Raw genomic sequence first — 71,855 nt, 5'->3', positions numbered from 1 at the left:
ATCTTGATTAACATGCAACGGAATGAAACACCGCTGTTGCCCACAGCCTAAGTGGAGAAACAAGACAGACAGTCTGTGACTGGAATAGTTTCTCCGCTGAACATTTGGGGACCTGCTTGGCCTCTGTTGCGGGATATGTGGATCGCTTGCCACCTGCTGGTCGTTTGTCGAACTGCAGCAGGGATGTGTTGAAAATAGCCGCGGGATTCATTCCACTTCATTCAGTTCAAGTCTGTTAACTCTCTGCTCTGTAATCAGGTGTGTTACCCCCCCCCCCCCCCGTTCCCCACGATGGCCACAGTAGTGATATCCGAGGTATTCTATCTGTGTGTGTGTTTCCTCTTCTGCGTGCATGTCCGGAAGTCAGAGGGTGATAGCCCAATACTGAACGCGTTCCTCCTCAGTCACGTGTCACCTTATTTTTTGACCCAGTGTCTCTCACTGAAGCAGTAGCTCATCCATTTGACGAGACTCTTTGGCCATTGAGTTCTAAATATCCTCCTCTTCCCTTCTTCCCATCACTACCATGACTGGCTTTTATTTTATTTTACTTTTGCTAATCTGAACTCAAGTCTGAATATTTGAGCTGCAAGAACTTTATCCACCGAGCCATCATCTTCCCAAACACTGGGGTGCGTTTAAGATTCAGGTTCTGGAGCTTCATCCCACGCCCCCTCAAACAAGACTCTGGACCTTGTTCTCTCAACAAACCCCGTTTCCTATGCCAAGAATGGGACTGCCTCACCGGAGGTGCACCTCGTGGGAAGGCAGTAAAGACGGGACCTTTTCTGGTAAGAAGTGGGTATTTGTCCTGGAAGGTTGGGAACCCTGGTGGTTTTGACGGAGGGGAAATGGGTAAGTTAATACTGAGATGCTTGTCCTGCTGGGCCTAGGGAGTGGTCAGAAACCTAACTCTGTAACCAACCAATCACTGATGTGACCTAAGACCCACTCCACAGGATGTAACTCATACCTGAAGCCCTGGGACCTAGGGGACAACCACATAATATTGGTCTAAAGAAAGAAAAAAAAATGTAGTGATAAAATGACTCTGAATGACATTCTTCTGTACTCCTAGATGGGTGCCTTGTTCAGCCGCCGTCAGAGACGCTTCCATGCTGCAGCAGATGGGACAAGTGTAGGCCAGCAGGCTGGTACTACAGAGAGATGGAGAGACCCTGAAGCACACAGCCCTACATGGCATGCCCCCGTCAAATCTTTCTTTCTCTTAACCCCATGCTTATACCTGCAACATCGGTTCAATATCTTTATTAAGCCACAATTATACTCGTAAAACAAACAAACAAACAAAAAAAAAGGTTTGTCATCCAAAAAGGAAGTCTACCCATCCCGCGACCTTATGACTAGCTTCATCCCATTTGTTTCTCCCCCCGCCAATGTTTACCCTTTACCAAAGGTCCTAGTTTTGTTGGTTAAATTTATGTGTCAACTTGACTGGGCGAGAGTGCCCAGAGATTCAGCTAAATGTTTTTAGCACTTGTCTCTAAGGGCGTTTCTGGATAACTTTAACATCTGAATTGTAGGTTGAGTATGGCATTACTTTCCCTGTGTTGGGACCCATCCATTCTGAAGAGGACAGACAGGGAGGAGTCCTTCTCTGCTCAGCTGTTTTCTCACTTTCTGCCTCTTGCCCCCAGACTGGGGCTGAGACAAGAATTCGCGCTGCAGGAATCTTTCTGGAATAGCACCCCAACATCGATGAAACTAGAAGAGAGGAAATGTATTTGCCATGCCATAGATCCAAGTCGAGATAGTTCCTGAAAGCCCTTGGCCCTCGCTCAGTTTCCATTCTTGTGTTATACTGTCAAACCACAAGGTGGGGTGAACAAGCAAGTGAGATTTTATGGCTGCACACCCGGCAGTCAGCCTTCTGTTTTTGCAGGCATATATTATAGTGCACAGATGTAAGTGTTTGTGGTCAGGTTGCTAAGGGCCCATGGTTTCAGCTGTTTCTCCAGGTCTTTTTGTTCCAGGTAGCAGGTGAATTCATGCTTGGAAATGCACACTACAGCAGCACTTAAAGTAAGTCACGAAATCACTAACTAATAAATTTTTTTCAACATTATTCTACTTCACCTGTTCCTGGATCTCCAAGTTTTAGAACTTGAGGCTGAGTGAAGTAATCCCCAAAATATAATGTCTATCAACTCATCTTCCCCCTCTGCCCCTCCCTCCCTCTCTCCCTCCCATTTATCCATCCATCTATTATCTGTTTTTCCAGTCTCCTTTTGGTTCTGATACTCAGGAGCACTCACAAGCGATACAGTTGCCAGTGACTTTATTTTGCTCAATGTCTCCATCTGATGCTTGAAACACTTGACTGGCACAATGCATTTGGCTTTGCGGGCCTGTGATGTTTAGACTTAGTTGTCAGTGTAACTGTATCTGAGGTCAACTAAAAGGCAAGACCTTGGGCACTTCCGTGAGGGAATTTTGTAGATCAGATGATTTGAAGGGAGAAGAACCTACCCTACGTCTTGGTGCCGTTTTCCAGTGGCAGCCTAGATAGAAGAAGACAGAGGAAGCTTTGCCTTCATTCTCACCGGCAGATTCACATGCTTTGTTCTGTATAACTTTGTTGACATTAGAGCCCAGATTCTATGGGTTTCCAACATGGACTGAAGACCAGCGGCCCTCCACGCACCCTCTATTCTTTTCAGTACTATGCTGGAATTGCTGGGGCACCCTGCCTTGTGGGTTGAGAAGTTACCAGGTTCTTGTCTTCTCTAGTGTGAGATCTCCATCGTTGGACTATCCAAACCACACAGTGTAAGTCAGTCTAATAATTCCCCTTTAATATCTATTCATTCTTTCCAATCTGTTCCTCTAAGGATATAATTTTTTTTTTGAGGCAGGGTTCTCTGCAGCTTTGGAGCCTGTCCTGGAACTCACTCTGTAGACCAGGCTGGCCTTGAACTCACAGAGATCTATTTGCCTGCCTCTGCCTCTTGAGTCCTGGGATTAAAGGTATGTGCCACCACTGCATGGCAGGATAGGATTCTTTTAAAATATTTTAAATTCATTTTACATACTAACCACAGTTCTCCCTTCCTCACTTCTTCCCAAGGGGGTCAACAAAGTCTGGCATATCAAGTTGAATCAGGACCAAGTGCCCCCCCCCCCGCCCACATCAAGGCTGAGAAACGTATCGCAACATGTAATCCCTCCTCCCTATCTTTGATTGGACTCCAGGAGCTTGGCACAGTGCTTGGCTGTGGATCTCTGCATCTGCTTCCATCAGTTACTGGATGAAGGTTCTATGATGACAATTAGGGTAGTCACCAGTCTGTTTACAAGAGAAGGCCAGTTCAGGTACCCTCTCCATTATTGCTAGGAGTCTTAGCTGGGTTCAAAGGATATGATTCTTAAGAAAGGTATCTACATACGGATACACAACCCTCATAGCCTCTTGAATTCTCTTCCTTAGGATGTTCTGCTTCTTATTCCTTTGAGCACAACAAAAGAAAAATAAAAGAGTGTGTCTACATTTATTTAAGCGTTGTCAAGAGTCCTCCTGGCAAAGAAATGCTGGTTAAGAGTTGAAGAAACATGAACCGTGTAGAACAGAAGATTCCTCGAGACTGTAAAATCAGATGACTGACAGGCCTGGGTGCTTCGGGAGCCCTTTTCACACCCGAGGTCCATGAATGATGTAATCGCATCCTCTGAACATACGTGAAATGGATTCTTGTCTGACTTTACCATCTGGCTCTCGGAGTCTGCGGCCTCTGGATGTGAGCAGTGGAATGGGTGAGCAGTGACATTCAGGGGCACATTGTGTAGTTCCTCTCCCATACTCATAACCTCATGAGCGTGGATTGGGAGAAAACAGTGAGGTTAGGGAGGAAGGGGTTGGGTGTCATAGTTTTGATATGCATACTTTATTCAATTGTGAGTTTATGGGATTCATTTTAAAGTTACGGTTTTTAGCATCAGGGTTACCAAATGCTTGAAAACTTGTTCTTGAAAGCCTGGATAAGCTGTCCCTGGTCTGCTGTGGATGATAGTGCACCAGTTGCGTGAACTGGCCTTGTCCATCTAACCTCAGGTCGCACCTTTCTTTCCAGCTCCAGGCACAAATTGCTTAAGTATAGTCCTGAATGTATAATCCTGAGACGTGTCCCATTTAATTCTAATCTAGATGTTTACACGGGTGTCCCTTCTACTTGAAACCCCCTTTGCTCCCAAATCTGTGACTCTGTAACCTTCTCCTGACTCAGTTCTCAGCTCGAAGTCTCTACATTCAATAAGTTGCCTCTTGTTTTAACAAGTCCCCCTCAAAATATTTTATTTTTTTAAAAAAGAAAACAAACTCTTTTTTTCCATTTTACATACTAATCCCAATTCCTAATCCCTCCCCTCCTTCACTTTATCCCTCACCCCTCCATCCACTCCACAAAGAGGCCAAGGCACATTGCTCCGAGAAAGAACCAAGACCTTCCCTGTTATGTCCAGGTTGAGCGTGGTATCCATCCAAAGAGAATGTCTTCCAAAAAAGCCAGTACAAGCAGCAGGGACAAATCCTGGTGCCACTGCCAGTGGCCCCGCAGTCTGCCCCAGCCATATAACTGTTACCCACACTCAGAGAGTCTAGCTTGGCCCTGTGCTGGTTTCTTCCTAGTCCTGCTGGAGTTGGTGAGCTCTCATTAGCTCGGGTAAGCTGTTTCAGGGGGTATCCCCATCATGGTCTTGACCTCTTTGCTCATATTCTCACTCCTCCCACTCTTCAACTAGACGTTGGGAGCTCAGCCCAATGCTCTGCTGTGATCTCTGCCTCTGCTTCCATCAGTTGCTGGATGAAGATTCTATGGTGACATTTAAGATAATCATCAGTCTGACTAAAGGGCAAGGTCAGTTCGGGCACCTTCTCCACTATTGCTTAGGCTCTTAGCTGGGGTTATCCTTGTGGATTCCTGAGAATTTCTCTAGTGCCAGGTTTCTTGCTAGCCCCATTCTTTTTTTTAAAATTAGCTCTTCTCTTCTTCTTTTTTTTAAAATTAGCTCTTCTTAAAATTTTATTTCTTTTTGGTCATACTCAATGCTGGGTTTACTTTGCTTTTCTTGTTTTTCTTTCTAGTCTCTGTGTTTACTGTCCGTGTTCCTACTAGAAGTGAGATCAATGGGAACAGTAACCTTGACAGTCCTGATCCCCACTGTCTAGAACAGTGCCTGGTAAATGTGTAGTCAACAAACATTCGCTGCGCACATGCATGAGCGGATGACCGTACCCAGTGAGCTCACTCTGGGGTCCCTGAGACGGGATGCTGATACAGTGGCTCCAGAGCTGTGCTGAACCCATGCCTATCTCCTTTTCATTCAATATACCTTTAATTAAAGGCACTTGATTTACTAATTGATTACATTAGAAGCTGACGTAATGCCTAAATTCTGCTAAGCATTCCTGGAATAGCCGGCCCTAAATATTATTCTGATAAAAAGCATGACTTCATATCTTGATCACATTAAATTATAGGGCATTAGTCGATAATGACCCTCAAATTTCTGGACTCTCCACGTGGGGAAGAAGATTAAAAAGAAAGTTATGATAGAAATGAAACTCTGCAGAGGGAAATTCCTAATATTTGAGGGGTGACATTGAAGTGTGTCCTTTAAGTTCTGCTGAGGAAAGAACAGTTCCTAAATCTATCTTGTACATCTTCCTTTTGTGTCTCATCTTGTGTGGCCATGAAAGAAGCTTCCAAGTAATGGGTTTAAACAAAATAGCAATTAATTTCTCTTTTTTTTTTCTCTTTTCTACAAAATGCCAGGCTGGCCACTCCTAGGTTTCAACTACCATGCACTTTCTCTCTTGACCCGTATCTTATTCTGCTTTGAAAAATATGATGGTTGACGTTTTTAAATTTATCCCATAATCCAACATGGCAACTCCTGCTCCAACAGGATTTCTTCATTGACACCTTCAAGGAACAAAAAAAAAAAAAAAAAAAAAAAAAAAAAAAAAAAGGAAAGAGAAGGGTATGCCTCTTACAAAACACTTTCTTGTAGTTATACAGATTTCCCGCTTGGATTTCTTGGGTCACACATTTGATTTGCAGCAGTTAGCTTCAAGGAATTCTGAGACATGCCCGTTTGATTTTACAAAGAATTTTAGCGATAGCCCAAGCTCCAAGGTTCCATTTCTGTAAGTGAGGACACAGCCTCGTTCCCTCCTATCAGCTGGCCCTGAAGTATCTGAGCTATATAGAAGAGTGAGCTTATTGTGTTTCTATAAAGTGGGCCTGTGGGGAATCAGTAGGCACAAATGGATTCAATTTATTACCGAAGATGTAAGAGATTCTGTGGCTTTCACTGGTTCTCCTCATCAGCTTGGCATGCCTTCAGTTAGGAGCTAAGCCTAGAGTGTGCTGGTTTGTACACACTCTGATGGTGGCAAAGAACTGAGCAACCCAATGCTCATACCTAAAACAGACATGGTTTTTTGTTTGTTTGTTGGTTTGTGAGACAGGGCTTCTCTGTGTAACAGTCCTAGCTGTCCTGGAACTAGCTTTTGTAAATGAGACTGGCCTAAATCACAGAGATCCACCTGTCCCAGGTGCTGGGATTAAAGCCGAGCACCACCACTGCCTGGCTAACAGACACAATTTTTTTAAACCTGGAATAAAGTAAGGCTTTGTTTTGGTGTGTGTGTGTGTGTGTGTGTGTGTGTGTAAAGAGGAGGGAGACATGAATATCACAGCATACGTTTGGAGTTGGAGATGCTTTCTGTTCTTATTATACTGACCTAGAAAAAAATCTTCTAATCCAAAGGGAGAAACAATCTCCAGGACACTTAGAGAACTGCATCAGAGAATTATTTCAAGTTCAGAATTTCCTCTTTGTAAAAGAAAAATTTAGAGAATGCTGCAATATCACACTACAAAACTTAGGGAATTCCTATTCCTTAATACCCCTGTGGCCAGATAGGTCATAGGCCCTAGAGGAGAACCCAATACTATTATTCTGTTACATAGATACAGTCTTGAAACAGCTCCCAATGTGATGGAGGAAGGTCATTGGTTAATTAATAAAAAAACTGCTTGGCCTGATAGGTTAGAACATAGGTGGGTGGAGTAAACAGAACAGAATGCTGGGAGGAAGAGGAAGTGAGCTCAGATGCCATGCTGCTCCTCTGCAGAGCAGACGAGATGAAGCAAGCTGCCAGGTCAGACATGCTGAATCTTTCCCGGTAAGACTGGTGCTATACAGATTACTAAATATGGGTTAAGGCAAGATGTGAGAATTAGCCATTAAGAGGCTAGAACTAATGTTTAAAAGAATACAATTGGTTTGTTGTTATTTTGGGTAAAGCTAGCTGGGAGCTGGGAGCTGGGAGCCGGAAGGCAGCTGCAGCTCCTTCTACACCAATGACCCATAGATCAGAGCGTGGTTCAACCCAAACCAGAGAAGTTTCCCTTTTCCATGCTGACACCTGACACGCGCGGAAGATAAGAGACGACTGAGCGCCCTGCCCCAAATAGGATGTCCGTATCAACAGCACAGGAGTAAGGAAGGGGGAGAGAGAGGAGGGGACGGAGGAGAGAAAGAAAGAGAAGAAGGGAGAAAGGGGAGAAGCTGGAGAGCTGCAGGAAAGCCACTTGGTGGGGGAAGGGGGCAAATTGGAAGTGGGTGGGGCTTGTCTCTTAAAGGGACAGGGTACCCATGTGACAGGCCTGCAGATTACAATAGGACATTCTCAAAGAAATGTTAATTATTGTTCAAAAAAAAAAAGAGAGAGAGAGAGAAAACATCCAATGTCAGGTGCACCTGTGGAGTTAATTTTCTGCCTCATGAAAATGGGTGCTGGTTAGAGATGAAATCTTGGCCTTTATCCTGCCCTGTGATTTTTTTGTTTGTTTGTTTTTTTGTTTTTCGAGACAGGGTTTCTCTGTGGCTTTAGAGCCTGTCCTGGAACTAACTCTGTAGACCAGGCAGGTCTCGAACTCACAGAGATCCGCCTGCCTCTGTCTCCCGAAAGCTGGAATTAAAGGCATACGCCACCATCACCCGGCTTTGCCCTGTGATATTTTTTAAAAATCTTTTTATTTTACAGTAAACTGAAAATAAATTATATTTGCGAAAGCAAGGCTGTGGCTTAGTGGTAGCATGTGCAGGATCCTAAATTCAGTCACTGGCACCAAAATGTTAGACTTAAATATATTAAAGCATTGCTTAAAATAAAAGATACCGTAATTTGGACTCATAATGCATGGACAATGATGAGAATTGACAGTTAATATGCTTTTAAGCAAATACACTTGATTTACTAATTGTTATATTATTAAAAATTCCAGGAATTCCTCTTTTTATGATTTTTTTAAATTTTTTAAAAATTTTATTTTACATTCCAACCACAGCTCTCCCTCTCACCCCTCCACCTGCCTCCCCTATCTCCCCCCTCCCGTCAACCCAGTCCTCATCCACTCCTTCCAAAAGGTAAGGGCCAATTCTCATTTCCCCCTTTTTATCAAGGAAGAATTTAAAAGTTATTAAATTCTTAGGGATGGCCAAAGGCTACACATCCATCTATGTAGCATCTGTCTTGGTCCCATGGCACTGAATTCATAACGGCTATTGTTTGGAATGGTTTGGATTTATCCTGATGAGTGTGTGGTAGGTGGGGCGTTTGCTCAGGTGGAAGGAGAGGTTATGCTGTATCCTGTTCACCTGCGTGTGTAGCGCACACCTGGCACTCACGTGCCATGTCTGCTTCTGCTGTTTGCATACACAAGGTTCTTCCCAGAATTCCTTTGGTGTCCTGCCTATCAGTCTGGGGATGAAGCAGGGAAGCAAGCTGCCGTGAGGGCTGGTGTTCGCGCAAGCATTGTTGTCTCTGAGGGGAACCGACTTGGTAAAGACTGTGGGCTTGTCCCAAACAATGTGAATGTCCTCTCTCTGTGAACCATGACTAAGTAGACCTCCGATATTGACTCAGCGGATGCTTGGTTTTTCTTTGAATTGAAACTTTTTGATATTTATTACTGGTGTTATATTCCATCTCACACTGTGTTAGAATAGGTTCAGGGAAAAAAGATTTACACTTTGCCATAAATTGGTAGAAGCCAGTAAGAGATAAAGAGGAAGTACCTGGAATTTAAATAATATACTCTTTAAAACCCTTAAGTGATTGAGAAGATTATTTGCAAAACCTCAAACTGAGCAGCAATATAACACACACAAATGCCAAATTCATTAATGGGCCTGACCTGCAATAGCACTTAGAAATGATTCATTTTAAATGTATTTATTAGGAAAACACAGATGATCGAAAACAAATTAGCGCTCAACCGAAGACACCGGGAAAAGATTAACAAAGCAAATTCAGGCGAGGAAGTAGTGAGGACAGGTAGAGAACAGTCCGTGAAAGGGGACAACCCAGAGGAGGCTGGTGTTATGAAATGTGGACAAACATCTGGCAAGATGAAAGAAGATATAAATAAATAAAACACAGACCCTGTAGGCCTGCAAAGTGCCGGTTGTGCGAGCAGGAGGACCAAAGTTCCATCCTCACAACCCGAGTAAAGAGACAGCGAGAAATGGCATGTGTTTGTAATCCCAGTACTGGGGAGCTAGAGACAGGAGGACATGTAGGGGTTGCTAACCCACCAACCTGGCCTAATCAGAGTATCAGGATGAGGAGAGATGTAGGTGGATGTCACCTGAGAAGGAAGAGCCCGAGGTCATCCTCTGCACACACACACACACACACACACACACACACACACCTATGTGTGTGTGCACTCTACCCCCAACACACCAACAGATAGTGAAATAGAGAAAAAGGATGGGACCACATCTAGATAGACAGGAAAATAATGTTACAGTGATATGTTCCTTTCATGGAACACTTAAGAGACTGCATTAATTTCTGGGGAAAGGATAAAATGAGGAGAAAGACTATAGGAATGAGTCACAGTTAAATTGAAATGTAACCTTGAACTTTTCCCTGATACCATCCTTCCCACCATACACACCTCCTCATTTCAGGCCCCATGTATCTAAGAAGACGAAACAATTCTCCTCCTGAAGATGATTACCTAACGTATAAAAGTGTGCAAGGCCCTACATAAAACTGTTACAATTGCTACTTCAAAATGAGACTACATACAAGCGAGGAGGTGAAAGTTCCACTTTTCCCAATAACATATGCAGAAAAATCCTACACGGGGTGTGAACCGATGGGCCAGTGAGATGGCTCGGTGGGTAAAGGCTCTTGTCGTCAAGCCGGATGGCTTGAGATTGTGGGATGCAGATGGGGTAGTTCAGGTCTGTGCCCCACGTGGGGGAATGAGAAATGAGAGCCTGTGAGCTGTCCACTGCTCTCTACACATGAACATACATGACACAAATAAATATATAAATAAATGTAAAAATTGAAATAAATGAACTAACCATTTGCAATAGTGCATTAAAATTAATAAACCATCCACAAAGGTTACCCTAGAATGCAAACCATTTAACATCTGGAAACTCTGTGGCTATAATCTTACATATTTTCTTATTACTGTTTAGCCACATTAGCAGACCAGATGGTACAGATCACATACTTTTCTAAAAATATGTAGATTCTAAAAGTCAGCTGTGTCATGCAACACTCTGTGGTGAAAACAAATGAACTTCACTCTGCAGTCTGAGGGATTTTTTCAAAGTCAACGAAGGTCACAGCACAGAAGCCTGCATCAAACAGCAGCAATGGTGGTGGTTACACACAGGTGATTTTGATATCAGAGCAGATCATCAGAGAACCAAGTTCGCATCTTGGGGCAGGACTAAGTCTTCAGAGTAGATTCTGAGCCCTACAGTACTTCTATGTGTCCTAATCTCTCGAGCGACAGCACATATCAGGGCAAACCCACTCCTGTGCACACAGGTACACACCTCACATAGAAGGAACCCGGGATGTTCTTTCATCTTGCTTTCTCAAGCCTCGTAGGTTTTGATGAAGTGCCAGGACTTATGATTAACCCAACCTTGTGCTCATGAAGCTAAACAGAAAGAAGTCGATAAACTAGCAATGGTTGGGAAATCTTTAACCTTTAAACCCGCGGAGTCAGCTCGAAGACTGCCAAGGACAGAGCTGGGTGCCCATCTCCTATGAGGGCACTCCCGCACCCCCACTAAAGTGCTCCAGGGCTCTGCGGACGCTCTGCGTGAAAACGCCTAGATCTGTGCTTTCTTCTGCACAGTCTTGGCACCCAGCATTGCTCTTGATAGTTACGCCCCATATTCCAGCCCATCACCCACAAGCTTCCTTCACCCGCAGTCTCCTGTGACGTCAGGTTTGTGTTGGTCCCTAGATAAATGCAAAGAAGTTTTGCCCATGCAAATTCTTTTGGGTTGTGATTTTGTTTTCATTAGCTCAGGCTAGGCTTGAACTTGCTTCTGTAGCCAAGGATATCCTTGAATTTCTGGTTTTCCTGTCTATACTTTTCTAGTGCCGAGATTACAGGTATGTACCATCACACCCAATTTTCTGAAGTGCTGGGGTATCAAACCTAGGACTTCCAGCATGCTAGGCAACTACTCTAACTAAGCCACATCCTTGCTCACAGAGCTTTTTCTCTCTCTCTCTTTTTTTTTTAAATTAAGAAACTGTTAGTATTCTTTTCTCTGAGAGAGCAGACAGTAAAGTATACTGTTTTGTTTTGTTTTTCAACCTAGACTTGGGGTAATTTAAAAAAATGTGAAATGGATTTAAAATTCTATTTTTAACTGATGTGCAAAGAAAAGAGAAGGGCCATGGCCGCCGTGTTCTTCTAAAAACCACGTGTTTATTTAAAAAAGGAAAGAAAGAAGATATAAGAGCCAAGGCTTTGGGCTTGAACAAAACATCGTTTGAATTCCCAGCTGTGGATTTAGAATTCCTGGGCAGCCATTGCTTTGTCTGTGTCGGAGGAGCTGCACTGTCTGCAAGATGGATGCCAGGGAGAAAGGAAGCCCTGCATGCAGATAAGGCTGCGGCAACTGCGGCCGTCATTCACGGCTGGGCTTTTATGTCGCAGGTTCTTCTGATGGCCTTGCCCTCTGTAGCACCGCAGCGATGACGAGGGACAAAGTGACATCTCTAAGACAGTCCCGAACCAAGGGACACACCCTGTTTCACATCTGCAACCTCTGGAGCAGGGGCTCTCAAACTTCCTAATGGTGCGACTCTTTAACCCAGTTTAGCTCCTCGTGTTGTGGTGGCCCCAGCCACCAAATTATTTTGTTGCTACTTCAGAACTGTAGTTTTGCTACTGCTATGCGTCAGAGTGTACATCTTTCTTGGAGACGGAGGTTTGCCGAAGGGGTTGTGACCCACAGGTTGAGAACCATTGCTCTAGAGGGCTTTTGGAGTCAAACCAGGTGAAAGTCAAGAACGTGACCTTGCAACTTATTAGAGGGGATTTTAATGAGGCACCCATCAATTATTAATAATTTATTATTAATCAATAATAATAAATTAATAATTGATAATTATTTATTATTAATGAGGTGTACTTTTAGACAGAAATTATCTTACAATATCAATATTCTCAGAATTCAGGAGAAAGCCTGTTGCACTATGGAGATTAAAAGAATCCTAAACAGCCCTAGACCCACATTTTAAAGACAAAGAAACCGAGGTACAGGTGGAGGCAGCCGTCTGTGGGGGCAGCAGTCTGTGGGGGCAGCCGTCTGTGGAGGCAGCCGTCTGCTGGGGGGGGCAGCCGTCTGCGAGGGGGGCAGCCGTCTGCCCGATGAGGAATTAACCCACGTGTTTTGAATTTTGAATCTTAAATTTGAAATGTTGTTTTTCCTTCTTGGCAGATTCCTGGCTATTAGGTCAAAGAATTGTGGGAGGAGATGGGGTGGACTTCTAGCACCTTCTATTATTGGCCCGTTTTCTCTCAGTCCATTAACTTTGCTTGGGTAAATATTAAGTAGGCTTTGAGTCCTTGATGCCCCCGGCTTCTCACATCTTTCCGAAACTGACCCTCCCTGTGCGTTTACATTTTGTTTTTTCTGCTAGCAATGATTATCTTACCTCCGTTCATGACATCTTCATGTCCACTAGAAGACCACGCCCCGGTACCCATCAGCTCACTCCTACCTAGATCAAGTATTTTCCTCTTCCCTGTGGCTTGGCCCTGCCTAAACTAGTTTTATTTTGCCTGACCGCTAGAGGGGTGCAGTGCCGGCAGGAAGGTCACGTGCCCCCTCTGTAGTCCCAGCACTTAGGACACCACGGGGAACACAGAACAAATGCTCCCTAGCTGTCTGTTGTCACACTTTTAAGACGGACTTTTAAACATTATCTTCCACTTATCCCGTGTTCGACTATGTGGCAAGAACTGTACTAATTGAACGTTTGATGCATCGTCTAATTCTTATGATCGATGCACTTGAAATCTCTTAGCAAGGCATCCCTAAGGCAGCCAGTCTGTCCTCTGTGCAGAGTCCCCAGCCCTCGTGTAAGCAGCTAAAACTGGCTAGATTCCAGCCCCAGCACTCCCGCCTTTACTCTTTAGCTACAAATGTCATCCACTGTGGTTTTCTAAAGGAAAGAATGCCAAGGAGATTGACCGGTTTGGTGGTTAATGAAAGGGAGTTGAGGGTGGAGAACATTCAAATTAGGAGCCTGGATCTATTTCTCTGCAGCCAGGGAAGCATTATCCTTAAGCATTATCAGCAGACTGTCCCTGGTTCCCTCCAGTGCAGAGAATCCTTACTCCAGGCACCCCTAAATTTCAACAATGCCAAACCTGTCTGAGATCCAGGATACAGGTGGTCTGGGCTCTCTGCCGTCTACTCTTGTCCAGGGCAGTCTGCCAAATGAGTCCTGTGGTGGCTGCCACACCCTCCAATACCCCTCCCCTGGGGGCAGCCCAGGACCAGTGACCTGCAGCTGCACGTGGTCTGTGGACTAGGGTCCACACACTGCTACGTCAGGGCAACGCCCACTGACAGAGCGACCTCACAGACTGCAGTAGGGGACACCCTTTGAAGCCGCCCCTCTCCCGTCCTTCTGAGAGCCAGGTTAAAACCATTAGCCTCGCCTCCCGAGAGCAAACCTTTCAGACCCTGTTGCGGAGAGCTAGAGACCCCAATTATTGGAAGCCAGCATGTCGGCTGTGATCCTGGATCGCCCAGTCCTGAGAAGAAAGTTCTCAGACTTTGGACAGGTGAGCCTGGTGAGCCTCCGGAGCTGGGAGAGACTTGATTCGCCGATGTGAAAACAGTCTGGGGAACACTTGTATTTCCTGAGGTCACCAAGAAATAGGAATTTATGTAAAGATGATGAAAATGCCCCAGGAAGTCAATTAACAGGACCATCTTTAACGAGTGGAGGGACATCTGTCCTTTAAGGATGCAGAGAGGTTGGGGATCTGACTGCCAGAGCAGCTCCCACATCTGTGTGTCTTTAGATAACTCATTGGGTTTTTTGTTTGTTTGTTTGTTTGTTTTTTGTTTTTCGAGGCAGGGTTTCTCTGTAGCTTTGGAGCCTGTTTGTCCTGAAACTAGCTCTATGTAGTCCAGGCTGGTCTACAAGAGACCTCACAGGGATAGGTTTCCTGTGTTATCTGCTTTATCTTCTGAAAGGAGAGGGTGGGTCCTCAGTCATCTGGGGCAGCAGGTCCCGCTGCATTTCTCCAGTGATGGCCATACAACCCTTTCTTCTGGGTATGGAAATGAGAAGAAAGTAAGACGCCCCCCTTCTTTAACTTTCAGGAGATGATGTAGCATGAAGAGAATTTGGGGACTCACTCAGATGTGATGAAGGAGAAAATAAACCGAGAGGAAAATAAATAGGAGTTAGCCCTGAGTCTGAGTATGCCTTCGGAATCCTGCTGGAGGTGGAAGGAGCCTGTCCCCTCCTGTCCTCTCCAGGAGCTCTTGCAGAAAATAGTCTTTACCATGATTTATATACTTGACCCAGGCCAGGAATCATGGTCTGAATACCGAGATTCAGACCTTGGAGGAAATGGACTCACAGGTAGCTGCTGCGTGCAATCCTTGGGAACTGTCTCTCCTCAGGACCCTAGGAGAGAGTGGATGTCAAAATCAGAACAATTCTGTAGCTGTCATCATGCCCTGGACCCGGGGGGACACTTTGTGAGCTCATCTTCTGTCAGGATGGAGAGCTGAGGGATGCCTGGGGTCAGAGACTTAGTGCTGAAGACGGTTGGTATGAAGGACAGGCAGGCCAGTCCATAGATCCTGACTCTGCTCTGTTCTAGGCTCCTGTGTTGCTGGTACAGCCACTTGGCCATCTGGGGAGCTTAAGCCAGTGATGTGGGGGTGGGAAACCAAGGGGAGCGTCTCACAGCTGTATTTATAAGACCCTTAAGTGATTGTGAATCCACAGTTTGTCTCTACCCATAACGGGGACCCTAGAAGAGGATCCAAACATGTCCTGGTTCAGCCTCAGCATTAGAGGCAGTGCATCTTTCTTCGAAAATAGGAATAAACCCCCTCAGATTCTAGGGTCAAGATGAAAATTAAACAATGCCTATGCATACTTTATTACAGTTTCTAGAGCATTTGAAACTGTCAGTGTGGATTTGGCCAAAGCTGTTTGTTCAGCAGCCTGGGTCTTGAAGTGCAGGAAGGACAGACGGCAAGGCAGATGTCGTGCCTGGTGTCACTTGCTCGTGGGAAATCTTCCACAAACACAGTCAAGACACCAGGGTTGTCCTCTTTGGAGACTCGCGTCTACAAAGCTATGCATAATGGAGCCATTTTGGTGGGTGTGAGGAGGTTGTTTGGTGTCTATAAAATGGAGATGGGATGCTGGAACTTGCGGTGTCTTCTAGCTCCGCCTCGCGGCACATTTATGTGTTCTTAAAACTCCTTATTACGTTAATTTACTTGTGTGTGGGGAGACGCAGTGTATGCGACAGCGTGTGTAGCGGTCAGATGACATTGTGGAGAGGCAGCTCTCTCCTCTCAGCGTATGAGCCCTTGCTATGGAAGTTGTCAGACTCGACAGCAAGCACCTTTATCAGCTGAACCGTCTTGCCAGTACAGAGTACCGTTCGCATCTTCTTAAAGCTTCCTACCCAGATAAACAGCACATAGTTGGCATAATCCTACTAAGAGGGAGATTGCAGGAAGGAGACTCCACTCTTTGAGGGCATACAATATGTGCGGTCAGCCTGTGGGACTGAGTGGTTTGGCGCCTTCATTCGCCAATAGGTCAAGAAGCACCCACTGTGTGCTAATTACAGCGGTGTTTTCCCTCCGGTAAAACTACTTTAGTTCAGGAGAGAAATGACAAATGACAAAGGAATTAACAGGATGAAAGCATAATATAGTTTCATATAGAGACAGGAGCTGTGAAGAAAATTTAAGCAGAGTAGCGGGATCAGTGAGGAGCGCAGAGCCACCAGCAGGGACAGGGCAGCCAGTGTTCTATCTAATCTGCTTCCCATGGCTGAGCACGCAGCTTCACGGCAACCTTTCCTCCTGTGGAAAAATGCTGAAATATGAAGACATAGTATATCTCTACCCCCTGACGCACAGATACACGTTCCTCAGGACCTTCATATCTTGTTTTCAAAAGTTCTTCGTTGTGGATGTGTGCAAGGGGTTGTAACCACACATACAAAAATGTGCACGTCTTCTGTCAGCCCCAGATCACCAGCACTGGCCCTAGGGCATCCTTGACAGACCGCATTGCTTGTGAAGGTGAAAGGGAATTCTTTCCAGTGGTAACAGAAGGCGTTTGCGTCCACTGCATGGCTAACGAGAACAGTCTGTGTTTATTGCAGAGTGCATTGCTCGATGACCGAAGTTTCTCACTCCTTGATTCCCAGGTCTTTTCCGTGCATGGTTTCTTCCTAGACAGTTTTGAAGGTGGTTTTGCTTATATGCCAATCAACATGTCTGTAAGAATCAAAGAAGGCATAGTTCCCAAACCAACCAAATTACTATGAAAGATATATGCTCATGGGCCCAGGATTGACTGGGCGAACTTGGAATTCAGATCCACGAAGGCCCACCCCATCTCACAAACTTCTCTGTGTTTCTTTTCATGTAAAGTCCTTCCTGCTTTGAAAAGAAGGAGCCACTGTGACAGTTGAGCCTGTCACTGGAAAGCAGAGTAATGGTGGCTTTGAGACCCCCTCAACCTGGGTTCAAGCACAGATTTTGTACGCATTAGCTGGATTGCCTAGGAGAAGCCACTTGATCTATTTAACTTGGTGTCTTCATTTTCAAAGCAGCAGCACCTCCATTACTCCCCTTGTGAGGACCAAATAGCCTGTCCCAGGGACCATGCAAAGAGTGGTAGCTGCTGCCAATGACAACATGTATTGAGCATAAAAGGACATGGTTTGGTTCCTGTAATTGGATGTCCATACAGGAGCAGACAGGGGGTACTGGCACTAATAACGGCAGTGTAGGATCATGTTAGGTCACAAATGTGAACTTGTAGACAGTTGCAGGATTATGTTATGATTTAAGAACCATGATGTTATATATTCATTATCAGTGGTTTTGAAATTGCCTGTGGTTAAAATGTATTAACCATGATTTTGATAATGAAGGACATGGGAAGAACCCTGTTAGGACAGGATCACTGGGGAGCACTCAGAGTTAGAGTCTTGGGATGGCAGTGGGAAGAACAGACAATTACCTGACTCTTAAGAATCATCTCTGGGGAAGATGGCCATGGTCTCTGGGTGCTGGACACACACAGGAGAGGGGTGGTGGAGGTGGGCACCTGGGTCTCTACCACAGGTGTCTTCGACTCTGAGGTGGCATGTATCTTCAGCACCCCACTTTTTGTGGAAGTCAAGAGAGAAGTGAACTTAAAACAGGGAAGCCCTTTGTTGTTTATTATTCTGAGTCCCTGACAAAAATCTTCCCGCCACTGCCTTCGGTCCCTGAGAGGATGGAATACCCACACCATTAGCTTAATTAACTTGCATACGAGAGAGTAACAGTTCTTCCCATTTTAGGGACATGATGTATATTGGGGGGTGCACACGGAATGTTGTGAATCATCTTAAAACTTAGGAAAAATGTCTTAACAAACCGTGAAATGCCCACACTTATTCCAGTTTCTTTTGTTCCTTCACTGAAGGTACCCATCATCTGATCATAATAGTTTTATCATTTTATACATACCATGCCAATATTCTATTTAAATAAGTTTAAACAAATGTGAGCATTTTTCTTTTTTCAACATTTGGATAGTATTTGGCCAGAGCTTGTTTTTACTATTATTTCATAGGTGAGGGAATGAGGTAACGGGATCTGCTCCAAACGGTTCTGGTGATGAATGGATAAGAGAGGATAACACTCAGCCTTTGGACCCACAGCCTGTGAATGTCCATTTTTAATGTCTTTTCACCTTGTGTTTCCCAGTGTTTTCTTAAGGTGAATTTTTAATTTTTGGGAGCACTTGAATCTTCTGGCTTCTTAACTATGTGTCTGCTAGTCAGAATTTTGATACTGAAAGGAAAGGTGTGTTTCCCTTAATTCAGATTTCTATCTCTCCAAGATGTGGGATATGATCTGGTACTAGGTGGGTGATCATTAAAATATATTGATTTTTGCCAGTGACTATGGGCATCGATGAGCAATTTGAGCTTCGAGCTTCTAAAGTCTACCCAGGAGTGACATCATTATTTCATTGTTCTCTACTTACTTCTTTCTGACCTCACTGCCTGCTGCTGTGCAGAATGCATGTAGTTCATTTTGTTCAGAAGCTTAAGGAGGAGGAGAAATTGTTTGTGCTGGCCTCTTCTTTGGCGGTTTCGAGGGAATAATTACTAAGCTGTGGAAAACGTTTTAACCAGGTGATCTAATTCCGCAGGAGACCAGTTATATTGAAGACAACTCCAACCAAAATGGGGCTGTGTCTCTGCTCTTCTCACTCAAAGAAGAAGTCGGTGCCCTAGCCAAGGTCCTGCGTTTGTTTGAGGTAAGTGCTTCGTTCCTGGGTATCTTGGGCAATGCCATGATCATTAGTCTTGGTATTTTTTTCTTAAGAAAACATTTCTTAAAATTTCTTTTCCATTAGTTCTTTGAGAATTTTGTGTAAAATATTTCGATCATATTCACCCTTCCAATTTCTCCCAGATCTTTTCCCTTTTCCTACCCTTGCTACCCAACTTGGTTGACCTGCCAGGTCCACACGCTTAAAAAGAAACCGACTCTCCCTCTTTCCCCAGCAATCATGTGCCAATTGCGCCTGAGCTAAGGCTGAGACTTCTGGTCGACCTCTGCTTTCTATGCTGTGATTTTGTCTGGCTTGGGCTTGTGCTGTTGCCACTGTTGTGAGGTCACATGCACAGCCACAATGCCATGTCTGGAGAACACTCCTCTGCTTTAGTCGTCCATTGTCCTCGGCTCTGGCAATCTTCCCACTCCTTCTGCAGTGATTCCAGAGCCTTGGAAGATGGAGAAGGCGTTTAATACACATGCCTCATTTAGGGCTGAGAATTCTAGTCTCTTATTCGCTGTACCCTGACTAACTGGGGGTCTCTGTTAATCACCGCCTACTAAAAACAGAAACTTCTCTGATGAGAGTTCAGAGATGCCATCACCTGTGGATATAATAATAAGTCATTGGGAGTTGGTTTACTATTGTGTCAATGTAGCTGAATAGTGGTAGGGTCTCCCCCTTCACAAACACATCCAGATGTTTGCCTCCTAGGCGATTACAGATCAATCAACCTGACAATGAAGATCAGCCATCATCATGACCACATGACACTAGATACAAATTCATGAAATCTCAGTAACGATACTCAGGTGCTAGGCATGAAACCCAGAGTGCTGCTCGTGCCCAGCAAGGGCTCTAAGACTGTGCCAGCTTCATCCTGTGAATCCATGTTGGACATCTAGAATTACTCTAGAAACCCAAGTGTATTTAAAACAGAGAACCCGACTTTCTAAAGTGGTGGTGGTAGTTGAGGGGAGACGAATGCCCAAGCACAAGCAGAGGGAGTGGAGAGATCAGAATGCTGTCTCAGAAGGTTTCTGCAGAATACTCCAGCATGCCTACTTAGCCTTTGGACTGGCCTATTAGGGAACCTACTAGGGAGTCACATGTTTTTCTTGAACAGTTGCCCCTTGGGACCAGGTCAGCATTAGTGGATTAAATAATAATAAATGAAGAGGCTGTTTACAGTCTAATAAACAAACCACAAGTAATAAATTAGCTGAGCTGGTTGGAGAGCACCCCGTGTGTGTGTGTGTGTGTGTGTGTGTGTGTGTGTACTTGTACACTCTGACTGGATTCATGCATTACCCAACTCTCAATTCCTCGAGGGCCTTATTTTACCCATCCTGCTGAGAAGGATACAGAGCTGGATGCGCTGGTTGGTTGGTTGGAGGTTGTTGTAGACGCCCTGGTTGGTTGGTTGGAGGTTGTTGTAGATGGTATGCATTGATTTCTTCCCTTCCCGCACCTTCAACAATTGCCGTAGGAACTCTCCATCCCAGTCCACCTTTTAAAGCCGATTAACACTTTGGTAAAGTTCACAGTCAGATGGTAGTCACTCGAAGTCATGAGTGAAGGGAGAAAACAAATTCTTGTGCCCGTGTCACCACACATAGATGCCAGACACAGGTTCTCCACTCGGGTGGAAGCCATCCTTTTACCGTGTGGATGAGGGAACGGAGGCTCTGCAAGGAGATCATACAGGGAGGAGGAGTGGAGGTGAATTTGAACCCCGGGTCTCAGGCTTCCATGTCCATGGTCACTCTGGGACACCCACACTTCTGACCAACGAAAGGAGCTTGGCAGACGAAGGGGAGGGTGCTGAGGTCATGGTGCTTTTGCATGTCTGTATCTGTTATCACACCTCTGTGTTCTGACAAAGGTTCTGGACATAAAAAGTGAAATCAAAAGTGGCAAATGATGAAGCAACTGGAAGAAACTGAAGTACTTTAAGGCAGTATTTTCTTTAAGAAGCGTTCTAGCAAATTCTATGTCATTAGAAAAGAACTCTGACAATTCGTCTTAGACCTGGGTTTTGGAGAGCCACAGGGAACACAGGCATGTTAAGGACTGGTTAGCTTGCGGTGGGAAGACCATTGCCACACTTTGTGTATTTCTTAAACACATTCGCCCTTGGCACCTTCTTTAGGGAACTCATAGTATCTTCTAGCTTTTAGTATTTTATTAAACTTATGCTGTCTTAGGTTTTCACCTTTAATGTATTGGGTGCAAGCCTTTTCCTGGGGAGATAGAGCACACATACACAACACGCCTCTACTCGGCCCACAAGAGACCAAAGTTATTGATGTGGGAGTCTTCTGTTTTGTGTTTATTTCATTGGTTAAATAAAGAAATTAGGTAGGCGGAGTAAACAGAACAGAATGCTGGGAGAAAGAAGCCAAGTTAGGCAGCTGCCATGATTCTCCCACTTCAGACAGATGCAGGTTAAGATCTTTCCTGGTAAGCCAGCTCGTGGTGCTACACAGAATATCAGAAATGGGTTAGATCAAAATGTGAGAATTATCCAGTAAGAGACTAGAGCTAATGGGCCAAGCAGTGTTTAAAAGAATACAGTTTCCGTGTAATTATTTCGGGGCATAACCTAGCCAGGCAGCTGGGATCCGGGAGGAATGCAGCCCACCGCTCGCTCCCCACAACAAGTTATGACTGCAACAAAGTCCAAGCTCGTGGACCAATGAATTTTTAATGGGGTCACTATACGGAGTCTGGGCAAAGTGGCAAAGCGTTATGCAAAACTCTTGAGCCGATGCTCAAAAAAAAAGGCAGTTGCTTCACCAGAGTCCTCTCATGCAACCCCATATGGGTGACCACGCCCGCGAGCTGCAACCCCAGAGCTCTCTGCACAACTTGCAAGACAGTCCACAGGTCTGGGACACCTACTTTTGTTGCAGCTCAGCTGTTCGGAGCTCCTCCCAGGGCAACAATTGACAGCTGCTGTAAACCTGCGGAGCTCCTACGAGAACCTTCTGAGTTTTCCCTTTCTCAGACTCAGGAGCCTCCTCCTTCCTCCTAGATGGAAGGTTTCAATTTGGAGAAACTGCCAAAACAGCAGTCTGAATGTGTGGCACCGCCATAAAGAACCCGATTAAAGTTAAGAGTTTCCTGTTTAGAACCAAAACCCAGCTGCTCTGCCTGAAAGAGAGATGGCTGTAAGCAAGCTGTTTAAAAGTCTTGGCTTCTTTTCCTCGGTTTCAAGGTGATAGTAATAACAAACGTATTATAGGGTTCCCACAAAAATCAAACCCATTATTCTGTGAAAACTAATTAGAAGAGTAACTAACGTAGATAAAGAACTCAGTAAATGTTTGTTGTAATTATTTCTGTGTACTATATCAATGGAGTCACAGAGCCTAAAGGGTTCTAAGTTCTTGGTTATAGGAAAACTAGTACAAGAATGAGGTTTATTTGGTGCGAAGAGAGAAGGCTTGGGATGGGAATATTCTCCTATTCACCTGAGGCTGCCCATGGAAGGAGACTCCTAGAAATCTTCTTAGTGCCAGAGACAAGGGGGCAGTGTTAGAAATACAGGGAGAGTATGCCAAATTGTTTACAGGTGACTTCTCTAATATGGAGGGCACTGGGAGGCTTTAGTTTCAAGTCTTGCATCTGCTAAAATAGACCCCCTCAAAGGACATCAGAGCAAAAGCTGTGCTGTAGATACACCTATCTTCCTTAATAGAAACAGAGTGTCAAAGTCCATGTTCTCAATCTTGACCTGAGAGGGAAAAGCATTTCATAAAGGGATAATCACACATCTCCTACAGCTTTCTGATTGAATAGCCCTGCAATTTAATCCACAATGCCATCCGGAAGCTTTCTTAGCTCAACTCCTAGTCAGAAACACGAAAGCATGCTCACTCCTTGGAGAAAGACAGGTCTATAGGGTGTGTATAGACTCCCCTCGACTCGTCAGGATGCTGTACTTTTCATTCAGGTTCCTCATTCCATGGCAGTTAGCTCAAAGTCACCACCCCATTCAGGAGCCACTTTGGCCATCACTGGCCTTATGGGCTTCAGCTGGTAGCTACATCAGAATGCCTCTCAACGGAACCTGTATTTAAAGAGACATAGATTACTGTGTTTGTGGAGTGATGGCTAGAAGTTAAGTAGATGTCTGGTAATTTGTGTTCAAACCATTAGGAACACGCTCAAATCTTCCTTTACTGACCTACAGACACCCGCTGTCCTCAGGAGATTGCTTTAAATCTCAATTCCTTATGCATTTATTTAAACATTTTCCATAACACTCTGCTTTTAGCCCCTACCAGCCCACATATCATGTTTCTTAGGAAAACAGCCTTTTTTACAAGACGTTTAGGGGTGAATCATACAGTCAGAAGCGGTCTCCTTGGGGGAAGCTGCAAAAGAACTTTTTCTTCGTGTGCCCATGACTTCCCAGGGAAGGGAGTAGACAAACAGATCGGCAAAGCTTTGAGATATAAGGTCATCTCAGACGTTCTCTGGTAGTCTCAAGTAGACTGCTTAACCAGCGGAGGTGAAAAGCTTCAGTTCTGAATTTATACTCCACCTTCATGGATACGATTGATCTTCTAGAAGCAATCGAAAGGGAACCGTCTATATTTGCCACGCGCATTTCCTTTGCTCCACCCCTAGCCAGAGATGCACTCCTCCCACACAGCCATTGTTTGGCCACCTCATGCCCCTCGTTTTATGAACCAGTTACTATCTTCGGAGCAGATCCTGTTGTCAGGTCCTGTATAGATGATGGAGACCCTGAAGTGAGTAAGACAGCCAACCCCTGGGGCTGCAGAACTTACAGATGCTTTGTTACCAGGCGGCTACAATGGAATCATTGTGGATATTTTGTTACCAGGCAGCTACAATGAAATCATTGTGGATATTTTGTTACCAGGCAGCTACAATGGAAACATTGTGGATATTTTGTTACCAGGCAGCTACAATGGAAACATTGTGGATATTTTATTACCAGGCAACTACAATGGACTTGCGGATATTTTGTTACCAGGCAGCTACAATGGAATTGTTGTGGATATTTTGTTACCAGGCAGATACAATGGAATTGTTGTGGATATTTTGTTACCAGGCAGCTACAAAGGAATTGTTGTGGATATTTTGTTACCAGGCAGCTACAATGGAATTGTTGTGGATATTTTGTTACCAGGCAGCTACAATGGACTTGCGGATATTTTGTTACCAGGCAGCTACAATGGACTTGCGGATATTTTGTTACCAGGCAGCTACAATGGACTTGGTGTGGATATTTTGCATTCTGAAAGCTGTGCTGCTTGCATTATAGAATTTCCTTTGGTCCTACAGTCCATTGCATCATTCCCCTGCTGATGGTGTTTAGTTAGCTTACAAATTTTGGTGAAAGACTTAGAGAAGTTTTTCCCCCAAGTTAGATTTCCAGTATCATTAAAAAAATGAAGTCATGGTATCTAAATTGTTCTGTGGTTATTCCCAAAGCAAGATGCTGCTACTGCCTTCCCCTTTCCCTCCTCCCCCTTCTCTCCTCCTCTATTTTCTCCTCTTCCTCCTTTTTTTCTTCTGTTCCCTCTTCCCCTCCCCTCCTCCTTCTCTGAGTCTCCTTCCTCTCCCCTCTCAACCTCTTCTTCTGTTCCCTCTTCCTCTCCCTTCCTTCTTCCTTGCCCCTTTCTCCTCTTTTTCTTCTGCTCCCTCTTCCCCGCTCCTCCTCCCCCTTCTCCTTCTCTTGCTTTTTTTTATTGAGATGGTATATCACTATATAGCATTAGCTGTCTTGGAACTCATTATTAGACATTATATGGCAACTGTGCTCAAGTGTGCTCACACTACACACACACACACACACACACACACACACACCATGCAAATAAGTAAATATTTAAGACATGGTGTGATGGGGGCAGATATGGTATAGGTGGCTAATGTCAAATAAGAAGTATCTAGTTCATCTCTCTAGCTATGCTATAATATTGTATTCAAAGGAAAAACTCTGCGGAAGGAGTGTGTGTGTGTTCTTAGGAATTCTGACTTCTCATTTAGTCACACTAGCAAATCTGAGGATGGAATGGGATCTAGTGATGATTCTTCTTCAATTTTTCTATCCACAAACTCCTCTCATGATCCTTATAATTTTGATTGTCGAGGCTATTTCATGAAGCACACAGCCTGTGACTCCTCCTATCCCTTTCGTCCTCACTATGGCTGTGGCCACCATCACATCCCATTGGGATGTCACCAGTGACTTCTTAGCAGGACTTGGTGGTTCTGTCGGGTCAATGAGGTTCAGTTTCAAGATGGATGTCAGGTTGATCATACTAAGATAATGAGATCATGCTAAGATAATACTCAAAACCTCATGAAGGCCCTCATTTCTTTCAGAATCAAGGGTACATTCTTTAAGATAATTTGCATAGCTGTCCTTCTCTTTGTGGTTATTCTGACTTATTAGACTTCATTTTTCACTTCTTCTAGGCCAATTACTCCCCCCATGAGATCTTCATATATAGCAACTCCTTTGGGATGTGCATCTGATTTGTTTTCTTAAGAAGGCCTCATCCAGAGATCCTCTTAAATTCTACAGTGTACCCTAACCCTAGCCCCAGGACAGTTGATCTGCTTCATCGGCTCTGCCTTACATATGTTATCCCCTGCCATTAGAAAAGAACACATAGGTTAGTTGTCTTTTATAGCTGTTGCTTTCATTCCCTCCATTTGAATTTAAAAAGAAAAGAATTTAGGTCTGTTTGGTTCATCTAGAGAGTGATTAGCACCTAGTGAGTGATATATATATTAAAAGCATTAAGTATACTTTCATGTGTAATATTAATTATATGTCTGTGTAATTACCAAATGACTTAGATGAACATATGATGATATTAATAGTAGGTCTGAGCATTGGGTTGCACCCATCAGAGTACGTGTGTGTGTTCACTTGTCAAAGACCCCCCCCCTAAAAGCTCATGGAACAGGGATCACTAAACCACCTGTGTGAAGATGGGGCAGCTGAGGGATGCAGAAGCATGAAAGTCAGTTGTCTAGCGTTTCTCTATATCTGCTCTAAGTTAGAGCTTACAGACACAGTGCCTAAGTCCTAGGGACCATATTCAAGCAAAACAATGTTGGGTCAATATTATCTATCAAGATTCTGTGGAATTTCATTGGGCAAATGGGAGACTTTCCCATGTAAATATCACTACTGCTACTATCTTAGGCCTTTGATCCCAACCCAAATCCTTTGTAGGCAATTCGAGGCTCTTTATTAGGTCCCCATGTAGTTTAGTTCGGAGGTGTGTGACTTACTGTTCCTACCTCTTGTCGGTTGGTGCTTGGCTTTGCAGAAGGTTGAAAGCTTCCAGAACTATAAGGGCTTCCTTATATTCATGCAAAAAAAAAACCAAAACACAAACAAACAAACAAACTGCTCTTCAACTCTGGTTTGCTGTCTTGTGTTAAACTCTGGCTCTGTGTCTTGTCCTGTAGCGGTAACGAAGATAACGAAGGCCGGCCCCTCCCACCTGTCTTTGTCTCTGCAGGAGAATGACATCAACCTGACTCACATCGAATCCCGACCCTCCCGGGTACACAAAGATGAGTACGAGTTCTTCACGTACCTGGATAAGCGCAGCATGCCTTCTCTGGGCAGCATCATCAAGAGCCTGCGGCAGGACATCGGCGCCACTGTCCATGAGTTGTCCCGAGACAAGGAGAAGAACACAGGTGAGAGTGTGTATCAACCACACAGCACTGTTGTCATAAAAAACCGATGACAACTTAAAGGTGCATATAAGGGAGAGGAAGTAAGCCCAGGAACTAGACCAAAGCTTCACATAGCATTGACACAATCATTAGTCCCTTCCCCCTTCTTCAGTGTAACTGTTTCTTGTTCTCATTGAATATGTTATGTTGAAAGACAAGATACTGTGTAGCCCAGAGTGGTTCCAAACTCACTAAGTAAGTGAGCTTGCTCTTGAACTTCTGATCCTCCAGCGTCCACTTGCCAAGTGTTTGGATAATAGGTTTGTCAGTGTCCACTTGCCAAGTGTTTGGATTATAGGTGTGCTCCACCATATCCAGGTTATACAGAACCAGGGATCAAATCCAGTGTATTGTGCATGCAACTTCTTGTGTATTTTTTTTAAATTCCTGGGCTACAATCATCTGCCATAACCAAAGAGCTTTCTCCAAATTTTTACAGCATGCCAAACCTGGATCAGGTTTTCAGGTCCTGAAAGGCAGCTCCCCAAGACTCTACCAAGGGTGTCTTCCCCACGCTCTCCTCTCAGAGGTATAACTCTGACAGGAAGCCCCATCTCTGACTTGCCCTTGCCCAGAGTGGTCAGATGGGCTCAGGTCTCAGGAGGGACCCTTGCAATTCTTCCTCTTCAGATGTCTTCACCTCCTTCCTTTTGCCTCCCAGGCTGACGCCTGTCCTCTCCTGCCTTTCAGGCCACCTGCTCCCAACAGGAACTTTAGACCCACAGGACAAAGGGCCTGCTGGGTCCTGGGGCAAGCTCTGCCTCTGCTTGGAGCAGGTGGAGGCTGAGGCAGCTGGACTCTGGAGTTGGAAATCAAAGAAATTTACAGGCAGCAGGCAGGCAGGCAGGCAGGCAGGCGCCACTTGGAGAACGAGGAAGATGTACATGGGCCAGCTGGAAGGCTGCAGTCTGAGCTGGAAGCTCCAGAAGGAGCTTCTTGGAGGGGATAGAGAGAGACAGTTAAGAGCCCAGATTCTTGGACAAATACATCACACACTTGGTGTGACTTTGAGCAAATTACTAATGCTGACAACCTCCAGCTGCATCCAATGGAAGAAATAAGAATCCCTGACATTCTGTGGCTAATGAAATTATACCTCCAGGCACTGGAAATAGAGCAGAGGTTGTTTAGGGGATTCATAAATGCCCTATATTCTTGTCATTATTATCATTGCTATAAACAGGTGGAAAAGCCACAGGAGCCGCAGCAATCCAGCTTGTACAAATCCTCTCCTCATAGGTTCCAGGAGCTGGAATACGACCTCAGAGGTCACGCAGCTCCACAGACCCCTAAGCTTTGTATCATGAAAATGGTGGTCGTGACTTGCCTTAAGGCAGACAGCACATTCTGCGTGGTCATAGGCAAGAGAATATTAATGACTTAACTCATCTATGTCAGACACTGCGGTAGGGGCTGGAGAAAAATAAGTCAACTGCTTGTTCCTGAGTTGCTCAGTCTGGCTGAGGGGACAAGACACCCAGGTAGACATAGAAGAGGGGCCTTGGCTGTAGGAGACAGATGCCTTTATCACGTGACTCTCGGGATCCACCAGTGAGGAAGTAGAAAAGCTAACGTTTCCCTCCAGAGGCGTATCCTGCAACTCTGCAACTACTGCTGAGCCTTAGACACGAGGAGGAGCACAAAACTAATTCCTCAGGAGGCTGCTCACCTCATTGCTCAGGATGGCGGGGTGCTGGTCTTTGAAGTGTGTGTGTGTGTGTGTGTGTGTGTGTGTGTGTGTGGCAATCTTCCGGGAGCAAAGAAGAAACAGCCTGTGCTCACTCTTTGAAACGTGTTGTGTAACTGTCACTTCTGCGAATAGCCGTTTCCACCTGTGGTTCAGCAGCTGCTAGAGCGGCTTGGCAGATGTGGAGGTGACCCCAGCAGGGAGAGGCTGGCTGTCAGGGCTCCGGGGGCAGATCTGTAGGGAGGACTGTGAGTTTGGAAGCTGGCTTTTGAGAGGAGCATTGCTCTGTATAGTGTCCCCTCCTGTCAGTGTCACCGGGGGAAAGATGAGAGGAAGGAGGCGCAGGAGTAGATCCGGATCTTTGATTCTTTCTCCAGACAAAATGCCCTTTTTAATGAGGGGCTCAGATCTCAGGGGCAAGGCTGACAGCAGGTTCAAGTGAGGGACCTGAACCCCTCAAAGCAATTACGCTAAACCACTTTCCCCTCTAGTCGCTAAACCATTCAGACAGCAGCGTGGGTGACAGAGAATGAAAGTTCCTCAGTTTCTTAATTGCTAACGTTCCCCACCCGAAACAGCTTGAGGGAAGGTTAATTATGGTGACGGGTTAAAGAAGCCCCAACCTCCTCAAATGCCTCCTGGAGAAGCTCATGGGGGCTTAATAGGATTTTAATCCAGAGAGTCTTTTGAATGCTTAGTCTATTCTCCTGCTGCCGTCTCTCCTGATGACCTCAAATCCTTCTTCAACTCAACATGAAAGAGCACTAATATCGGCCATCGATCCACCTACTAATCCGTCTCCCTTTCCCTTTGACTGTTCTGCATGACATTGCATTTAGTGAGGGGGTAGAAAATGCCTACATGGAGACAGATTGCAGCCAGGGGAAGCAGACAGACATGGACACAGTGTTTTGGGTAGTCAGAAGTTAGAGCATTGCCCTTTGAGAGACTTGCCCCTTTGTACATGTTTCTTAAAAGACTTTCTCCAACTTGGGGTTGTTTAACAGGATATTGTGTTGAGACAGCGAACTCAGGTTTCCATTACAACAATTATTCTGTGCAAAACAGAAAGACTAGCTGATATCTATCTATGCAGCTATGTATGTATGTATGTATGTATGTATCATCTATCTATCTATCTACCTCTCTATCTATCGTCTATCTGTCGTCTCTCTACCACGTACTATCTCTTATTTATCTGCCTAGCCTAGACCTAAGATTATTGATAAAATCATTATTACGTAAGTTTTTCCCCCATGTAGCCCAGTCCCCTGTAGATTTCTCTTTTCTTCGTCAATATTGCTGCTCTGAAGGCCATGCTGAGTAAGACAGATGTTTTAGATTCATCTTGGTTTTCTATGGTCAGTGAGAGGATCCCTTGAAAGGCTCTGACCTTCCCCTCCCAGGACCTGGCAATTGGTGCGCATGTGTGCGCGCCTACTTGTTTGTAAGAGAAGGGTGTTCAAAGGAGTACTGTTTCCTGAAGTGCTAAGACTCGTCAGAAGAAAGCTGCTTAAGGCCGAGTGGCCCAGATGGTTGGAGGTTCTTTAGTCTCATCACCTGCATGTCTGCCTTTCCTGTCCCTTTCTCTGTCTCTCTGTCCAGTTCTCGTCTTGTTCGCTCTCAATTGGAAATTTCCCTCCACGTATTTTCCTTTGTCCTGTGCATGGTCTTCACAACCACGGCTCTACGTGCCCAGGCTCCTACATCTGCAGGGAATCAACTCTTCAGACTGGGCAAAATACACAGTTACATCACTATTTTGTCTTCATTTAAATGCTCCCTGGATGTACTGATGTTGCTGTGTGTCCTGGAAGTCAGGGAGACATCTCCTGTTTCTTCAGACTGCTCCAGTTGAGACAGACTGGCCCCATCTGGAGGGAGAAGCTCATTCAGGAGGAGAGGGGAAGTATGGGGACTCTATGCAGAATAGCTTAATGCTATTAATACTCTGCTTGTTCCCAAAATTCTGTCAATAATTCACTGGCAAAGAAAAATCTGAACAAATGACCCGATGAGGCTGAGCTAGCTGGTCAGACACAGAGTTTAAGCTAAGGAAGAACCATAACATTATAAAATAAAAGAGAATTCTTCATTTGTATTCTAAATCTGTCTCTTAAAATTCTTGCTTACTTTGCTTGTCTCATTTAGTCTTTGCAATAGCTAGGGTAGCCACAGAACACTCTTCATGATTTCAGTGTTAGAAGACAAGAGAGGGAAAAGCTGGGTGGAGAATGGTTTTTGTCCTTCCTCTTCCTGCTTGATCCCTCGTCTGTAGCTGTTGGGCCAGCTTGTTTTGTCTCATTTGAAAAGTGAAGATGTTCAGTGCTAATGTGACTGTGTGGTCACATGATACAATTTTAGGAGAGGTGCCGACGCGCAGGGCTCATGTGGTCAGTGAACTTGAATCTCTTAACACGAGACACACAATTCTTAAGGTTTCTCAGGTCCCCTTGTTCGCAACCTTTGCTGACTATAGGGCATGACCATGTGCTGTTTGGTTCAGACAGATGATTATGAACGTCAGAAGGAACAGACGAACACCACCCTTCTTCCACATGCCATGTATGGTCCTTAAGTTGCAGGAGGGAATAAGAAGATGCAGTTGTAACTAAATGCCAACTTGTCATTCACAGTGGGTCAAGGGACCCTCATAGTGACCTGGAAAGAGTGATACGTTTAAAGTCAAGAGCTGATATTTGGTTCTCTGCTTTCTACATGGTTGTTTGTCACCTTGCCTTCCAGGACGCAATTCCCCCCCCCCCCACCCCTCTTCTTCATCTGGGAAATATAATGAAAATCTGTTCTGTTGCTCCCTGTAGTTCATGGACAAGGTCACGCGAGATATCTTGAGGCATCTGAATGTCTGAGTTGAACTTGCTTGAGATGAACAAGCTCTTGGTCTCTGGCATATTTGGGCCTCAATAGGGAGATACCTCTGTAATCCATCACCCCAACCATTATCAGGGCATTCGTTACACCAGTGTACGGAAAGCGGACCCTGACCAGGGTAGCAATGCAGAGGGAACCACATTGGGGTTGACTCTACCCATTAGTTATGTGTCTGGTTTTGTGAGGGTCCTGCAAGCAGGTTCCCATTTCCAAGCCTTCCTGTGACTGGCTGAGCCACGCAGCTGTGGTTTGTTGGGAAGAGCAGGGGCAAGAGAGCCAGGAAGCCAGCGTTTCTCCTTCCCTCTTGTTCTCCTTTCCTTTCTCCTTCCATTCTCATTCCCTCGTTCTTTTCCACGTTTTCCTCCTTCCTTTCCTACCAGTGTTGGCAACGCTTATTATCCAAATGATGTCTTTTGGAGGGATATTTCCATCACCTTTGAGATTTTTGCTTCATCGGATACTCTTTTCTCTTCTTGCCTAGCATGTATACATCACATGACCCTTTCGTTGTAAACCCCACCCATGGTATGCTCTTCCTTTGATCACTGTCCCTTCTTGAACTTGACTTGACCTTTCCCACCCCTTTCTTTCTCATTCTCATTCCCCCTCTGACTTCTCTCCATCCAGGCTCTTCAGGGTTAGCAGCAGGAGGACCAGCAGACATGGTACCCGACATCATTGGTGCGGCCTCATTGCTGTATGACATGCTGTATGACAATGATGGGGATGATATGGAATTCCTAAGGAGTATCATTTTGGGCACAATGAACTCAGCCTTCAAAAGTGGGACCAGGCAAGACCTGGGATTAGAGAAAGCTTTACATGTATTATGTGTGACCTAATATCAGCAGGTGGACCAGAACTCAATTTGTGAGTGACAGGTCACCTGATCTCATACTTCTATGAGCTTTAGGAAGGTAGAATTGGGTGTCTGGGAGATACAGTGGGCAGTCTGCCACTATTTAGCCTTAAGAGCCGTGGAGTTTTTGGAACTGGAGAGATGGCTCACAGTTTAAAACATCGATTGCTTCTTACCAAGGATAGGAGTTGGATGCCCAGCACCCAAGTCGGGTGACTCACCACTTCCTGTAACTCCATTTGAAAGGGGACCCAATGCCTCTGGTCTCTTCTAGTTCCAGCACTCTCTTGCACATGCCTCCCCCAGTTAAAAATAAAACTAATCTCTTAAAAAAGAGACACGTGGCCCCTTGGGAGGGTTAGTGTGAGGGTAGCTCCCGTTTAGGGGACGGCTGGAGTAAAGGGCCTTAGAGGTGATGCTGTTTACTCATAATTTCAACGTTTCATTGAAATGTCTGTTCTCCATGCACTTATTTATCTGATTCTATGAAGCTGATCTTAATTAGCAAACAGAGACCATACGCTTTGCCCGTCACATCTTGACTGATACTGCTCTGCCCAGGATGTAAAAGGGACCAGCTTGTCCCCTCGGCCAGGCTTTGACTCCTTCACCCTTGCCAAGATCTTCCTCAGGGTTTTTCTTTCTCTAGAAATGAACATAGAGGTGCCTTCAAGCAGAATAAGACCCTGCAGGACTTGGCCTGCAAGATCAGGCAGCTATGCTCTCTTCCTTTGCTCCTGGAACTCATACAGCTCCTGCCTCCTTACAAATCTGGAGGCTGTGCCTCAGAGGAGGCACAGGGGAGCCTGGAGTGAGGGTGAAAACACCATTCTGTCTCGGGTCTCTGAACTGGAGGATTTATTGCTCTTCCTGAGACAGTCTGGCCACAATCCTGGGTGCCTTGTCCCCTCAGCCCTGGGGCTGGTGAATGTCTGACGGAGCATGAGAACTGGATTATGATCTGTCTGCCTCGAACTACTGTGGGTCTAATGGGCTTGCACTGACCCACCAGGCAGGAAGTAGGCTCTTGCCTGTGGGCCCTTTCCTTTGGGAGCACTCTGGAGCCAGTGGTCCCTTGGCGTCTGGGCAGAACAGTTGACCCTGACTTAATGGGACCACAACGTGGGTGTCCAGGGTCTGCTCTCCAGCAGGCTGCTTCCTTTGGAGCCAAATCAATATTTATTAATGATCTGCACCCCTCCCGGGTGCCAGTGGCTTCACAGAGAGCCTCTGTTACGCCAGCCGGCTCAGTCATTCATTAACCCCAAGCCCAGAGCCTGTGAGTGCCTTGCAGAGGCTGACCCACCACTGGGGTATTTGGCAAGGTCATTAATGAGCTAATCTGATTTAACTTTTCAAAATGAAGGCCTGGGTCACTGGGGTCAGTGCCTATTCCCAGCATTGTGACTGAGACCCTATGTGTGTGGGGGGGAGGTCGTGGGGGGAGGCTGCAACTTTCTTCTGAAGAGGAGAAAGTGTGTGGAGGAGAAGGTAGGCGTTATGCGTTACCACGGCCATCCAGGAAGGCTGGGATGGAAGACAGGAAGGACTTCTTTAAGGCCCTGTGGGGTCCTACTTTTGCTCACCCAAAGAACAAAGGTAACTAGAACTGTTGGCAGATTGGTCAGGCCTGTGGGGCTGGGGGCACAAAAGTGGACTTAGGCTCTGCCCCCAGGAGCCTGAGTGACAATATTTACTTAGCCAGACAGGCAACTCCAGGCTTTGTGAAGCTGTTCAAGCGCAATGACCGTTGACACAGCCCTACCTGCTACAGGTTCGTTACTTCCCATACCAGCAAAGGTGACAGGTGGCAGAATTAGTTCTTACACATTTTACAGATGAAGAGTGCGCAGCTGCTGGCTCCCCAGATTCCTGGGGAGAGAGTAACTCGCTCAGACGCACACGGTTTGTGCTCAGGAAGATACACTTGAGCCCAGAGTGACCTTCCAGCTACCAGGCCTGGATGCTCAACCTTCTGTGCCTAGTGTCATCTGGAGCTGAGTGGGACCAGCATTCCTCTCTGGGCTCCCTGCCTTTGTGTGAGTTCCCAGACTGCATGTCCTTCAGACTCTGAAGAGAAAGGAAGTCATATGCCTCAAGACACTCTTGCCTCCTGTACCCAGAGCCTCCCTCCCTTAGGTCTCTTGTCTCAAGACTCAAGCCTTGTTCCAAGGCGACAGCCTGTGAACTCTTCATTGACCTGGGTCTTTCTATCCCACACGACTCGGGATGCAGCCAATGGCCTTAAAAGCGATGCCTTGGAGGAGGTGGGGGTTTGAGTTCAGGTAGGGCAAGGCAGCTGCCAACAGTGAGTCCACACCTGCCACATTCTACCCTCTGGCTTTCTCAGAATCCCGAGAATAATAGTACCCAATAGTCTAAAATCCCGCGTGTGTGTTGAACGCTTTTGTTAGCTTTCTTCATGGGCTAATACATCGCTTGGCATTTTTAATCTCTGTCTGTAGGTGTGCGTGCATGCGGGCTCTTGCAGTGTGCGGTGTGTGCAAATGCCACACTGTGAGTGTGGAGATCAGAGGTGACCTCTGGTACTGGTTCCCTCCTTCTACTTTGGGACAGTCTCTGTTTTACCTTTGTGTACGCCAGACTAGCTGGCCCGTGAGCTTATGGCGATCCTCCCGTGTTCACCTCCCAATTCGCTGCGGGGAGCATTGGAATCACGCATGCCTGCTAGGCTGGCTTGACAAGGGTCCTGGGAGTTCGAACTCTGGTCAGCCCATTTCCTGGGGAGAGGCTTTAACACTGAGCCACCTCCCCATCTCCTGATCCTCACTTACTCACTGAGGGATGTATGAGTTTTAATGGCCCTTTCGCAAATGAGAAACTAAGGAACCGCTGAGATTAGATGCTTTGCTTCGAGTCCAGAAGTCGGGACCGAGCAGAGAAATCTTCTCACCCAAACCTGTGTTAGGAGTTCCCAAGCTTTTCCATTTTCCTGGCCAGGCTTTGTGTTCCAGCCATTTCTGTATGATGATGGGGCTCAAAAGTCACTGGAGGCTCCTGCCCTTGGGTGGCTGTCATGACCTTCTAATCCTGCAGTCTCAAGACCAGGCGCTGAGCGCAAAAGACTGGAGCTTACCAGGCTGTGTGCTCTTTAGATCTTAGAATACTTGTAATGGTTTCGAGTTCTCTTATTTATTTATGATTAATTATCTAATTAGATAACTTACTTCTTTTCTGCTAAGAGGTCTGAGCGAAGCCTGGTGCGCCCAAATAGTTTGGTTTTGCTTTTAGGGAAGAATTCCTCCGAGCTAGGTCTGCCTGGCTTTGCTGCTCTCTAGTGGTGAGTTGGGAAATAGCAGGCGTGCCTAGCTTTGAGGCCAGCGTCTGTGGTGGAGGAAAAAAGTTATGGATGGAGCCAGAGACTGTAGGGACCATACTCCCAGGAGATGAACACAGCTGCCTTGCTGACTGTGGTGCATGCATCTTTCCATGCGTCCTCTGGCCAGCCTCTCACAACATTCCACCCATTTCAGAACACAAGAGTCACTAAGGACCAGAGCAAAAAGTAAACACATCCTGCTTAGCTTATAGGGGAAACTGAGGCCTGGTGTTAGGAAGGATTTAACGCTGGAGTCAAATGGAGACACAGCTCTTCACGCTAACATCTAGTGTGTCCCCTCCCCCCACTTCTTCCATAACTGCCGGAATGGTGAAATCTGTCGTCACAGTAAACGTGGATGGACCCTCTGTGTGTGGAGCCTAGGGCTAAGCTGTGTCATGTCGGCTGAGTCCAGTTTGTTTAACAGCAAAGGGAGATTATTTGAACCTGTTTCATGGGTCCGGAGGACAAAACTAACAGGCGTGTGTATAGTTATATAACAAAGGGAGTGGCATGCGTACTAGTTTTTCTGGAAATTTCACTCTACCCTTTGTGTGATGAGGAAAACAACAAAACAACATAGTTAACCTCTCTCTCTCTCTCTCTCTCTCTCTCTCTCTCTCTCCCCTTCTCTCCCACACCTTCTCTTCCTCTCTCTCTCTCTCTCTCTCTCCCACACCTTCTCTTCCTCTCTCTCTCTCTCTCTCTCTCTCTCTCCTTCTCTCCCACACCTTCTCTTCCTCTCTCTCTCTCTCTCTCCTTCTCTCCCACACCTTCTCTTCCTCTCTCTCTCTCTCTCTCTCTCCTTCTCTCCCACACCTTCTCTTCCTCTCTCTCCCTCCCTCCCTCCCTCCCTCTCTCTCTCTCTCTCTCTCCTTCTCTCCCACACCTTCTCTTCCTCTCTCTCTCTCCCTCCCTCCCTCTTTCTCTCTCTCTCTCTCTCTCTCTCTCTCTCTCCTTCTCTCCCACACCTTCTCTTCCTCTCTCTCTCTCTCTCTCTCTCTCTCTCTCTCTCTCTGTGTGTGTGTGTGCGTGTGTGTTTTTGGGTTTGTGTGTGTGTGTATGCATACAGGTGTGAAAACATATAATGATGTTACAGACTACAGTGGACCCCAGATAGTGAGTCCCATAAGACTTAGTAAAATCATAGACATCTGAGCTTGCATAAATACTCTCTGGATCACACAGGGAGAAACTGTGCTTTTCTCAGAATGTATTTGGTAAAAGATATGTGACAAGGTCTATGTGCGTGTTTACAACTGACTAACAATACTGTTCACTATGTCCATAACTTTTCACGGGGGCATCCGTATCGACCCGTGTGAGTGCTTATTGTTCTAACGAAGGGGTACTCTGAAGCCTTCTTGCTTTACTGCCTTATGGAAGGCACACAGAGGCACAAGAGGGTTAGTTACTTTTCTGGGCTCTTAGACAGTACGGCAGAGACAGGACTCAAACCCAGGCAGTCTGACCCTGTCCAGACTCACTGTCCTGCGTAGATGGGACACCAGGGAAGCAGGAACAGAGGCTAGCTGTCCCAGATCCCAGGGAGCTCTGGCGGACTAGGATCGAGTCACTGGACTGTCCAGGGACTGGAGGAACAGATGCTGTTTAAATAGCATCCTGTGGAGTAGCAGAACGGATAAGAGATAACCAGTGTGGTGAGGGTTCGGGACAGAAAGAATCCGCCTGCACTCCTGAAGGGACAGGAAACTGGTTCCGTCTTATGAAACTCAGTCTGTAGTTGTTCCTCATATCAGAATAGAACCAACATATGACCCAGATATACCACCTATGGGACCTTTGGGTATACATTCCAAGAATATAAAATTGGTATCTAGAAAACACATCAGTGCTTCCTTGTTCACGGTGGCACAATTAACTACAGCCAAGAGTGAAATGTTTGTAGATACGTGAGCAGATACAGAAAATGTAGGATATGTGTGTGTGTGTGTGTGTGTGTGTGTGTATTTCAGTCATCATGGCTAACCTTTCTATTTGCTGCAGTATGAATGAGGGGCCTTTTGCTAAGGAAAATCAGCTCACTGAAGGAAAATAAATGCTGCAAGACCTTACCCATTCAGGGAACCTGAGAAGTCAGATTCACAGAGGCAGAGAATGGGCTTGCCAGGTGCTGGGGCAGGGGTGGGGGTGGGGTAGGGATAGGAGTAGGGAGACATTGACCAAATGGTGCAGAGTTTCAGTTGTAAGATAAATCAACTCTGGAGATCTAACATGCAATGAATAATAATAAAACACATTGTATACTTGAAATTGATGAGAGACATCTTGTGTCCTCAATACACACACACATACACACATATGTGTGTGTATATATACATATGCACACATACACACAGTGGTAACTATGAAGCAATGGATGAGTTCATTAACTTGGCTGTGACAACCATCTCCCATCACATATGTGTATCAAATCATTATTGCTAAGTACAAAGATGCTCATGTTCTGTTAATCATTTTTAATTGTGGTAAAAGGAATGAAATAGCACACCCATGGCTTCCACCTTCCTGCTCCATTTTCTTCCTCAGGAGCTCCTGGCACTGATGTAGATTCATGGCTTTTTTATTGCTTGTTTTGTGCTGCCCCTGCGGAGTGTAAGCTCCCCAGGGTGGCCATCAGTGCCATCACCTCTCCTGCCCGGGACAAGGAGTGCAGTTGGTGCTCAATGCATGCTGGGATGTTGGAGAATCTGAGTGCCCATGGGTTGGAAGGCGGAGCAACCAGGAAGCTGGATGCGTGTTTCTGCTGACACCAGTCTTGCCTGATCTGTGAGGCAAAAGATAAATGAGCACTAACAAACAGTGGTTAAAACCCAGGAGATGGGGCTGTTAATGGTGCTCCACGCAGGGGAGAGGGACAGGTCTCATTGCCCAGGCCCTTTGGTGGCAGCATCTGAAGAAACAGGCTAGGTTTCACAGGAGATCTGATCTTCCCTTGGCACCGCTGAAGCCTACCAGGAAACAGACACCAATGCCATATTGTGTCGGGAAAACACTGGGGACAGGGCTGAAAAACAGTTCTCTCATCTGCGGGGGGTCCCTGCAAATGCTCCAGCCAGCAGAGATATGATCTGAGCGAGGCAAAGGGGAATCCAGTTCAACCCGGCTTAGTTAGCTGGTGTGGGCTCGCACCTCTAGAACCTGGTATGGGTCAGTTTAGTTTGTAGGTGTTTAGGTAAAGTCCAATTCTGGAAAAAGGTTTCCGGTAACAATTATGTCAATCTCATGTGCACCATCCAGCTTAAGGCTGCTTAAGAGCCCAGGGGAGGATCAGGTGTGCTCTCGGCCACACAGATGTCCTAGAGGTCACTAAGCTAAGAAGTACGTGTGACATCTGTCCTAGGTATGGTGTCTACTGACTGAGGAAAAAAAAAACCCCGCTCAAGTTATCATTCTAGGAGGGGAAGGGTCTGGGATAAACGCAATAGCCTGGGGGATTGGGGCATAGCCTAACCCTACATACAGCACAGGCCACCAGGCTATTAATAGCATCTACTCCTAGCCTGGAGGGTGGGAAACAGGTATAAACCTCCCTTCCATCGAAGAGACAAGCCCGTGTGCTTCCCATTCCTGCTTTTGCCAGTGGGCGCCTGAGTGAGCACAAGGACCTTGTGCCCTCTACATATGGTGGGCAAGGAGAACGTGTTGCTGAATAGAGGCTCCAAAGTCTCAGCAGCCTGGCATGAGGAGTTATCTTTCTAGACCTTTCTCCCTGCCCCTCAGCGCTGCCATGTGACCAACTGCCTGGTGCCATGGCGAGGATGGGAGGAGGCTGCTTAGGTAAGGTGTGGAGGAGGACGGTCCCTGTCATGTAAGTGAACTAAGACAGCTTCTGTCGTCACCACCCAAAGGGAGATGTGGTCAAGTGGCCGGTGATTTAAAGCCACAGAAATCCCAGTATGAGAAACTAAAAGGCCAGTGCTCTCAGTCAGGTGGCCATGTCACTGTCCCTAGCAGGACGGATGGGCTGAGGAACAAGCCCGGGAGGCAGCTGGGTGTGAATCCTGACTCCGTCATTCGCTGGCAGCGTGTGCATATGCATATGTGTGCATGTGCTTTGTTCATGTGCACACGTGTGCATGCATGCATGTCTGTGTGTCTGTGTGCCTGTGTCTGTATTTTGTCTGTGTTAAATCTGAACCCACAGAACTCTAAAATGGGTCATATTGCGTTATCCCAGATACTAGCCAGAAGCCAAGGGATAATTTTGGGATAAGTCCCTCAGGCAAGGCTGTAAACACTTGAAAACCTGCTCAGCTGCTCTTCAAAACCATCCTTTGAGCACCGCGGTGCCTTGGTTAGACAGAGGTACCAAAGAGCTCGCCGCATGGAGTATTTAGAGCCGCACCTCGGGCTGGACTGCATTGTTGACGTGGGGAGTGGAGAGCTCTGCAGCTGGGATCCGCAGAGAACAGGCTCTGACTTCATTTTATGAGTTGGTGTCAGTCCTTGTCTCCTAGTTTGGGAGAAGTCCTTGCCGATTCTTGTTTAGGCTCTTGCTTAGATCGCCATAGAGCACTTCCTCACATTGACCACTAGATGGCAGGAGTGTTCTTTCTCATCCCACTTGAGCGGATACCCTGGGCTGTATTGCCGCCTTCATTCCTTCCTCAAGGAAACTTCCCATTAGAGGACCCACTCCACCCCAAATGCTCACCCCAGTGCCCAACACGCGGTAGGTCTTCAGGAAACATCCGCTGTCCTTTTTATTGTTAGCGTTTCCTTTTTCTCAGAGAAGGGACTGAGCACAGGGACCCTAATCATCCGAAACCAGCCTGGGGCTGCTTGCTCCAGCACTGGGCCCTTCAGCCTCCTTCGGGGGTAAGAGCCACTGCCTTGGCTGGCTGCGTGGACCCTGCCGTGTCTGTCTGCTCTCATCATTAAGATGCTGTCTTAGTCCCTGCGTGACCTTAAATCAGTGATTTTGATTTTCAGATTTTTAAACAGCTCGGCTTTCCATCTGTATAAGAGAAGCTGTAATAGTTGTCTTATTTGAGGAAGACTTCGAGACAAGAAACTATGTCAGAGCAGGGGCTCTGAACGGTGGTCACTATCGCTAAAGCCCTCTGTGTTCCCATAACCTCCCCCTTCTCTTCCACTTCTCAGCCTCTGCACATGCGCACTCAAGGCTCCTGCCCTCAGGCGGCTCGCAGTTCACTTTTTCCTGGTTTCTCTCCTGTGTCTCTTCCTTATAAGCCACAAAGATTCGGGTGGTGTCATCTGCTCTTCCTTCCGGTCTCTCTCTAGGAAGGACATCATCGTTGCCAATACCAAACTCAGGTGTTCGTGTGCTCCCTCATGGTGCTGTTTTCCAAACTGAACTGTTAGCTACCCGGCTGTTGCTTCCACGGGGTTGTAGCTGACTCTGAGATCCAAAGGTGTCATGGGGTTGCCCAAGTCACTCGGGAGGGAGTCACACGGTGGGAAATTGGGTTCTAAGGGCTCATCTTTCTTTCTTTAACTTTTGTCCTATTTATATTTGGGGCTATACATAATCTTTTGCTGCTAGAGGAAATCGTTGGTGACCGCTGCTCTAAGTGATGGGTGGGGAGGAGACAATTCAGGAAAACCTTCAGGCCTGAGACTGAGAGCCGGGTTGTGGGCTTCAGTCAGAGTTCAAGGGTCTAACATTCCAGAGGGCAGGGCTTGACTCTCTCCTGGGTTCTGTGGGCAGGGAAAGGGTCCTTCAGTGGGCTCCAGGCTTTGGTAGGGGACTGGGCTAAGACCACCTCATTCCTCATTCTTGGAGACAAAGGGTCCTGAAGAAGAATGGTCTTGGCAGGGTTTAGTCTGGCAGTCTCTTTTTTTTTTTTTTTTTTTTTTTTTTGGTTTTTCGAGACAGGGTTTCTCTGTGGCTTTGGAGCCTGTCCTGGCACTAGCTCTTGTAGACCAGGCTGGCCTCGAACTCACAGAGATCCGCCTGCCTCTGCCTCCCGAGTGCTGGGATTAAAGGCGTGCGCCACCACTGCCCGGCTAGTCTGGCAGTCTCTTGAGGAGGTGTTTTAACATCAGTTTCACCAGAAAATAGAACTTATTATTTTTTAATTTTTATTTTGTTATTTATTTATTTATTTATTTGAGACAGGGTCTCTATGTGTAGCTTCGACCGACCTGGAACTCTCTATGTTAGCCAGGCTGACCTTGAACTCTTAGCGATCCTCCTGTACCTGCCTCCCGAGGTTGGGGATGAAAGGTGTGCCACCACACTACCCAGTTTAAATTTGTAGCTTTAACAGTTTAGGAGTTATGCAGAACCCCGTTTGCCGTCACCATCCATGTGACTAATTGGGGGCTCGGGGAGGCCGTTAGCCACACGTCCCACAATCCACACTCAGGACTCTTCCCTTTCTGTGTTGCAGTGCCCTGGTTTCCAAGGACCATTCAAGAGCTGGACAGATTTGCCAATCAGATTCTCAGCTATGGAGCAGAACTGGATGCAGACCACCCGGTGAGCCCAGGTCTTCCCACCTTCCCACCTTCTTTCCAACTTCTCTTCCTTTCCCTTCCTCCCCCATCTCCAGCTTGGAGCAATGTAAGTTCCTACTTATGCCAGGGCAGCACTGTCGCCATTACTATGGTTACTATGGTTACTACTGTGGAATGCATGTGAACCAGTGACTAGGAAAGGCTGTCCCTATATAGCCGTGTGTATTTCTAATTCTGCCTTTGCTTACTTTATGGGTGTTTAAATCAAGCCCAGCGAGGGGACAGTGACAGAGGTGACGCTGGCCCTTCAGAGAGCCGAGCAGAGGGCTCTAGTCAGATGAGGGAAGAGGGGCTGACGAGGGGGTCTTCAGGAATGGAGATGGGTGGGTGGCACCATGGGCAGTGTGCCATTATGACCTTATGTTCTCCAGGCTCAGTCAGGCAGTGGACTCTTTGGCCCTTTTAACCTGGAAGCAGTTTGTATCAACTAGGTTTTAGCGTGGCTGGTACTGGAGCATGTCTGTGTCCATCCAGACTCTCCTCATAGCCTTGTGGGGTGTAATAACCAATAGGAGGCTCTCTCTTCCCAAAGGCAGTTTCCTATAAGAGGTTTAAGGCTTCTGTCTCACAGACTGCCCAGAGATGTCAGGTAGCTTCTCAAATATGCTTTGTCTATTGTTGGAGCCTGGGATCCTTGGACCCTTAACCCAGTGCTCAGGGGAGTTGAGGACACAGGCTTGGCTGGCGACAAGAAACCCAATCTCCTGCATGCCAACAAATGGGGAGCCATAGGCCAGCCTTTCAAAACACGAGCAGTTGGCTCAGGCGCATGCTCCAAACTAAGTAGAAAGCTTGTGAGCTGACGTGGTTGGCATGAGAAAGACAATGAATATGCCAGCAACTCAACTTCAGTCATCAGTTTTCTCTTTATACCATCCTTCAACGAGAGGGAGAGAGAGAGAGAGAGAGAGGAGAGAGAGAGAAGGAGAGAGAGAGAGAGAGAAGGAGAGAGAGAGAGAGAAGGAGAGAGAGGAGAGAGAATGCATGACAGAGTGAGCGAGAGAGCATTTTATAAATAGAAACAAGGTGAATTCATCCTACCCTCTACCTTCCTAGCAGAAGAAATATTATTTTCACACTTTTCTAAAATAATGTTTGTGTCTGGGAGAGGCCCACACACGCACAGCCACACGAATGTACACATATGTGTCTGCCTGTCACTCTGCAGGCATTGCCGACCGCAAGCCGAGCTTCATCGCCACACTCCAGTGAAGATTTCTGTCTGACATCTCCAAAGGGACTTCTAATGGCTCTCCAGAATCTTAGCTGTGACGTTAGAATAAATTATTCAGAGCTGAGGACAGAAGTTGTATTTAGGCATCTGACTGAAGCCTTAAACACTGTGTTTCACAGACTTGGTGGTGAGCCCTTGTGAGCCTCGGGCAGGAGGTTTGCGACTTCTAAGACGGCCTGGGCTAGGCAGTGAGACTCTGTCTCTAAAACCAAGCTAAACTAGGCCAGACCAAAACTAGATCAAACCAAATGAAATTAAAGCAAACTGAAAACAAAGCGAAAATGTCGACTCTGGAGGGACAGGTTTTCTGTTGTCTTCCTGTAGCTGATACGCTCCATTTCACAGAGCCTAGAGGTGGCAAAGGCCACACTACATGGCTCTGATGTTTTCCCTCTAATGAGCCTCTGCCTGGGCCTCTCAACTGAGGGCCCTGCACACAGAAACATCTTGGGAGGTTTCTTCTCCCGAGGAAGGCAAGTGCAGCCTGACCCAACCTGTGGACGCACACATGAGAACTTTTCCTCCCTCCCCAAGCCCCATCGTCTGGCCTTGACCCTCTGTTCTTCCCTTTGGCCTCTATCCTAATCATTTGGGTGGGTGGGAGAGGCCAGTCCAGAGAGAGAGGGACATGTCCTTCCCTTTAGTCTCATGTTCCCTCAGAAGCCAAAGCTGGCCTTCAAACTCTCTGGAGTTCATTTCTCTTTGCTAACCCAGGCCACAGCTTTGGCTCCCCAGCCTCTCCTTGTCAAGAATTTTATCACCAAAACAGAACTTATCAGGTACACCGTCCCCCTGTAGAGGAGGCGCCAGGCTCTCTCTGTTCCTTCTGTCTTTCATCAGATGCTGGGAACTAGGGCCAAGCATAGAGCAAACCCACGGGTGTCTCCCTGCAGCTGCCAGCCCTGCCCCCCTCCGGGCCTGGCCTCAAGGTGTGAGCTGCAAGTAGACACCAGCCTAGCAGTGAAGGGGTTGTTCTTCTTCAAGGACCCTCTGTTCTGCTCTGTCCCTTGCAGTCAGCGTGATCCCGTCCTCCCCTGACCCCCAGCCCTTGGCAGGATGCATTTGTGTTTGACCTAGTACTTCGGAGTCTCCCAAACAGTTACTTTGTGACAAAAACCCTTCCACTAAATGGGTCTTCTCTTATGTTCCCAATGTCCTCATGCCCTTCCCCCGTTTTCTGCTTCAGATCCCAAATCTCAATTTGCCAGCATGGTTAGGCTTGGAAAACCTTAATGAAAATGCTGTGCTTTATTTTTATTTATTTTTTTTTACACTTCAGGACCCTTCAGCAAATGGCCTAATGGGGCTTCACTTTCTACCATTCTATCTGATAGCAAAACAGACAGAACTAGACATTCTTCAGAGTGCTTGCTGGTGTGAACATCTTTCACTATTTTGCAAGGCTAGAGAGAAACACAGACTACTCTCTCTTAAGACTGGCTAGTCCAGATGACAAATGTCAAATTCGAGTTGCTATTCTGACCTCAAATATGAAGATATAGGTGAGGTGTCTATTGTTTAGTCCAGTAGAGATGGTCCTCCCACGGCAAGCTGACGGTGCCTGGGAATTAAACCAAAGGACCAGGTTTTCTTCTTAGAATACACAAGGGCACTTATATTTCCTCAGTATAAATGGACCTTATGTTAATTGCAAGATCTTAGGTTCCTAAAGTCTGGTGTCATGGTATACACATATAATCCCAACGCACAGTATCCGGAGGCAGGATGATTACAGAAGCCAGCCTGAACTACAGGGTAAGACCCTGTCTCAGATACCAACAGCAAATATAAAAAAGCTCCCAAGTTCCTTATTTGTTTGATTTTTATGATTTATTTTATTTCTATTTCTGTATAGGTGTGCGTGTGTGTCACATGGGTGTACTTGCCCATGGAGCCCAGCAGAGGGCGTGGTATTCCCCCAGAGCTGGATTTACAGGTGGACATGAAGCCTATTTATGTGGGTGCTAGGAACCAAACCTGAGCCCTCTGGAAGAGCTGCAAGAGCTCTGAGCTGAGTTAAGATGCTGAGCCATCTCTCCAGCCCCCTATTTCTAATGAATGATTTCAACCCAGTCTGTTTCAGGGAAAACAGCTTGTGCTTTGTAACCGCCCTGTCATAGAGTCTTTAACCGAGTAATATTTTCTTCAGTTGGGATTTGGGTGTGGTAATTTTAGTTTACCAGTGTGGTGCTTTTGAGATTTTCTTATTTCTCAGAACCCATCCTGGTAAACAAACTAGAAATCTCACATCCCCGACTTTTCTCCAGTTTTTTTCCTCCCTCCCTTTCTCCCCTCTCTTCCTTCCTCCCTCTCCTGTTTCTTCTTTCAATGTCAGTAATTCTGTCAGTAATGCTCCCATGTTCCATGTTCTCAGGTAAAATTAATTTATATAAATTTTCCGAACTTTTTTTAAACTGCTGGTTGACACTGATTATATATGGATATATATATATATACCAGTCAGACAAAGAAAACAGGCAGCATTTGGAAAGCAGGGGCTATCGACCTTCTTCAAAAGCTTCTTTAAACCCTGCCTGTGATCCAAGCCTTAGTTTTCAAGCCATTCAGCTCATGGTTTGGAGACAAATAATAGCGAATTAAAGTAGTTTCTGGAAGAGCCTGTTGGGAAACATCTGCAGGGAACAAAGACGAGTTCCATGGCAGTGGACCAGTGTCTTGACTTCAGACCACAGTGAACTTTTCTGTAAAGTACCCTCCTCATCCTCTGGGACACTTCCAGCTCCTGATGTGCCCCACTCCACCCTAAACACTCAAAGACACACTCGGCCCCCTCTGCACACTTGGAAACGAGCTGCTTGGCACCCTGGGAAGACTGCCTGCCAGTCAGCCTCTGAGGAGTCGCTTGTCATCCTCCTGTGCGGGGTGGCTCGCTCAGTCAATGGAGCGCCTGCCAGGTCAGAAAGGTTCACAGTTACTGAGGTGTCATAAGAAGAGCAGAGGGCTGGGTGATCCAAAGCCTGGCTTCGCCATTATGGATCCACTTCCCCGAGTCTCTCGTTGATTCTGGAAATCGGCCTGACTTATACCAAAGCTGCCACAGCTGTAGACACCTGGGAAATGCCATTTTCAACAATTGCCAGCAGGGCATGGTGGCACAGGCTTGTAATCCTAGTTCTTGGGAGGCTGAGGCAGGAGAGTTGAGGCCAGTTTGGGCTATCTGGAAATATTTTATTTCAAGAAAATAAAATGCAAAACATTAAATTGCCCTAGCAGTAAGGGTATACCCATTTGTTCACAGGAAGTGAGGAGGAGCCTCCGTATTCATTTCCATAGTGACTAGTATTTTTTTTAATAGAAACTGTGGAGATAGCTCAGTTAGAAAAGAACAGATGTTCAGATATGATGACCCAGGTTCAGCCCCAGCATCCATGTAAAGAGCTGGGCGTGGTGTCACATGCCTAGCTCATAACGCTAGGTGGCGGTTTCCTGAGGACTGACACTCAAGGCGCTCTCTCTCTCTCTCTCTCTCTCTCTCTCTCTCTCTCTCTCTCACACACACACACACACACACACACACACACACAGATGCATGCACATGAGGAGGCATTACTAAACACACACCACTCAGAAACTGAGTGAATATTTTATGCCTTCAACACAGACATCTAACTTGGCGTGATCCAGTTGGCTTAGAAACTGGGAATGGTGCAGATGACATTTCTTTAAGAACGGAGTCTATCCATAGATATTGGAATGTCAGGCTGGCGACGATTTCACTGCATTGAAGGTGTGGCTAAGTGTGCGGCTCTCTTAACCGTGGGAAAACCTCCTCTGTATTTAACCGAGACTGTGTGTTAGAGTATCATGGAGGAAAGGAGTGTGAACCATCATAGCGGAAAGGCTTCCAAGCAGACTGTTGACAGAGGTGTCATGTGGGTGGAATTTTTTGTCGGGACCACTGGCTTTACAAGAAAGGACATGGAGACTGATTATTGATTATAAATGCTCAGCTGATAGCTTAGACTTATTACTAACTAGCTCTTACAACTTAACCCATATTTCTTATCTATGTTTTACCATGTAGTGGTACCTTTTTCCAGCATGTCAAATTCATCTTGCCTCTCTCCGAATCCTGGTGACCCCACCCTTCATCATCCCAGGGCTCTCCTTCAACCACAAGTCTTGCCCAAACTCTTCCTGCCTAACCATTGGCCATTGGCTCTTTATTAGACCAACGAGAGCAACACATCTTCACAGTGTACAATTCTACAACAGCGCCAGGCCTCTCCCTCTGCAGACCTGAGTCATCAAGTCTCTTCTTTCTCCTAGGGCTTTAAAGATCCTGTGTACCGGGAAAGACGAAAGCAGTTCGCTGACATAGCCTACAACTACCGCCAGTAAGTCTCCCTGTTGGACAACCGAGAGAAGAAAATACCCCTAGCCCGTGCTCTAGATCGGCAACAATCAGCCCAGAACACCGTGCTTTGTGTGTGTGTGAAAGAGCTTGTATGTGTGTATGTACATGTATGTGTGTTTGTATGTGTTTGTATATGTGTGCATATGTATGCGTGTTTAAGCTCTCTTGTAATAATGTTTTAAAAAATTGCCTCTAGATCAAACAGAAGTATCCACTGCTGTAGCCCAGCTCTCTCCCAAGTTTGCTAGCTCAGTGTTCGTTGTCTGGAATGACTGGAGAGGCTTCCATCCTGAATGGGGCAGCCTATGGTCTCCACATTAGGCCAGGAGGAAAAGAGCTGGCCATTCCAGCGAATTGATATCCCAGGAGCCTTTGCACCAGCGACACTCCTACGTTCTACTGATCTAGCGTACAGTTTTGTAGGGCAACTATCAGATGGGATTTTTATTTCCTGCTCAGGATTCTATCATTTTAGCCAAGAGAAAATGGCCATATCAAATGTGTGTTTGGGAACATACTGACGTTGCTGTCGTGAGTCCCAGGAACTATGTAAATTGTGACTTGGGGAACTTGTGTTTTGAGGACAGCAGTTTCCAAGGTAAGGGAAAAAGAAAAGACATGCATAAAAAGAAGCTCCAGAGCTGTCCCAGAAACTAAGGTACCAGGACATCAGTGACAGAAGGAAATGCTGGGACCTTGTGGGGTGAAAGCAAATCTACCTGTGGATGGAGAGACATCCAGAGCATTGCTTTCTCCGAATGACTCTGGGAGGGGAAGGATCCAGAGCTGTGTGGCCTTAGTCAATTAAAGTCCATGTGGACCTGGCTTCTGTTTAGCAGAAATTAGGGAACATGGTGACCTTTCTCTGTCCTCACCTTTGTCCCACTAAGTCAGTACATGCAAGAACTCTTCTTCATAGTTATCTATGTTTTACCATGTAGTGGTACCTTTTTCCAGCATGTCAAATTCATCTTGCCTCTCTCCGAATCCTGGTGACCCCACCCTTCATCATCCCAGGGCTCTCCTTCCACCACAAGTCTTGCCCAAACTCTTCCTGCCTAACCATTGGCCATTGGCTCTTTATTAGACCAACGAGAGCAACATCTCTTTGCTGAGTATTTGGGGTTTTGCTAAATTTCATATCCCCCACATAAATAGTATTATAATAAACCCTCATTTTTTTTTCAGATGAGGAAATAGAGGCTAAAAGAAGTCAAATAACTAGGAGGTGACAAAGGCAGGCTTTAACTTTATCTGTCCCTAGAATTGATCTCACCATTTCCACAGTGTCTAGTAGCCCTGGGCCTAAGCAGGTTCAGAACCGGGGATCTCTTTCCGTCTCTCCAGCCCACACCCTAAGACTGTTCTTGTTTCAGGCTTGGCCTTCCCCTCTCAGAGTGGGTTCCGTGTGATGCTCCAGCTCAGTTAGAAGCTCTCGCTCTTTCCCACAGAGTCAGCCAAAGTTCTGTGATTGGGTCTTATCGTTCGTGACTAGACGTGGACCCGTGTGTCAGCCAATCACGGTGGTCAGGATAAAGAGACGATGACTGGACAACCCTGACCACACTCCCAGCTGTAAAGGTGGCCCTGAGTGTCCCCTTCCTCAGACGCCACAGGCCGAAGGAGACAGCATAAGAAGTGTGGGGTCACTGGCTGTGTTTGGTTTTTATTGTTTTCAGCACACAGCTTAGAAGCTGCCAAACTAATGACTCTTAAATTGCAGTTCCCATCAGTCACCTGAGGGGGCGCTATTAAGATCCATCTGTCCTCGACTTTCTGGGCTCCAGTGTATCAGCACAATAGGGCAGGGTCTCATGTCGGCGCTTTGACAAATGTGGTAAATAGAAGCGTACCTTATACCTTAGCATGCTTCTTTGTTCCTCCATCTCAATATTTATAGATTTCTTACCTTCGGTCTAGAACTTGGTTAACTGACAAATCTGTGATTTACACACCTTAAGATAGGTAGCTATATACGCTGTGGTACCTTAGCCTACATTTAAATAGCTCTAACTTCCCAGGAACAGAAACATCAAGCTTGGCAAATGCAACCTGCCCGGACAAGTTTTGAACACGCACCCTAGCTAGTAAATCCAGGTTAGCCATAGCAGAATTGCTTTCGCTGAGTGTGGGGGTCTCTGTTAGAAACAGATGCGCTGTCTAGTGTCTCAGCTCCCTGTCTGCGTATCACTCCGTCCATACTGCTTTATACCTGTGTATACTGCTTTATATGTCGCCTGTGTAGTCTCTGAAAGCACATTTCTACCTTGAACAGACAGACTGCGAGGGAGCAGAAAGGCCAAATGGTTTCCCAGAGTGATAGCAATTCCTCAACCAAACCATGGTTTCCTGTGGGGACCAACATGATAGTGGTTTTTCTCTTGCAAACAATGCTTGTAGTTCATGCTGGTTGGTGGCAGCGTCTCACAAATGGTGAAGCCCGACTCTCTCTTGTGACCCTACTTCCCCGCTGGAGACACCTGTTCCATGCTTGTATTCTAGTGGGCAGCCCATCCCTCGGGTGGACTACACGGAGGAAGAGAAGAAGACCTGGGGGACAGTGTTCAGGACCCTGAAGTCCTTGTATAAAACGCACGCTTGCTACGAACACAACCACATCTTCCCACTTCTGGAAAAGTACTGTGGGTTCCGTGAAGACAACATCCCCCAGCTGGAAGATGTATCCCAGTTCCTGCAGTGTAAGTCCTCAGCAGGGCCAAGTCCTGCAGGCAGTGGCTGGGGAGGGGGGAGGCGGGGAGGAAGCAAAGGCTGTTGGGAGTAGTGGTGTGAGGGAGCCTGCAGGCTGAGTCTCCCAAGGAAAATCCAGCTGCATCGTCTCCTGCCTTCTGTCTCACCTCCATTATCCATCTTCTTCCACCCAAGCAAAAACGGCACATAGCTGTCTCTGAAAGGATTTTTTCTCAGACCCAAAACTGAGGTGCCCAGGCAGTGTTTCCCCTGGAGTGCCCACTGTTAGGAAATGGCTGTCATGCCAAGACAAGGAGAAAGTATGCTTTTCTTGTGGCCCAGTGCCAAGAGTCCCTCGCTCTGAGTCTATTCATCTGGGATGGATCCTGCCTTTGACCTTTTCTGGTTGTGTAAATCTGCCTTCACGTGGTTCACCTGCCAAACAGACACTGTCGCCCTCTTGGCGTCCGTCACAGAGAAATCACGAGAACGGAATGAGATCTTGCATGTGAAGGCACTTGGCATGATGCTGGGTTCACTGTCAGTGTTTGGTGAATCTGAGGGTTAACGTGACCTGATTGCTCGGCAGTGCACTGTCGGAGGGGTAAGCCCCTGCAGAGCCTTCCCAAAGGGAGATAGGTTTCTCCTTCTGACAATGGGATGCTCATTCAGTAAAGCCCCAACAGTCGACCAGTTTCAACTGAACACATACGTATGCAAGGTAGGAAAAGGAGACGTGGGGGGATGGGCCACAGTCATATACAAAGGAATAATTATTCTCTGCATCAGAGCCTCGAAGAGATAGGGAATGGGCCAAAATAAGTATATGGCAGGGAGGGAGCTTAGAACTAGGACAGATGAGGCCATCTTCCAGATCTCTCCCCACATCTAGGATAAAGCAAGGAGCAAGAGTTTGAACTAGAGTGATTATCAACCTGAAAGTGTAGGGTGAAGGGAGAGAGAGCCGGTCCTAAAGATGATCTCCCATTTACTGCTGGATGCTGAGCCCATGGTAAGAATGATGTTAGCATCAATGCTAGCTGTTGCCAGGTTATACAATTGTAGTCAAAAGGCTTTGAAGCCCTGAGACCTGTGACTCTGGACCGAGAGCTTTAACCTATGCCTCAACTTCCCCATCTTTAAAGTAGGGGTGATAAAGTGTCTTCCTCGCAGCTCTTGCAAGGGGCAGCTTGTGCCTGGCATGTAGTGTTAGTCATGGTCATCAGTGGTGCCACCTTCTGCTCCTAGGGAAGAGAGGATTGAGGAGCAGGTGTAGGAAGGAGAGGACGGCTAGCAGTTGGGAGCTTTATGCAAGAGTTATTTGGAGGATGTGGTGTGGATGGGTGCTCAAAAACTTCCCAATACTTTAGCTCTTGATTAGGGAAACATCTACCACTTCTCAGCGCCCCCTACATTGTAGAGCTAAGAGAAACCCATATGCACTGCTTTACAGATGGGGGGGATGAGAGAGAGCCGGAGATGGAGACAGACACACAGACACACAGACACACACACACACACACACACACACGAGAGAGAGAGAAAGAGAGAGAGAGAGAGAGAGAGAGAGAGAGAGAGAGAGAGAGAAATTGAATGCAGTAGATTTCTCGTAGCTTTTCCTCCCAGGATGGCCTGTGTGTGGTATGGTTCTGGAAGAGATTCTGGAAGTCTCATTGTATGCTCTACTCCTAATGCTGATCTTACATCTCCTTGCTACTGCAGAAACATGAGAAGTAGTGGAAAAGTATTTGATCCTGATAAGCAGTAACCACGGAGAAATTTGCTGAATGTTTGTAAGGGACTTAGGCTCTGCTAAGTAATTTTTAGTCATTACTGTTTTGATGCTCAGTATATCCTCAGTAGGACTCACCTAAATTTTGGAGGTGAGAAAACTGAATCTCAGCAACGGGAGTTTACTTGACCCAACACAGCCAAGGGGGCAGAGACCCGAAGCCAAGTCTCCTTGGTAGAAAGTCCACACCCTGGGGCATTGCTTCTCTGCTGGGGGTTACGTAGCCTTTCTGGCTTCACGCTAGGCATTGAGTTTTAGGTTCTTCTGCTTTCCAGCTTGTACCGGGTTCCGCCTCCGACCTGTTGCTGGCTTACTGTCCTCTCGTGATTTCTTGGGTGGCCTGGCCTTCCGAGTCTTCCACTGCACACAGTACATCAGACATGGATCTAAGCCCATGTACACACCTGAACCGTGAGTATCATTCTCCCGCTACCACTGCCCATCACAGTGGGTACTAGTCCTACCTGCTAAGAACGCTAAACAGGTTCATTGCAGGCTGGTCCGCACGGTTTGTTGCCTGCTTTGTTTGATCATAGTTCTAAGAAAAATTCATACCCTGGGATTTTTTTCTTGGTCCAGATAGATGAAATTTGGACTCATAGATCTGGCCATTCTGTGAACCAAGGATTAGGATTCCCTTGCGTAGCAGGAAAAGAGGTTCCATTGAGCCGCAAAGGCAGACCACTGGAGGAAGTTCCAAATAGGACAGGCGCGAGAGTAGCCGAGTGATCTCAGCATCTCTGAAATACGCATTTAGATGGTTCCAGTTCCTTGCTTGGATTATGTCTTGGCCAGAAGGAGAGAATGGGTGGCCACTGTGCTCTCTGCTTGGGCTTCTAGCCACCTCATTAGTCACAGAGAAGTTTATCCAAAGAGATCAGTATGACGCCCCAAATTGTTTCCTTCTTATGACGTTAATGGCTGCCGATTAGAAAGGACTTCTAGCTGTCAACCTGTTACTGTTTTAGATAAATGTAGCCTTTCTTTTTTGACTATTGGCCTACTCTTGGCCAAGAAAAGAACAACTCCTTTGTTAAAAAAAGTTCTTACTGGAAAATCTGGGCACATTATCCCTCTCCAGGTAGGTGAGTAGCAAGGAGACATGGGCTGGGAGGACGCTGAACTGTGTCTCACTCCTTACACAGGTACCTGAGAAGAGACCTATGGGGATGCTGGCTTCCTGTCTCCCAGGACTCTTAGTAGCTCTGACTTTTCTTTCTTTTATATCCTTTTTTTCTTTTCTTTCATACTTTATTTCAAGGGATCCTTTGCTCAGCACAGGGCTTATTCTTTAGAGTGAAGTCCCACGTGTCAATGAGCTGTTTCTTCCTGTCCATTCTCCATATAAGATCCCTGAGTCTAACTTGGTTTCACTAGTCCCTCCACTGAATGCTGTGTTTTCTGTTTTAGTGACATCTGTCATGAACTGTTGGGACACGTGCCTTTGTTTTCAGATCGCAGCTTTGCCCAGTTTTCACAGGTAAGGAAAAAAGACATAGTTCTAGGGATTGATTGGAATGAATCAATCCCTGCCCGACAAAGGGGCTGTCACATGCTCTGTGAGAGTGGAAACAAGGTATCGTTCCACATGCTCTGAGAGTGGAAACAATGTATCGTTCCACATGCTCTGTGAGAGTGGAAACAAGGTATCATTCCAAGAACCCACCGGAGACCGAGAAGGGTGTGTGGTTCTGTGGACCAAGCTGAACACTCATTCCCAGAATTGCGGCCTGGGTCCGGTGACTGATCGTCCTCTGACGTGCCTGTGCCCAACTGGCTAATCTCAATGATTAGCTGTCCATTAGAACCTCCTCACAGATGAAGGAATCTCTCATCTCTATGCAGACGTCACCTCAGCTGCTTCCAAATTTGCCTACTACTTTCCCTCCAGTACTGAGACTTCGGCACTTTCCATCTTGTCAGGTAGTCATCTGTATGTGGACTTGATAACATTGGCCAAGAATCCAATGTCAGTGATCTTATTTATGTATAACTGGCTAGAGAAAGGAAGAAAGAAAGATAGATAGATAAAAGAAATCCAAATGTCCCATTGCCACTGTCAAAACGATACCATGGCTTTGATTCATCTTTTAGAGTAATGGTAAAGCTCAAAATTGTTTTCTGATGAGTTAAAAAAATTCTAATTCTCTCTCATCACTGGGGGGGGGGGATCTCACAATTGTGTGTGTGTAGAGGGCATCTAGGGAGATGGCGTAGCAGTTAAGAGTATATTTCTCTTGCAGAGGATCATAATTTTTGTTCAAGCACCCACATCAGGCAACTAATAGCCACCCTTAATTCTAGCTCTAAGAGAAATGATGACCGTGGTCTCTGCAGGCGTCTGCATTCATATGAATACACCCCACAGAGACACAAGGCATCCAAATAATTTTTAAAAGCTATAAAACTATTTTAAAACAGAGTTGAGTAGCCGGGATTATGGAAGATTGGAAGATGGTTCCAAGGTGCTTATGGGCTCAACCCAGAGCTTTGGTGAATGGGAGCTGTGTGAACTGGGGCAAGTTGAGAAGCCAGCCTGTGCCTCAGTTTCCACGGATTTGAATCAGTAAAATCCCCCCTTTATTAGTCTTCATCCTCACTAAAAAGAATGATAAATCAAAGGATGGCTCATGAGCGAATGCTGCTTCAAGCAGGAGTTAGAGAGTTCTGACACTGTGCGTGAATCCTCACGCATTCCCATTAGCTGCAGCAAGTGTTTACGCTGTTCAGCACTGAAGCTGCCACTTGACGTCTCAAACCCAATAAAAAGGTTCAGCTGATTCCTCAGTACTCGGAAGACACAGGCTCCCCAAACGAAAACACTTGCTGTTTCCACGTGAGGTCAGGAGAATTATGGAGCCCGGAAACCATTGGACCTCAGAAGTGGGAGTGTCTGGCTGAACTTTGACTATGGAAGTGTTATTGCCAATAGTGTAGTTACGGCTGCCAAGATGGTGTTGATTGCTCAAGGCAGTTCTAAAAGGGACTGGTTACTATGACAGGAGAATTAGAAGCTTTCTCCTTGGAGAATAGGAAGCTTACATTCTTGACCCCAGAGATAGTCTGTGTAGCTGTAGAGCAGATGGCAACCTTCCTTAAATCATTTGCATTTTGGGCAGCCCTGGAGAGGAGCGGACAGTTAACGTCAACAGACATTGTTGGATCATCTGTTTGAGGTTCTCAACTTTGACGTGGAAGGTCCCAAGGCAGAGAGTTGTTCTGTGAGAACATTTTGTTTTGATTTAAAGGCAACAGTTTCTTACCACTGTAGAGCAGTATGGGGGTGACGAGGGAGTGCAGAGGGATATTGGGGTCCCCCTATAAGCCAAGATCTTGACTTACAAAGAACAATGACAAGATATTGGGTGTCGTGGCACACACCTCTAATTTGAGCATTTGGAAGAAGGAAGATAAGAAATCCAAGCCTACCCTTGCTTGTACAGTCAGCTTGTGGCTAGCCTGGGATACATGAGACCCTAACTTTGAAAATGATATCAAGAGAAAAAAGGGCAGGGATACGATCTCAGTTTATCAATGGATTCTGTTAAACTCAGCCTATCTAGGAATAGAGATTTAGGAGAAATGAGGTGATAGAGCCAGGCTAGGGGCAATCTGAACTTGAATGGATAAGCATACATGGGTAGCCCGTATATGGTAGTTCTGTTGAACTTGTCCATGTTGGGTTTCATGGTCTAAATTGATGAGGACTACTGACCAGGTCTCTTTCTCAAGAGGGCACCAGATCTCATTACAGATGGTTGTGAGCCATCATGTGTTTGCTGAGAATCGAACTCAGGACCTTTGGAAGGGTAGGCAGTGCTCTTAACCTCTGAGCCATCTAGTTTATCCTAAATCAGACAACACTTTTTATGGGGACAATGTAGGTCAGCCTCTGGGTGGGATCTAGAGAGGCTGCATTGATATAGAGCACGTAGCCTCTTCAAGAAAGACAAAATCCTTCATCCTCCTCCCGGCCCACACCAATTCCTTTAGTGAGTTTAACCAATCCTGTGGCTGTGAATACTATCTCTAATAAAATAACGGACATTTGTGTCCTTGGCTTAGATGTCAAGGCCAAATTCAGTCTTACATATGGCCCATCAACTCAGCGTCTCTGCTCCACTGGACACTGATTAGACATCACTATATTCCTGTCCAGAGGTGAACTCTGAGTCTTCTTCAAAGCATCTGCACCCATAGGTTTCCTTGGATGAACCCATGGCAACTCCGTTCTTTGACTTGCTCAAACTAAAAAAACCTCTGGGGGTTAATGTGATCACCACTCTCGTTCATCTCTTGCTCTCTGTAGCTTCCTTGTTGGCATCTCTGCTCCTGAGGTCTGTACCTTCATGCTACGTGGCCCAGTCAGGGTGGACGTCTAAAAATATGCAGGGTCAATCTGAACCCTTCAGATGGCACTTAGTCAGGCATTGCCTGCCCATGATTGGGTGCCAGGTTGGCTTTGAGGGTTAAGTCTTGATATGGGTTGTGCCAGTGACACTCTTTCTCTCCACCCAGGAAATTGGGCTTGCTTCTCTGGGTGCACCCGATGACTACATCGAGAAACTGGCCACAGTAAGTCTTTCTTGTCCTTGGAGGGGTTATGGGAATGCTTCAGGCTGGGGCCTTCAGATCACTGAAGATTTCTTCTCTCCCTGGCAGCTAGGGCATTTGAAATCATGATAAGAATGTGTCAAATTACAGTCACAAGAATGAGATGTCACATTTTGATTTTTTTTAAGGGGCTGAATTTTTAAGTGAGCATGCTTATAGATATTTCTACACACTTGTTAATAGGATCTCCTTGGAAACATCAACCAGCTGTTCTAGTGGTCCTGAAAAAACTATTGGGCCATAATGTGCCAGGGACTGGCTGGATTTGAATATTTACCTCTCTATTCCTACACTAGAAGGTCTTTAGGGTCTTCCTCAGACAGAGGGTAAAAATGGGTCTTGGCTTCACATTCTTGCCAAACATTGTCCTCTTACCATAGAAGCAGGGACCATGCACACACAGGTGCTATGGAGTCACCAGGGCGGCACCATTGGCAATTTCCTGCCTTCCATTTTCCAGTTTCAATATATCTTAGGAATTTCTCGTTTCAGTGTGTGCCACAGGCAGAAAAGTAGAAGGCATAGAGACATTCCCGCCACACAGAAAAGAACTAGTTGGGAACGTCTAGCACATTCTAACATGTCTTATCACGTCATGGTTTATCTACCCCTGATTCAACAGGTGACAAGAGAGGAAGACATGAGATGCAGACGTGATGCTATGCCCCCCCTCCCCCCGATTCAGAGACTGTATCTGTGCAGACTCCTACTTACCGGATATGTCCTGGTACTTTGGGTACCCAATGCCTTGCTCGTCCCTGATAAGCATCTTTTGCTTGCTTGCTTTCTCTTCCAGATTTACTGGTTTACTGTGGAGTTTGGGCTCTGCAAGGAGGGAGACTCCATTAAGGCATACGGCGCCGGGCTCCTGTCATCTTTTGGCGAATTACAAGTATGAGTTTAACGGACACCAAGCATGGGTGCTTAGAAGCAGGGACACGGGGGAGCATCCTCATCCTTGAGGCTTCGCTGAAGTGAGACTGGATGTGCTTAGAGCTGCGCTTTCTTAGGCAGTCGATGCCTTAGCAGCTATGATCTGGGCACACCTGTGTGTTAGAGGTAGAAATGCAAGCACAAGACTCCAGGACTAGTCGGGCGGTGGTGGCTCATGCCTTTAATCCCAGCACTCGGGAGGCAGAGGTAGGTGGATCTCTGTGAGTTCGAGGCCAGCCTGGTCTACAAGAGCTAGTTCCAGGACAGGAACCAAAAAGCTACGGAGAAACCCTGTCTCGAAAATCAAAAAAAAAAAAAAAAAAAACTCCAGGACCCTGTGAAGGAGAGGCCTCCTGAGTCTAAGCCGACCTGGACATGCAACTTTGTAAATATGCAAACATATGCCAAGAAATATGGTCGGCGCTCCCAGTGTCTGTTGAGTTCCTTACTATGAAGTGTTTGCAGTGAGTTCTTTCTAGCTAACTGTAGGTTTTTCATGAGCTATGGAGAGCTGATCCAGTACATGCTAGACAGCTCAGTTTACTGGATTTGCACTGGGCTAGGGAAACAGCGGGATGAGAGGAACTTTGCAGATGGATTATGGGATGGAGGTGAGAACATAGGCATTGGATTAGCCAAGAACTTCTCTCTGGGTCCCTGCAGTACTGTCTATCAGAGAAGCCGAAGCTGCTGCCCCTGGACCTGGAGAAGACGGCCTCGCAGGAGTACAGCGTCACAGAGTTCCAGCCCTTGTACTACGTGGCAGAGAGTTTCAATGATGCCAAGGAGAAAGTGAGGTGAGATTCCAGAAAGAAGGCCCGAGACTGCCTGTTCCAACTGAGGTCTATTTAGTGAGGTGTGAACATTCCCCCAAGGTCGAAGGGGGTGCTCCGTAAGAAGAGAAGGGAAGAGACTTGGTCCAGTCATAATCAGAGATGTGCATCTCATGACACAAGGCACCCACTCACTAAGCTGAAGTTGCTTTCAGAGAGGGCAAGTGGAAGCAGACTTTGTGAGTCACAAGTCATGCAGTAGCATGTGTGATGACCCTCTGAGCTGGGGACTGTCACTAACCTGATCTTAGAGAACAATAAGGAATGTGATGAACAGAGGAGAAAAAAGCCTATTGCTCATGATCCCAAGGGCTGTAACTGACAAGAAAGGAAGCCAGACAGCATGACTTGGGGACTTAGGATGCTGCTCTTGCCAAACCTGGGGCAACTTACTGCCTGTCCTGATAATTGCCATTTTCAGTACAGTAGCTTTCACTTTCATCATAGGCTAACCTAGACATAATATCTAAGGTGTCTTTCGAGCGTCTTGTTAGTTATACTGATTGATGTCCCTCATAAAGACCATCCCTGCGAGATTCCTACAGACTTGGGAGTCATGCATAGGGAAGGCAGGAAAGCACCCAGATGAGAACCAAGCTGCCTGGGTTCCTTCATGGCACTGCAACTGACATTGATGGCCCACGTCCTGTTTACCAAAGTTCAGCCTCTGTGTTTGTAAACTAGAGGTAACCACAGTACTTAATTCTTAGGGCTTGGGTAAAGGGTTACTTAGTGATATTTTTAAGGGGTTTAGAACAGTTAGAATTTAATATGGTCCTAGGTTCATTTCAGACACCTAATCCATGCCACTATAGTTGTTTTAGTTAATTGACCAGAGCTGTGTTTCTTTTTGCAGTGATTGTCAAGTACCTTTGATATTTTTTTAAAGTAGTACTCTGTAGCTAGGTTTCATTTTCTCAGTTACCTTATTGAATAAGTCATTGCCTATTGCGCTTTTACACATGCATACAAAGGCTTCTCCAGCTGCCCTCACTCAGTTGTATTTTACGTCTCTGCCCCAGCTTCTGAGCTGCTGTTCTAGGGAGTTCCAGAGCTTATAGCAAAGTAAAGGCACTTGGAGCCCCTTCAGCATAACCTCTCTCTAAATGGTACCCTTCACTTAGGCCCTTGATTTTGGTTTCAGGGCCTTTGCTGCCACCATCCCCCGGCCCTTCTCAGTTCGCTATGACCCCTACACTCAAAGGGTTGAGGTCCTAGACAACACTCAGCAGTTGAAGATTTTGGCTGATTCCATCAATAGTAAGTACCTCTTAGCCTCTTGGTACCTCACTACCTTCTCTCCCAGGATAGAGGCCATCTCTTCTAACCTTTCCTATGGGGACAAAAGAAACATCTCCATAAATGTCATAGGTTCGCTGGAGGGGAAGGGTTGTGTAAACTGCCTAACCTGTCCCTTTGACCTCCTGGCATCCAATCCCATCTCTCACCACTTCTCCACCTTCTTGCATGCAGCCCGACACTCTCAGGTTTTCCCTCATTATTTGCCTTTTGGCTGCTTTTCTTCTCAATGACAGTGGATATCACCCTGCCTGGAATCTCAACTGAGAACTAAGTTCTGTCTGCTTCCTTGGCTGTCCACTCCCCAACCCCTCTACTGATGTCAGCCTGCTGCTCTTCCTTGGTGGTGGATGTTATAACAGTTACTGTAGTAACATTGCCGGGCTCCCTTGTTCATACCTGCTTCACCGTGGCCCCCGAAATCACCCTCTAGCAACATGGACCAGCTTCTGGTCCCTGCACACTCACCTGACTTTTGCCCATGGCATCCTTTCTGCTTCAAACACTCTTCTTCCAGGCCTATGTGAGGTGTCCAAAGCCAGTCCATCTCCCATGTGTAGCACAGACATCTCTTCTTGTAGGACATCTTTGTATTCTTGTAGATCTTCCTTCCAGAGGATTTCACCATTTTAGAATCACTCTGTTCTCAATTAGACCTGAACATAGCTAAATATCAGACTCTTTGTCAAGTCTCTAGAACCTAGCCTTACTCATAAGGATTATATTCGATACTTTAGTGTAGATGGAGGCTGCTCGTTCACTCCCAGCTTCCCAGCCCCAAAATAATCACACAGCAACTATGTTATTTAAATCACTGCTTGGCCAGTCATATAAGCATATTGCTAGCTAGCTCTTATATCTTAAATTAACCCACTTCTATTAATCTGTGTATTGTCACATGGCTGTGGCTTACCAGGCAAAGTTCCAATATCTGTCTCTTCCAGCAGCTACATGTCGTCTCACTGATTCCACCTACTTTCTCCCAGCATTCAGTTTAGTTTCCCCAGCTAGCTCTATTATGTCCTATCACAGACCAAAGCAACTTCTTTATTCATTAACCAATAAAAGCAACCCATCTACGGAAGGACTTCCCGCACCACTTATGAGCTTTTGAATGAATGGGTGAGGAATGCCTGCAGGAAACCACCAAAAGATGTTTATATAATTAAATCATATTTCTGTAAGAGCAAAAGAAACTTTGTATGCACCACTAAAACACTGGGATTCATAATATGTAATGGCCTCATATATAAGCCCAGCTGTTTCAGGCAGAGTGTGTGCATCTGTGTGTCCAGAACCAAAACTGCACTTGAGTGGCATCATATGACACAGGCTAGCACTACAAAACTACCCTGGATTCATTATGGATCTAATTTATAATTAGGTTTTTATTTCCATTATCAGTATAGTGGGCATGGTGGCAGGCAGGCAGGCACAGTGCTGGAGAAGTAGCTGAGAATTCTATATCCAGATCCACAGGCAGTAGGAAAAGAGAGTGAGCCATTGGGCTTGGCTTGGGCTTCTGAAACCTCAAAACCCACTCCTAGTGACATACTTCCTCCAACAATGTCACACCCACTCCCATAAAGCCACACCTTCTAATTCTTTTCAAGTAGGGCCACTCCCTAATGACCACTCATTCAAATATTTGAGCCCATGGGGGCCATCCCTATTCAAATCATCCCAAGTGCTGAAAAAAAAAAAAAAGATAGCCCTGAGTTGTAGTACCAAGCTAAATTTCCTCAATTTGTGCAGAGGCTTTGGACCTCAGATGATTCTGACATGGGGGACTTAAATGAACCCCACTCCTTTCGTTGAAGTCTTGAAGCTGTTATGGATAGATGTGTCAAAAAGAGCACACAGCCCTGGGCATTTTCTTGGAAAGCCTGTTGCTTAAACAAACCCCTTTAGCTCCAGGAAACATCTTGTGAAGGGTAGGGGCAGATCATATAGACAACCCTAGAACTCATTACACACTAGACCCAGCCTAGTGCTGTCTCTGTAGCTAATGGGCAATTGCTCTGAAGTTTAGGGTGATCCACCCCAGCGACCCTACTGGGCTTCACATCTATTAACAAGTGACTCACCTATTTGCCGTTCTTCTTCGCAGGTGAGGTTGGAATCCTCTGCGGTGCCTTGCAGAAAATAAAGTCATGAACAGGAAATGACGTCATGGGTAGAACTTGGGAGATCAACCAAAAATCTGTTGATAGACATATAATGACCGCTTCTTTCCATCTGACAAGAAAAACCTTGATTTGAAATGTTGGCTTTTATTACTTCTTACACAGTGGGCATCACCAATTAAATCTAACTTCTCTTAAATGAAAATATATTAAAACCTACCAGGGGTCAATCTTTCAGAGTCATCTTTATGATTTAGACATCTTATACCTTTAGTTTAAAATGTAATTTCTCACCTCCTTTCAATATTCATTAAAATTTGTTACCCTTAGGCTTTTTTTTTTTATTTTCGAGACAGGGTTTCTCCGTAGCTTTTGGTTCCTGTCCTGGAACTAGCTCTTGTAGACCAGGCTGGCCTCGAACTCACAGAGATCCACCTGCCTCTGCCTCCTGAGTGCTGGGATTAAAGATGTGCGCCACCACCGCCCGGCACCCTTAGGCTTTATCTGTTTGTTTTTATCTCCCAGGTAAGCCCTAATGGAATACACACACACACACACACACACACACACACACACACACACACGTATATAGATGGCTAAGTGTAAAACATAAGACTGTCCTCAGGGATAAATCATTTGGTTCAGTACAGATCTCAATCTATGAAGCTGAGCTTCTATGTTCATTCACTATGGCTCTGAGAACGGTTTGATTATTCTGCCTGTGTAAATCTCCTCTGATTTGAGACTTCTCAAGATAGTTATAAGCAATAAAGCTTTAAATCATTATATAAAACATTATGTGTGCTTTATTTATGCATAGTGTGCTGCAGACTATGGACCTGCCCACCACATCCCTCTCCCACAGCTGCTGACGTCATTTTCATGTTACTTCTCAAGTACGTTTGAGAAATAGTTTGAAGGCACTTGTCATCTGGCAGATATTAGCTGGGGATAATAGAGTAAACATTGGAAGAATAGCTGGACACATTTAAAAATAGCAAATCCACTAGAAAAGTGAGGCTTTTATTTATGCTGGAGAGAAATGTCAATGTTACGAAATTTTAAAGCTTCAAATGCTTTTTGAATTAAATATTTTTCTCACTGCCTTAGAAATCCATTAGCTGGGAAATCTTGGGACACAAACTCGAGACTCAGGGACCCAGCCCACTGCATGTATCTTTATGATCACTGAAGTCAGTTGTGGGGCATCAGTAGACTTTGGTTTTTATTGGTTATGAATTTTTCATGAATACATGTAACATATGAGATACAATGGGGGCTGTCTTTGTCTTTTAGGATGTGATTTAAAGTTCTTACACAGCGCACAATTGATTTTGGAAGCAGTTACGTCTTAGGGGATTTTTGTGGTGTTTCTTCAAGGCTATGTCTCAGACCAACTGTAGCATCAGCATTAACCTGGAGCCCTCTCCTCTCTCTTCCCATTTAGAACCACGGGGCAAGATGCTCAGCAGCATCCCCAGGTTACCCTTTCCTTCACATTCGCTTATTTATTTATTTTATTGGGGTCTTGTGCATATGTCATGTATACATGCATGTGAGTGTTTATGGGTGTGCAGTATCTACATGTGCAGATGTGTGTGCCTGTGGTTATTCATCTGAAGGTCAGAAATCAGTGTTGGATATCTCCCTCTCATATTCTCCACCTTATTCTTTGAGTCAGAGTCTCTCATTGAGCCTGGAGCCCAGTGTTGGTGTAGAATGGATAGCCAAGTACCCATGATCCTCTGGTCTCCGCTCTTCTGTGCTGGATTACACGTGGGTGCAGTTGCTCCTGACCTTTTGCTTGAGTGGGATCACAACTAAAGTCCTCATGCTTGCACTGCAAGAACTTTACTCACCAAGACATCTCTCTACCCAGCAATCCAGGATGACCGAAATGGAAGAAAGCAAGCACTGATAGAGAGATGCTCTGTGTTCAGGGATTGCAAGAACTAATATTGTTCAAAAGTCCATCTAAGGTTGTGTTTTCCTCCTCCCCAGCCAAACTATATGGGTAGCACAAATGGACTTGGTGCCGGGACTGAAAAGAATAACGAGAACTTGAAGTTTGGAGGGGTAGGGGAGGAGGCGGAGCTAGATCAGGAAGAAGTCATGGAGAGGGGGTGAATGTGATTACAGCACATTGCATGAAATCAACAAAAAATTAATTTGAAATGCTCATCTAATCATAAGTGATTAGCGGATGTAATGAAATTCTTGTCCAACCCCATTGATCTTTTAGCAGAATTAGAAAAATAAATCCTACAACACACCCAGACTCCTCAAAGCCCACTATTAGCTAAGGAAACCTTGAAGAAAAAGAATAACACTCGAGGCATTACACCACTTAATCTCATAATGACCTATAATCAAAACACCAGGGTATTATCATGTAAAGAAGACATCTAGAAAAGTGGGACAGAATAGAGAGCCCAGCAATAAATCTACATTTATGATCAGTTGATTCTTGACAAATGTGCCACAGATATTCCAAGGTGGAGAAAGACAAACTTTTAAAACTAGTAGTGGAGAAGCTAAATATGGATATGCAAAAGAATGCAGTTGAGCTTTTAGTTAATATCTTATATGAAAAGCAATTAAAAATGTAACAATACAATTAACAGAGTGGAAAGGCAACCTGTGGAATAAAAATATTTTTAAAACGTACGAATGTGTACATGTGCGTGTGTTCCTATGTGTATATGTATGCATATATTATAGCCAAAATACATAAAGAGCTAAACTGAAAGGCAAGAAAAGAATCTGACTACACAGCATGCAAAGGACCAAGTGCTGCAGCTCCAGAGTCCATCCAGAGGTTGCAGAAGGTGGGGCAGACCAGGGCCTTAAACACCCACTGGGCAATGCTGGCCAGGACCATGGACAGCTCCCACTCCCTGGTTCTTTTACTAGAAATCAATCTTAGGTTCTAATCCCTAGAATAAACATCATGCGGACGGTTCTGTCTTTCCCTAGCTACAGAACTTCCCACCCACCACCAGGTGTTTTCTGAATTACTCCAGTTCAGCCTTGAGCTAGGAGGCACGCGATGGTCCAAAGTTGAAGAGCTCAGAAAGGACAACGCTTACAGTTGTCTGGAGCTCAGTTTCCATATCCTCATAGGACAAGTGACAATCGAGTGGGGCATCCAACAGAGAAAGCAGCTACAGCACTGGAGATATGAGAGCCCAAGTCACTGCTTTTGCTTCAGGGGTGGGTGGTGATGGGGTGGTGGGAGAACTAGGGGAAAAGAGGAGAGGCCTGCTTCCTTTGAGGTCTTGTTCATTTCCAAGAAAGGAAAAGGAGAGATGCGTCAGAGTCCTCCACTCAACTGAGATATAGAGACAAAGATAGATAGATAGATAGATAGATAGATAGATAGATGATAGACAGAGGGTTTTATGTTTGTGTCTCTGTTTTTGCAAGGCAAGAGGTCAAGGTTGAATGCTTTCTTCAATGGCTCGATGAAAAAAAGACCCCATTTTCTGAGACAGGGTCTCCCACTGAACCTGGTGCTCACTGATTAAACCAATCTAACGGGCGAAGAATGGAGCTGAGCTCATTAGAATCGACAGAGTCCCTCTTCTTTCCCATCTTCTCTTTCCTCACCCACCTGTGTGTGGAAGAGGGCCTGTAATTTGATATTGATCTTCTCAATACCCACACTTCAGCAGCCACTGGAATTTCATTACAGTCTTCTAGTCCCTTTCCTTTCTTTGAAAATTAATATTCTCATTTATTCTTTGAAAATCTCATGTATTTATACAATGTATTTTGCTCATAGTTACTACCTTCCTCCAACCCCTTCTAGTGCCCTCAACCCTGTCAACTTTCCAACTCAAGCCCTCTTTTTTATTGTTGCTAAAAATACCCTGACTCCAATAGCACTACCCATATGTGCATGGGTGTGGAGTCATCTACTGGAGCATGAACAACCTCCCAGCAGCCACATCTCCAAAGGAAAGTGACTATCCCTCCCTGAGCAGCCATCAACTATCAATAAAGCATCCACTAGGGCTGATCCCTCAAGGGCACTCTCCCCATCTGTGCTGCAATTTGGATTGGCTTCACCTTGTCCGGGTCTTGTGTGGGTAACCGTAGTTGCCGTGAGTTGCTTTGTGCAGTGGCTATGTCATGTTCAGAAGGTGGCATTTCACAGCTCTCCTATCCTATTTAGTAGTTTTTGACAACTTGATACAGCCTAGCATCACGTGGGAAGAGCGAGCCTCCATCAGATAGGCCTGTGAACCTGCCTGTGGGATATTGTGTTGATTGCTAATTGGCAGAGAAAGGTAGAGCCCTAGGCAGGTGAACCTGGGTTGTATGAGAAAGCTAGCCAAGTGAACTAGAGAGCAGCGTTACTCGGCTGGTTCTGCGGTGAGTTCCTGCCTCGTCCCTACATTAGATACTCTCAATGACTGATTTCCTAGAAGTGCAAGCCGGGATTAACTCTGCCCTGTCCAAGCTGCTTTGGGTCAAAATGTCTTATCTCAGGCACAGAAGGAAAGTAGACAGTGCCCCATTCTTGGGCTCTTAGATTTTTTTCCCTCCACCCTCTTCTGCTATATTCCCTTAGCTTTGGCTAGGGAGAGATTCAGCTAGGCACCCACCCACAGCTGAGCGCTCAAGTTTACTCATACTCAGCACTCTGGTTATGAGTCTCTGCATCCACCGCCCACTACAAAAGGAAGCTCCTGTATTGTATTAGGAAGTATCTAGAAACAAGCCAAGCGCACATCATGAAGAGGTTGTTTAGACATATTATTGCACCTATAAAAGCTGACTTGGGAAGCTTACTACATATTGTAAAATGAAAAAAAGACCACACTTTAGGTTTTAAAAGATAGCAATAGGTTATATGTATAGCTCATGGAAGAAATAAAGTCTAGTGATTAAGAATGCTGACTGTGGTCACTGTGACTGGAAACCAAACTGAAAGATACTTTTTTCTTTGCTTTATATTATCTTTTTAAATTTACTTTTATTTTTTATTATTTTAAAATAAGGCAAGTTATCTTTTTCATTTTATATACATCCAGTCCATTTGGTGTTCTGTAAGCTTCTTGTACCTTCATAGGGATAGCTTTCTTTAGGTTGAGAAAGTTTTCTTCTGTGATTTTGTTGAATATATTTTCTGTGCCTTTGAGCTGGAGTTCTTCTCCCGGTGAAGCAGTGAGTTTTTATTGGGGTTACTAACAGGAGTGTGGTGAGGCTGAGGGCCCATTTATAGGAGCAGAGATGACTCAGAACAACAGCAGCATCACCAAAAATCCCACCCCAAAATGCCTAACAACCCATGAAAGTTACAACCCCAGAACAATCTGCAAAATTTGCAGGCAGCTGGGCCAACTCTTTGTGGCTCCGCTGGTCAGAGTCCCTCGCTCCACTTCTGGCAGCTGCTTACTGGTTACTATAAACCTGAGGAGGGATCTTGGAAAATCTCCTGAGTTTCTGCTTTCTGAGACATATGACATTTTGTTTACCTTTGGGGCCTCACAGGCTTTCTGCTCCATTCTGAGATGGGAACTGAGGAGCTGGAGTGCCTTCCTGTCCCCATGCCCTCAGAATAATCACGGCCCCTGGGAGGGACTTCTTGGTGATGACGAATAAAGTCAGCACTTTTAGGGAGAGCACGTCAGAGACACTGCCTGGCATGGTCGTTAGTGAGTTTGACTTTACTACGACTCTGATCGTTAACTGAATCACTAAGAAAACCAATGATACCGTGTGTGGGAAATGCTTTAAACTACAGTGCTTGCCCTGTGCATAGGGAGATTCTGCTAAAACCAGAGAAGCCCTTCTCCTCTTGGGAGCAAATTGCAAAAACACTCACGCACACAAACAAATAAAGCTAAAGCAGGAAATGGCTTAACCCTTAAGGAAATGTCTTATTTCTATAACAATAAGCTCATTGCCCTGGTAGGCATGGTCCAATGTCACCACTTTGAGCACTACCTCAACAGTGTGTTCCTTTGAGCTAACAATGTCTCCTGTTTACAAGGTCACTGATGGCACACACAGAGGCCAAGCACTTGCCTTGTCTTCCCAGCTGGCTGACTGGCAGCAATCAGGGGCTCATATCATTAGCAAACTATTTCTTAATGAGTGCCACATGTTGATTGCCTGAACAATGGTGTCTGAACTGTTAACTGATACTGAGACTAGGTTGGGCTCATCACCATGCATCCCCTGAAACTGAGACCTGAGTCACACAATATCTTAGTAAGAACCTCAGTAGGAAGCAGACGATACGCTGAAAATAGTAAAATTGGGAGAATTTAATAAAAGGTCTGTGAGTAGTAGAGAGATATTGAGGAAGCCACCAAGAGGTGATACGGAACCTAGGGCCCGCCAACAACCTACTCTGTGTGCTTCCCTGAGCTTGAAGAATAGGAAGCTGATATGAGGATATAGGTCCGAAGATTTGGATAGAGAGCACTGCTGTTGAATATCTTTGTCCATTTATAGGGGAGTCTGTGAGGCTGAGACTGCTAGTCAAGGAGGAAGCTGGAAGAATGAATGGCTACATCCCTCTGAAAGCCACGGTGCGAGGGAACCATTAATACAAGACTGTTCCCCAGAACAGGCACCGAGAATGGGTTGGCGCAGGGGACGACGACAGTGCACTTGGAGGAGTGAAGGGACATTAGCGTAGGAGCAGAGGGGCATTGTCACCAATGGGTGCTGAGCATGTGCCCTGTGCAGAGACTTGTGGACAGGCCAGCAGGATTCACTGGGAGTACAATTGTTCAAGATAAGGTTATTTTGTTTCCTTTTCCAATATAAACCATCTGAAACTACAGACATCTTTAATTTGTAAGTACAAATCCCCTTGGGAACAACACAGGAAGATAACAAGTGGCTTGGGCCATCACCACTTGACGAGGGATTCAGGGAAAGGCGGGTACCCTGACCTTTCAGAGAAAACTGAAGAAATCTGCTCCCAGGAGGGTTTGCAGAGGGAAGTGGCTGTTCCCTCGATAAGGCCAAGGGGGGCGAGCTCTATGAGGCCCGAGCCAGTTACATGGTGTAATTTACTGAATGGTGTTGGCCGCCTCGCAACATTTCAAGACAATTTTTTTTCAATATATAATTAGCAGGGGAAAAAAAGATATTTGGATGCTGCCTTTTTCCAAAGGAAACTTGACTACGGTCAGAAAGAGAAAAATATCCTTCTCCTCGAGAAGTCTCATGTTTCTATGCAAAGTGGTGTCCCAACTCAGAATTTACACAATGTGTTATTGCCTGGCCTGTGAGGATCATCTAATTAGTTGCGAGCCAAATGCCAAGATAAACAAACCCAGTCCTTAAAGGATTCCAAGAAACCACGTAACTAAGAGGCACCTTCAGGGGCAAGGAGAGGCCTTACTGCTGGTTCACCACTGACTACACATTAGAGCTGCATGGGACCTTTAAAACTCGATGCCAAGACTCCACCCAGAGCAATTAATCCAGAATTTCTTTCAGTGATGTCCAGGCATAGGGTTTTTCCTTTCTTTTTTCATTTTTGGACAGCAGCTATAATCATAGGATGTTAGAGTCGAGACCCTTTGGTCCACAAGACACCCCTCCATCTTTAACATATACCACACGCCTGAAGCCATCAGACCAGTTACCCTGCTGACTAATCAGTTCCACCCATAAGTTGTCTTGGCCCCCAGAGCCTGCGGCTCCTTTTTCCACCATCCTTTACCGCATTTTGAGGTAATGAGACAGAGGTGTCAAGCATGGGGCTCTGAGATCATCCTGTCTCAGTCTACTTATGGATGATGTGGCTTCAGACAGGTCACTCAGTAGTCCCGAGTCCTAGTGTCAGCATGCGGAGACTGGAGACGATGCCAGAGACTGTAATAACCTAGATTGTTATGAGCACCAGGCTAGGAGATGTTTATGAAGGTCTCAGTGCAGTGCCCATCAGAGAGCGACCCCTCACTGTCATCGTGTGTCCAGACTGTAGCCAAGGGGACACAACGCATGGGTCCTTACATCCTCCCCAACAGGCATTAGGAGTCTCTGACATAGCAGAGGGCAGAGGATGCTGCCGAGGTGGCTGGATCTTTGGTCCCTTCTCACTAAGCATCTGTAGACAAGGCAGATGCTCTCTGATCACTCCACAAGACAGGCAGGGACACTCTGATCACTCCATACTATAGACAGGGACACTCTGATCACTCCATACTATAGACAGGGACACTCTGATCACTCCATACTACAGACAGGGACACTGATCACTCCACAAGACAGGCAGGGACTCCTATCAAGGAGCTCTACTATTTCTGCCACCAGTAGACGCCATCGTTTGAAAGTGCCATGTACTTTGATAGACACATCTTCTCTCAGTCCTCAGATATATTCACAGAATCATGGAGCATCCTACTAATTTACTAAAACTCTAACCTGGAGAGGGTTAGCAGCTTTCCTCAGGTTATCGACTTGATAACTGTCTAGGGGTCCAATGTAGGAGCTTTTCTGTCTTTAGAGTTTATGCTTTCAGTGAGGCCATGGCCTTGTCCTTAACAATGCTCTCAAATGTTAGGAGGGCTTTGGATTCTTCTCTCGTGGGGGAAGAAAAAGAAAGATTCCGTGATAAGTGCATGGGCCGTGTTCCAGAGCATGAAGCCTGCTCTGTAAACCTATGCCTGCTGGTGTGATGTAGTGTGAGCTAGCATGTGGAGGGGAAGGGCAGGCACTGGGGGACTGGATGGGTTACAGGGAGTACGTAGACCCCTTACACTGTGGCCTTGGATCCGGAGCTTTCACTAGAAGAACTGCTTTCTCCACAAGAGAATTCCACGAGGCTGCTACTTGCCTTTGCTCCACAGGATAACTCCACAGGGCTGACACCTGCCTTTGCTCCACAGGAGAACTCCACAGGGCTGACACCTGCATTTGCTTCACATGAGAACTCCATAAGGCTGACACCTACCTGCCTTTGATACCTGTCTGAGGCTTGGCTGTCATGCTTAACAGTGGGTGACCATTCTTGGATGGAAAAGGGGCTCCCAGAATGTCTAGATGATGCTCACATGAGACAATATGTAACCAGAGAATCTGCTACCTACTTAACCCAGGACAGGGCATCAAAGCCATTCCGATGCCATGTTTTCTGGCTCCAGTGACCTGGCTTCCTCACAAATGAATTTTCCCTGATTTTGAAAAATACTGTGTGAGAATTCTTACAAAAGAAAAGTATTTAATTAGTCACATTTGCATATATTTGATATGTGCATTAAATATCTCTTTGCAGAGATAAAATGATGAAATACTTGTCTAGTTCTATTGAGAGTTATTTTTTTTAATGTGCCCATCTTTGTATTCACTTATTTAAGCCCTGTTATTTCCCTATAGAGTGTGACGTATCCTTTTGGCTGGGGAAACCATAGCCCATACAGGTCAAGAATTTATTTAATCAATGGATTCTGAAATGTATCTCTCATCTCTATCAGGATTCAGCAGGAACCAGGACCTTCACCTGAATAGGGTAAATGGAGGAGCCTAGATACCAGGAACAGGTGTGCTCCAAGAAGACCGAGAAGGAAAAGCAGTACCAGGACCCACACTTGCATTGAAAGGCCCATGACAGGAAGGAGAAAAGTAACACAGGACCCAGCAGGGAAAGAGTACCTACCCTGTCACCCTCCCCTTGGTCCTCCTGCAGGGCCCTCCATTGCCTGACGGGCTGAAGCTCAGGCCTCCCTGCCCACGTTGGTTCTCAGTCTTTGCTCTGGTGTTAGTATGTGTGTATGCCCAACTGTCCTGACAAGTGAGCTCATATTTGGCAGTCAGAGCAGTTCCTTGAGCTTCTAGCACTTTCGGTCCCTCTTTGTCAAGAAACCACTAACCAGCCGTTTATTCTGTAAACACTTATTGATCATCTATCAATATATCTTCGGTATGCACACTTCAATGTAGGAACCACAGCTATGAAGGATAGTGTTTTCAGGAGATTGATCTAGGGCCTGATCTCTGGATGAACCCTCTGTCTGCAGTGTGCAC

The 71,855-nt window shown here is 45.9% G+C and overlaps 1 protein-coding gene across 1 annotated transcript; it reads left to right on the top strand.

Moving 5' to 3' along the window:
- Positions 1-13,958: 13,958 nt before the first annotated feature.
- Positions 13,959-62,078, top strand: Pah (phenylalanine hydroxylase). Its single transcript, XM_041670958.1, has 13 exons — positions 13,959-14,162; positions 18,803-18,910; positions 26,455-26,638; positions 41,836-41,924; positions 47,487-47,554; positions 50,077-50,273; positions 52,330-52,465; positions 53,465-53,534; positions 56,573-56,629; positions 57,465-57,560; positions 58,265-58,398; positions 59,579-59,694; positions 61,844-62,078. Exons 1-13 carry the CDS (start codon positions 14,103-14,105, stop codon positions 61,888-61,890), a joined length of 1,362 nt encoding a protein of 453 aa, XP_041526892.1. The 5' UTR covers positions 13,959-14,102; the 3' UTR covers positions 61,891-62,078.
- The last annotated feature ends 9,777 nt before the right edge of the window (positions 62,079-71,855 follow it).

Source organism: Microtus oregoni, unplaced genomic scaffold (assembly GCF_018167655.1).
Source record: "Microtus oregoni isolate MIOR12 unplaced genomic scaffold, Mior012 000001F_ref0000356, whole genome shotgun sequence".
Classification (NCBI taxonomy): Eukaryota; Metazoa; Chordata; class Mammalia; order Rodentia; family Cricetidae; genus Microtus; species Microtus oregoni.
Note: the sequence above shows the minus strand (reverse complement) of the source record. Positions and strands in the feature narration are given on the sequence as shown.

Bases quoted from the DNA above. Each gene is read 5' to 3' on its own strand.
- Pah (XM_041670958.1), top strand. From the start codon at position 14,103: ATGTCGGCTGTGATCCTGGATCGCCCAGTCCTGAGAAGAAAGTTCTCA. The intron at 14,163-18,802 runs GTGAGCCTGGTG...CTAATTCCGCAG, and splicing joins AGTTCTCAGACTTTGGACAG to GAGACCAGTTATATTGAAGA. The intron at 50,274-52,329 runs GTAAGTCCTCAG...TCTGCTTTCCAG, and splicing joins TGTATCCCAGTTCCTGCAGT to CTTGTACCGGGTTCCGCCTC.